The 71,229-nt window shown below is 53.4% G+C and overlaps 1 protein-coding gene across 1 annotated transcript; it reads right to left on the reverse strand.

The window, feature by feature from the left end:
• Positions 1–11,527: 11,527 nt before the first annotated feature.
• SMAD6 (SMAD family member 6) lies at positions 11,528–56,524 on the reverse strand (the record flags this gene model as incomplete). The annotated part of the gene is made up of 4 exons (XM_082005023.1): positions 54,544–56,524; positions 52,142–52,198; positions 50,238–50,315; positions 11,528–12,069 (listed from the first exon to the last, which is right to left on the reverse strand). Exons 1-4 carry the CDS (start codon positions 55,352–55,354, stop codon positions 11,528–11,530), a joined length of 1,488 nt encoding a protein of 495 aa, XP_081861149.1. The 5' UTR covers positions 55,355–56,524.
• Positions 56,525–71,229: the final 14,705 nt, after the last annotated feature.

Raw genomic sequence — 71,229 nt, forward strand, 5'->3', positions numbered from 1 at the left:
TCTTCTACATTTAATAAACCAAAGTTTATGAATGTTAAGCTGATATAAAAAAAGCCTTCTGGAAATTCCATCTCAGCTTGCCTAGTTTCAGAATTAAAAGGTACACCCATCTTGTCCAGCTCCAAAGTCATTGCACAGCTCCTTTTCCTTTAGCTTGATACTAGCTCATACGCATACTTTTGTGAGACATTTACTAATGCAAGGGTATAGCTATCAAGTGGGTTTTTTTTAAAGGAAAATAAATATTGAGGTCAGCTCCTATCAGGGTACCACGCATTTGAAGTCACCTCAGGTGCCGAGAGGCTTCCTGCCCAAGTTACTGCACACGCAGTGCAATTTAATAGGTTACTCATACCAACAGCAGCACAAATTTAAGGACTGCCTACTGAACCCAGCACAGGTTTGACCCAAGTGGGCAATCTGTCAGATCTCAGGGGTTAATAGAACTGGGAAGCAGAGAAGAGGAAAGAGATTTCCCATCACTTTCCCATGGATGGAGGGCTGCACTCTTGCAGGAAAATTCTCCCTACGGAAACTGCTGGAGGTTTATGTGCAGGACACCAGTGGGACCTCTCAACTTGGTGCCCATAAAAGTACTGTGGGCACATGCAGGGAGAGGGCACACATGTAAGGATGCAACACCTCAATCCCCAAACCCCAGGTGCAGAGGAGGACATCCTCAGGTCCCAAAGGAGCCGAGCACAGCTCCAGCAGTGGCTTGCACCAAGTGACAGACCTGGGCAGAAGCAGCAGGCCACAGCATAAAGTTAAAAAAGTTATTGCCAAAGCAAGGTTAGCAGGCACTGGCTACCATAATAGAAACAGGTATTACTCGTTTCATTAGACACAGACTCCACTGGAAGTGGAACCTCCACCTTGCTGTCTGTTATCCTGCTTCTTGGGATTTGCAATAACTTCACATACAAGACAGGAGGAACTAGAAGTAGCAACTAACCAGGTACAGATCCCACAGGTCCTTCCCCAGGGACACAGGGGGAGGAAACAGCGAAAGCAGAGAATATTAAAACGATCAGCTGGACTAAAAGAAAAGCCCAGGGCTTAAAAAAAAAAAGAATATTTTTTGATCAGAAAATTCTGATCCGATGGAATGGGAACAATTTGCAAGACTTTGGACTAAGCTGTAGGTAAAAACCATGAAGCTGAGCATCTTTCAAACTGTTCAAGTTCTGACTTAGTTTCTTCATGATTTTTAAAGCAGGAAGAACAGACGAGAACTCCAGTGCTACAAGACAAAGGAGCTCTTGGGTTATAAGAACATTCTGGGCATCCTTTCTCTAAAGAAGAAATTTGGATGCTTTGAGAGTTCATCCTCCAGTTCACACACGAAACCCGCCAGATCCGGGTTTGGTGGTGCTAACAGCTTGCTGATCCAACTCGTTAGCTCATCCCCACGTATGTGTCAGGGCCTAGTGGCAGGTCACACAGCGAGCTGCACCCCAGCCAGACATCCCGCTCCCAACATCACTAATCCCAGAAGACACAGGTGGATTCATCTCCTCCTCTAACCCATGCCTTCATCTTACATCAGTTCATAGAGCTTGTCTCCAACCTAGAGAGAAGGAAGGCCTTGCCAATGAACCAAGGCAACGCCTCAGGCAGCTGAACCCCCTTCTACTCCCCCTTGCCAAGTGTCATAACACATGGAGGCAGAGCCCAGATGTCAAAGCCGTGTTTCTCCAAGGAACCAGTTCCTTGGCTTGTCCAACAGGCTCCAACCAGGCACCCAAGCAGTCTGTCGCTGGGACTACATGGACCCATGAGGAAGCAGTTTTCAGAAGTACTTTAGACCAGCGATGTCAGAGATTCCTTCCAGCCACTTTCTGGAGCAGAGCACAGAGCTATGGGGGATTACTCTGCAAACACACAATCAGCTGGAGGAAGAGGGGGAGGATTAGCCCTTATGAAATACCAGAAGCAATGACCAGAGAGGAATTTTGTGCAGTTCACTGCATGCAGAAAGACAACTCAGTGGGGACTTCCTAGTGGAAGACATCTTGAGCAGAGCAGAACAGTCTTATTGACCATCTATGTGCAGCCGCTGTTTGAAAAGCTGCGAAGGAAGCAGCTAAAAAACAGATAAGCACAGGGAGAGAAGCATGAGGGACATTTTAGAAAGAAAGGTATCAAACCCCCAAGGTTAGAGCACTGAAGACATTCCCACACGCTTGTTTCACTAGAACTGAGGAAAAACATCTGTAGGAGGAAAAAAGCTTTTTAAAGTTTCCCATGCCAAGGGTTCAACTCCCAAAGAGCATCCCTTTGCAGGGAACCTCCTCCGCTTCAAAGCACAGTCAGGACCAGGGGACCCTGTGAGTGGCTGAGGGGCCCTGGGCTCTGTGGGGCAGCCTGAAGAGCAGCACCAGGACATGGGCCACTGAAGTATTTCTAAACCATCATATGCTTCGGTTTCCAGCTTTATCTATTTACGAACCAGGAGAAAGCAAACTGCGCTTGAGACAGAAAGATAGCAGCAGTCCAAAACAGGGACTGTTCAAATCAAATGGTTCAAAATAAACCATCTTTAGAGACCAGTGCTGCGGACTACTTCCCATTGACATGGCTGTTCATCCCCACCACGAGATTTAGGACTGAAATCCCGCTTGAAAGAGGCTGAACCCCAACCACGCCTGCATGGACCATGATATCTGGAGGGATAAGTAAAAGCTCTTAAGGCACCATGACTTCTGTTTTCCAGGCAGGCACAGACAGGTGAAGATCCAAGAGACTGGACATGGACCACACATGGTCTAAAGATGAGAGAAAGGAGGATTCTGTAGAACAAAAGACATTCAGCAAAAAACCTAAGAAGTCTCTGCCAAAACCTCTAATGTGTTCTAACTTTTTTCTGGGTCTTCCAAGGCCAAAGAACAGCTCTGCCATAGGAAAACAGACCCCTTCCCTATGAACACGGTCCATACGTGAGCCCAAAGAGTATGCAAGGGCTTCTGCAGAGGTGAGCAGACAGAAGGGGCACTGCAAGGTCCCAGCTGCAGCAGTGCCAAACACATCACATAGAGAGTGCTTCTACAGATCCAGCACCAAACCATCGTATCCAGAAATTCACACGCTTGGGAGTTTTAAGAAATAACAATGGGTTAATTATTGACTCACCAAAGCTATTTTTACACAGCTGCTGTGACAGCAAAGAGCTGCAGAAGCTGTTATAGCATCAGCTCCCCCAGACTGATGGGCCTGCTTGATCCCCACCAAGCAATCTGGACCATCGGTTGGCTTACAAAGTCCTCGGAAGAAAGAGAAAAACATGCTGAATTCCCCAGCATTTGAATCACTTAAGCGTTTGCCAAGAATGGGCCTCCCTCGTTACAGTTTCATAATTCTTCAGTCCTTTCAGACTAACTCGGACACCGTTTGGGTAATAATTAACCATTCCCAGCGCTCAGCGGCTGCTCGGTTCTGCATGTTCAAGCTTGGCGTACAAGACCTTCAAAATTAACAGCATTGCAAAGTTTCTTTCTGTTAATTATGCTATTTTGGAAGGAGAAGAGGAAGGAAAACAATTTCCAGAGACCAGTGGGGGTTTTCTTCTCACCCTTCCCCCCAGAGTCCTTCAGGAGAAAGCACATCACACTCATCGTGTATCTTCCCCAGAAACGGGTTGTGGTTTCAATTCTGCATCCCAAAAGCACATGCAGTGGTGTGTCAGATATCCCTGCTGCCACGGGAGGAGGGACAGCACTTGATCCACACAAAGTCCTTCAGATGGTGGTTGTTAGCTCCCCGGGGCAGTCGGTACCGCCTGCCGGTAAAGTCTCGTGTCCCAAACACAATCCTACTGCACAGCACCACGACCAGTGCTGAGATAGAGAGTATCATCCAGCCTAAAACATACAACCCCAGCTGGAAGATGATAGAAGGCACGGTGTTGTATGGATGAGACGACCAGGGACAAGGTGCAGAATCTTCTCCCTCAAACTCAAGCCAGGCTGCAAGGGATGCTTTGGGGCTCTTCTCTTTCTCTCATCCATGTTTTCTCCCATTGCACATGCTCTTCCCTGTGACACCAAGGGCATGCTCTGGGGATGGAGCTGGGCTGTGACCTCCTGCCTGTGTGACATGGCCACACGGCCCCAACCATCCTCCAGCACTGCAGTCACACAGGCAGGACACTGAAAGCGTTTTGTGGCCATTTCATTTGGTTCTTTCCCCACCGCAGGTCCCTGGTACAGAGGCACTGGGGCATGAGCAAGCGCCAATGTCTCCTGCACCACAATCACATGCTACATAGCAGCAGCGATGGACAACCCCATCCCAGCCACACTGGGAAGCACACAACGGGTCAGCGACAATCTCAATTTACCATTTGAAAAAATAAATCCATAAAGACATTTCTGGGTCCTTTATATGGACAGAGTAATCCAGGTTCCTCTTTCCCCTGTGTCACCGGTTGATGTCCACTCTACAGGAACTGTGGAGGACCCAGACAGTCCCATCACATATGCCACAGGGCCACCAGCTTGTCACCCAAGCCAGCAGCTGGAGGGTGCTGAGGCTGCCCGGACCCACAGGGCTGTCACAGACTAGGGAGCTGGGGAGCACCAACACACCGGGAACCTCTGAGCAAACGCTTGGTGGCTGATCTAAAGCCATGGGGAAGCCAAAGGCTCCGAGGAGCCTTTATCAGGACTGCAGGCTGAGTGTGGCATGGGGAGATGCCACCAGCCCGTAGGCCCTGGCAGCAGACAGTCTGGCATCCCCGAGACCAGTTCCCACTGCCAGTGCTAACCCCCTCCCACAGATGTGATCATGCAGAACACAATCCCATAAACAGCATCCAGATGTGATTCGGGAGGCAAAATAATAGTTCTTGATCTTCTGACAATGGTGCCCAGAAGGATTTGGAAAACTGACAACAAGCTTTGAAGTTTTATGTAATGTGCTAAGACTTCTACAGTGACAGCTCCATCGTCCCTGCCCCACCCAGCCAAGGGGCTGAGCATCCTTCCCACACCCGGAGGTGCTGCGGTGTAAAGGGATACGAGCCTAAAAATCTGCAGTGGTCTTCGGGAGTCGGGAAGCTCGGATGCTGCTCTGCTGTTTGTCTCCATCTTGCTGGTCTGGAAGTCACACCGATGTTACTCGAGGAAGAATGCACTTAGGACATTTCCTCTGTTTCCTGGTCCAGGCTGAAAATACTGTGGGAAAAGTTATTCCCAGAAAAAAAAATCGGTAGCTCTAAGCCTGGCCCAACAGCAAACGGGAAGCAAGAGGCAGGAAAAAGAGCGGAGCAGCACTTCTCAAAACTAGAGAGCAGCTGATGGGGTTTCTTTTTTAACTGAGTTTCCTAAGGAAACATGGGAGTGAGCCGCCCTGTTCGTCCCTCCCCACAATTTTTGAACCATTTATTTGATTTTAACAAAACCTGTGCGAGGACCAGCAATTGCAGAAGACGTTTCATGGGGTCTGGCATGCCATTCCCCACACCCCTCGCTGTCCCTGTGCGGGCAGAGGCTGCAGCAGAAACAAAATGCTTGTTTAATAAGGAGCTAAAAAGAGATGTCCCAGCCGTAAAGCCTGTAACCAGAGCCTGCATCTTCTCAGACAAGCCGGAAAATCCAACCCCCAGACACAACCCCACGGCAGCTGGAGCCCCCCAAGCCCCCTCTACCTCAAGAAACAGCTTTGCTTTATTTCCCCCAAAGCTTTGCCTTCCCCACTACCCTCCAAGAGCTCCGTCACGCACATGCCGGGTTTCATCCCGCTTCTCAGAGGCTCATTTTTGGTTTTGTCCCCCAAGCCCCATGTCCCCCCTGAGCCAGGGCTGGAGGGCGGCTGCAAGAGTCACATTTCCCCAAGAAATTCCGGGAAAGGCGCTCCCACTTTTAACAAGGAGAAGAATTTTTTTTTTCCTGCCGACTTCCATAGCCAAGCTAATAAAAATGGAAAGCAACAAGAAATTCCAGCAGAAGGGAGGTTTGGGGTGGAGGAAAGGGAAGATACCACTCACTTGAGCCTATCCTAAATAGGAGAAGATAATTAGCCACATATATCCCAGAAAGAATAGCAACAGTATATGCAATTATTGGGAATGCACACTTTAAGAGCATTTGCCAAAAATGCCTGCTTTTATTAAAAAGGAATGGTTTCACAAAGGCCCAACTGTAAGAAAGGTTGTAATTTGCCCAAATAAAACTTAATTTGATCCATGAAATAGCTGTGGTTTATTGTGTAATATATGTGCTATGTGTTTTAATTTAATAGAATCCAATATAATTGTAAGCCAGTCGAGTTTCAGAGCAATTTTGGGTTGTTCCCACAGTGTATATAGTACAGATGCTACTTTGTGCATCGCACCAGCGCGTACATAAATCAGGAATAGAGAAAGGATTACCCGCAAAGCGGCAAGCAATGCTTCATCACGCACCAAATGGAAAATAAGACCTTTGAGGAAAGCAAGGGAAGTTATTTACAGGAAATAGCTCTGGATGCTCTGCAGTAAACCGCTGCGTCTCAGACTCCTGGACCCAATCTTGGGCCGCTAGCGCTGGGACAGCGGCTGTGCGACCAGCGCCGGGATGCCACCCGGCACCAGGCGACGCGACGCTCCGTCACCCCCAGCACACCCCCCCTCCTGGGGGCTCACCAGATTCAGCAACCCGGCCCACCTCAAGCGAGGAGAAATGGAGATGAATCTTTATTTTTGCTTTCTAGGAAGGTTGTGGTCCACGCTGGCCATGCGCGAGACCACGCCGTGTCCTGGGCAGCTGTTAAAGCTCTTCCTCCACTTCAGTCCCACCCACTAGCTCGAAATCAGACACAGCTACACCACCGGAGCAGGCAGAAAGTCCAAGCCCGCAGGACCCACCGAAGCTTTGGGAAGCACAGGTATGCGCATGAGCGCTTCAGTAGCTCTATCACCCTGCTAAAAACACCAATTCGCACCCCAGACGCAAAGCTGCAGATGATCCGTCACCTACAAAGACCATGAAGTCAAGCACAGCAAACTGAGGGAGACCTCCAGCTCCGTCCTCTGCACCAACAGCAACTTTTTGCTTTTCCCTTGCCAGCATGGGGCGGGGCGGGCAATATTCAGCTTTTAATCATGCATTGATCAAGTCCCTTGCACTTTTTCTGTGGAGGTAAAATCCTGAGAAGGATTATGGGCTAGAGGCCGACAGACTCTGCAGAACTGCGACAAAACCTGTGCCACAAAGGGATCCCAGTCTCTCTCATTAAGAGCAGCTGAGTGTGGTTCCTTTTGGCATTCACTGCTTTCCCGTTCTGGCTAGTAAAGAGTATTTCTCAGTCATGGCAGCAACGAACATCAAGGACAGGGATGATGAACGTCTTCTCACAGGAAGAGAGGCCACGGGCTGCTTCTTACCAGCCTATAACACAGTTTTAAAATGCAATATTACTCAAATTAAGAGGATCTTGTCAAATAAACACACTCCACAAATGAATGCCCGCCCATAAGGACTTTGGTCCAACACCAGCATTACTAATTCAGAACTTCCCCTTGAGCAGACCTTAGGTGTATTCGGCACAGGGCAGCCAGAAACGGGACCACAGCCTTCAGCCTCCTGGTTGCACCCGTAACACAAGGGACCAGCTGATGCCTCCATCAGTGCTTGGGCGCTCACAGATGAGGATGTCCACCAGCTTTCGCCGACTGAGTAACACCTTAAAACATCTCCGTGTCTCACCGCCTCTGCCGACGACCCAGAGAGCAGCCAGGGCGAGTCAGATCAGTCATTTTGGGCTCTTTCCACAGGATCAAGATCTTACTGCTCATCGACAAGGAAACTTGAAGGCTGTGATCCGGGGAAGCTCCACCCGAGACAGTCACTGCCTCAGAGGGGCGAGACTCACCGGTTCAAACTGAGGCACCAAGCCTGTGCAACACCTCCATCCTACAACAAAACCACGACCTCTCCACCCACACAAGTAACTCAGGAGCTGGAGCAAACCCCAAAGGTCATTCATCGCTGAAGCCCTTCAGCGCCGGGGGAGAGGTGTTTGCTCCCCACCCCGGGTATCTTCTGACTGTGCAGGGCTGCGGGTGCTATGGGGATCCCACCATGCTACAGAGTGGTGGCAAGTCCATCTCCTCCCACTCAGAGACTTAACTCACTGTAACAGCAGAGCAGAGATCCCAGCACTAGTACAGAGAAAAATAAAAAAGCATTTTGCTTCTGCTCTGCCAAGCAAATCCCTCCAAAAAGTGCACTTGGTGGTAAAGTACAACATCACATGGATGACCCAGCAACCATCCCAAAAAGCAAAACAAGCTCCAGCTCAAAGGCCATCACACAAAACCACACAGCACCCCACCACCAGGGCACCCCAGGCAGCAGCAGGAGCTTGGTCCAAGCGCAGCCCAGGCAGAAACACCTCAACCCATCCCTTGCGCCCTCCTGCCAGGGGACTGCTCTCATTTCTGCCCTTAAAAAAGGGGGTGCGACCCCACATAGTCCTTATGGGAACAAGGAGAGAGAACATGCCACTCACCTCAGGTGTCAGAAGACCATGACTGTTCCAGTAGGGAGAAGGAGGTACATTTGCAGGATCCCAGGAGGCTGCCCAGAGGGTTGTGGCCACCCTGGTTTTATAGGGGCTGGGGCAATGAGCAAACGCCGGCAGCTGTGGGCACACGAGAGACCCGTTGGGTCATTAGCAAAACCCAACGATGCCCAGCTGCTCCTGCAAGCCCTGGCAGGGAAGTAATTCCTCATTCCCTCATGCAAGGGCCCTCCATCCACAGCCACCCCGAGGTCTGCTCCACGTGCCAACTTACGGTCACCAACAGCCCCCGGGTCCAACCCTAGTGCAGGGGATCGCGTGGGGAAGGCGTCAGCTGAGCTTTGCAAGGGTCTGGCGGGGAGTTCAGTAGTTTGGAAGCACCTTTAAAGGGTCCCAAGTTTGAACGATTACAGTAAGGTATTAAAGGGGAGAAACGGGCAGAAAAGAATACTTCATTGCCTCACCATAAAATCCTTTTTATTCCCTTTAAAGCCTCGCTGTCAGCTGAAATAAAAGTCCAGACTTATTCCTGGGGAAGAGTAATTAAAAAAAAAAAAAATTAAGCACAATCAGCAGATTGCACAAGGGAAACCCCAAAGTTAACAATTTCAACACATGAGAATCCTTTCACTGATGCAAACCAGAGCAGAGCTGAAAGGTGCCCGAGCAGCCCGGCCACACTGCAAATGCAAAGAGTTAAGTTAGGGAAAACCAGCGGCACGAGAACGACAGCTTCCGTGGGCGCTGGGACGAGGTCTTTCACGGGCGGTATGAAAGCAAACAAGAACGTCTACCCTTGATGTTATTTTGTCCAAATTATGGAAGAAGCTGTTAGAAAGCGCTTAGAAACAGCACTGCTGCGTCCAGCGTGCGTGCGTGCGTGCGAGGAGGAGGGCAGGGAGGAAGGCAGCAGCCAGCTCGGGATGCGAATGCGAAACCTCCTGGGTGGTGGTGGGAAATGCCAGAAAAGAGGAGTGGAGAAAAGGAAATGGGGAGAAGCAACGCGGCTTTTGGCTGGTTTTTCCCAGTTAAAATGAGGACGGTATTAACAAAAATCTCTTAAAAAAATCCCCAAACATAAAAATGGCCTCTTAACCGACTGTGTGAAAGTGATACAGCGAGTGAGGACACAGCAAATCTAAGCCAAAGGGGATAAAAAAAACCTGCAAAGCTCTCGAAAGCTGGCTTTAAACAATAGTGACATGTTTTGACACCGTTCCCTGACAACAATGGCTGTAACACAAACAAAAATTAATGATGTCAAGTATTAATACTGATGCTGCATGAACTCAACCAATGTGGTCCCAATTAAATATCAAGCATGGTTATAATTTGAAAAATGACTGTGGAAATGTCATTGCGACATCCCTGCTCGCGTCTCTCCCCGACATCCAGCCCAGGTCTGTGTGTTTCCCGGTGGGACGCAGTCCCCTTCCCTAGTGGGATGTGGTCCCCACCTGCCCCATCCTCGCTCGTGGCTGGTGTAGAAACGCCAAGTCCAGTTGCCAAAATGCATGACCCCGACATGCATCAGGAGGGCTTCTTAATACTAAGTTTATGCCCTATTTTACTGTCTGGGTTTGGAGCCGTTAAGGAGGTCCCATTGCATGTTTTTCTCTGCAAACGCTGAGGGCTACAAAAACATCCCCTGTAACATTGGAAGTTGAGGTGCTTTTGCAGTCACCAGACTCCAGAGGCCAGGACTTTATGAAAATCAATTGTACAGGGATTTGTAATACAGCTCCAAGACTTGGCAACACTAGTTGCTGGCAATAAATAACTTTACTAACCAAGCGAAGCCAGACAACGTCCAACCTGCCCACGCAAGCGCATGGGTGCTACAGCGCTGACAGCAACGAAGCTCACGCAGAAGTCAGCGAAGTGCCTGATTTTATCCAGGATTTCCAGAGAGAGTAAATCAGACGAGACAAGCTCATTTGACCAGGACTTCTTCTGGCTGCAGCTGCTCCTCAGAGCACATTATTCTTCCCAAACAATTCTATATCAGTTTATCGCCTGGACGACAGACTGGGAGATCTACAGGACAAATCTGGCGCACAACTTGTCCAACTCACCTCCGCCTTATTTCAAGTTACTGGAGAAGTTCCCAAAACTCGGGCCACGCTACAGTGTCTCCAACCAAGGATCCACCCAACCATGAGTTGTCCAAAACCACCGTTTTGTTTCTCAACCATCAGACCGGGAGGTACCGGACTCAGAGAGACAAGCCCCATGCGAGGCTGATAATGCAAACTGGTCCTACCGGGCAGCTTTAGGACCATGGTCTGTTCTGCTCTTCCCACCAGCACCGACAGCCCTCAATTTGCAGAACATAAAAATGCACACTCATCTTCACGATGTCCCCATCATGTTTTGTGTTATCAGAGAGATCATGGAAACCTGAGCAAGAACAGCTATGGGAGATCTTCCTCTCACCTTCCCTGTTTGCTCCCTGGCACTCAAACTGTCCTCATTTACCCTCCTCCTGGAGACAACTGCAGCCTGCCAGTAACTCAGTTCTCATTTTTCTAAGGGTCCTGGCTGAGATGGGAGACAGCGATCACCCCTCTGGAATCCCCCCTGACTGCAGAGTGCCTGAGCAGACACTGCTGCGGACTTCAGTCAGAGCGGGAGGGGGGAAAAAAAGACAATTTAAACCCCCCCCTATAATGCGAATACTTTATTATCAATGAGTGACTGGTATTAGCTTTTTGTCTGGGTATTAATAATATTTCAAAAAACCATACATCAAAATTAGGGCTTTCTCCTATTTTTGCTGTATAATTTTTCTTTTTTAAAAAAATCTGTATTGAAAGAATTATATAAGCCAAAGTGCATTTTCTGTTTTTTGTCCATATACACATTGCACCATACATAAATAATTACATTGTAAAAATGACTCCATAATTACAAGTATAATATATATTTTCATATAATATATAAAACTTTATATTAAATCTAGGTAGATGATATTTGGGATAGTCTGTGCCTTTTCTTTCTTTTTCCTTTCGTCAGAGGCTGACCGTTATCGATTGTTACTGAGTAAAATCTCCAGCCAACAAGGACATGACGTGATAAACTGTCTCGAGTAACACGGCCCCCAGCCTTTGGCAAAGCTAATCCGCACGCTGTTCGGGTCGTAGGGCCCGTCCGCGTAATCCAGATCCGCCGTGTGCTGCAAGAGGCAGGACTTCTCGTAGTCAAACACCTTGATGGAATAGCCCGGCATCACCTTGCGCACTATCAGAGTCCTACAGTTGGGGATGTCCAGTGTCGGGGAGTTGACGAAGATGGGATGCTCGCTGCGGTTGTAAGCCCACACACCGTCCGGTTCTTTGCTTAGTAAAATCCCATAGCCGATTTTACTTCGAGTCCTTCTCACAGTCTCGCTCCTGTTTTCCAGGTTTAGCTGTCCGAGGCAGAAGCCGTTTCCTTGAGGTAGGTCATAAAATATACTGACAGACTGTTCGTACACTGTGTAGAGGCGGCCGACGCGCGTCCGGTGCTCCCAATAGGCCACGTTGCACCAATGGCTCCTTTTCACGGCATCAGGTGACGTACTGGCATCTGCAGGGGAAAGCAGAGGAAGAGTCAGGGTTTGCAGTGACAGCCCAGGAAAAGATAGGTATGGAGGATGGCTCTTCCCACCCACTGGCTTTAATCACACAGGAACTGAACTTGTCTTCAACCCAAAACTTGCCTTCAACCCAAAGCCTCAACCAATTATGTCAAATGCCACCGAGAAAGAAGGCTCAAGCAAAGGCTGCTGACCCAAGGGGCCACCCAACAGCTTCCGTGGAGCTCAGTGCCTCCTTCTCTAATGTTCAACCCTGCATCCAGAAGCTGGGACCCTGTGCATTCGCCACCACAACTCGGCCACCCCTGAGCTTGGCAGGTCCCCAGGCTCCTCCAGCTGTGGCGGTGTACCCTCACTTTTAAAGGCCAACTTGTCTGGAGCTGAAACACGAGGGATGCCCACGAAGTGCTCAGATGACTGACCCAACCGTTATCTCTGCTATGTAATACTCTTCAACGGCGATGCTGATGTTCCCATGTGGAACACGAAATCTGAGGAGGCACTTCATGCCACGGGGGAGTAGTTGCTATGAACCTACCACGTCCTCCTACAAAGTCAGTGCAACTCTTCCAAGAACAATGAGAAACGTCTTTTCTTTCTAGGAATTATGTTCAAGGAAGATGAGAAGGATGCAGACTGCCAGAAATCGGTTTAATTTATGATGCCTCCAGAATTTATGATACTTCCAAAAGGAAGACAAGAACTCTCAGCCCTAAAAGACCCCTGAAGAGGACGAATTAACCTCTTGCTGAACATCATTCCCGCTCCTACCACACCGGTTAACAGAAAACCACCCTGGGATTTCAAGCAAGGAGCTCTACTTTGAGCCAGCCCTGCTCCATGCCCAGCATTAAGCTCCCTGACAATATATCACGCGCCCGCGGCCTGCTGACCCCTCTGCCTTCGTGCCATCAAGTCCGATTAACTCGCACGCGGGGTGATGCCATTATTTTGCTTCAGAGAACCTATTGACGCACCGGATTTCAAGCGCAGCCCTACAGCCCTGTTTCTTTTCGGGCTCAAATTACCCTGGAGGGGAATGGGCTCTCCTCCCCGTTAACGAACTTTGAATGAAGCGGCTTTGTTAGAGTTTAATTTGAGTTGTAACTATACAAATTTAAGTGGAGGGAGACAGGGGGAAGGGGACATGAGGGGTAACTGGGCAAGTGGGATGCTGGCGGGATGCCCTTTACCATGGGCAATGCCCATCATCTCACACCGACCCCTTCACCCACCGCAGGTCTAAATCATCCCCAAAATGCCAGATTGGCCCCTTCCTCCCTCATCATCCGTTTCAATAATTTTCAGCACGGCCACCAACAGCTCCTTTTCAGTTTGATGGCATCTTTTATCCAGAACTGGGAAGGAAACCCTGTGGTGATCAGACACTTCAACCCCACTAGGACAAGAGACACGATTTCCCCACATTTATGGCAATCCTCCCTTGGAGAAGCAAGCCAACAGCTTTGTGTCCCCTAATAATGGAGGTGATGTCCTGGGCCTCCTAAAGGCACGGGAAAAGCCCTGCTCAACACAGCTGGGTAAGATGCCCCCCTTCAATTCAGAGTTAGTGGCTCTGCATAGCAGGGAAACGGGTAAAGACCCTCGTTCAGAGCAATGGCAGCATCCTGGAGCCAGGTGAGCCAAACTTGGGTTTTTTAACCCAAGGACCAGGTCCCGTCCCCCAGCCGCAGCCGTTGCGGCAGGCTGGGATGCTTTACCACATCCCACTGGCACTGATGGGTCTTCGTGTCTCTGTGCTTCTGAGCCATCCTCAGTGGAAACCACTGTAACAAGCTCATCCTAATACTGCACTCGGCTAATGACAAAAACCAGCGAAACCAAAGGGTTTTCGCCATTCATCATCTTTGGCCAGTAACTGTACTTCCTTTGCCATCTGAAATGACCCTCCTGTGTCCAGATTACCAGGAGTTAAATGAACAACCCAACTTGCTCCGGAAGGGCAACGACTTCATTGGCAAGTACATGATGAATATGCTCTACCCAAGCACATCATTGAATACTGACGACTGTACTTGACTCTTCCTGAAGTACGTCATGATGCCTTGCAAAGCATGGGAACATGAAGTTTTAGGGAAGGAAGAGAAGATTCAAATGCAATTCTGGGTTAGAACCCCCCTCAGCTGCCTGGTGCCAATATGATGCACTAAGATCTCTACCAAGACCAGAAACTTTGATGAAATTGGTGATAAAAAGTTTCAGAACCTCTTCGCAGTATTTCTGCAACAGTTGCAAAAATGACATCAACCAAGTTTATGGCGTTAACATAAATCTGACCCAAACACTCTTCTCTAACTGAACGTTACAGAAGCAAGACCATCCTTAGTTGCATCTGTACAAAGCCCTGAAATCAACAACTCGGCATAGACGAAAATCGTTTGACCTTCTCTGGTAACACCCCTTGGTCTACCCACCATGCAGACTGCCAGCACATTTTGCTGTTTAAATCACACTATGGCAAATAATTCCATTCATCTGCACACACATCTTCCACAGCCTCCAGCTTCCAGTCATCTTTCCTCTGGGACATCATACAGCCGAGATGCCCACAGCACCTTTCCAAAACTCTTCTCAAATGCTACATTTTGCTGTTGTCCCACTCGAGGGATGCTGGAGGGGGCTACAGACAAGCTCAGAGCTTTTCATCTGCCGGGGCCCAGAGGCTGGTAGCAGTTACCGAGCTCTGCATCTGTTTAACCTCCCAACCTCCACAAAGCCCCGCATGCCCATTAGCTAAGTTGCTTACTGCATTTTTTAGAGACTACCACTCAGCCCCCAAACTTCCCTTACAGACTAAGAATGGGACAACTTCAAAACTCAAGCTTCCCCGTCAGTTGAATTAATTAGGGGAATAGTCAGCAATAAACATTTAAATAGGTGTTTCCCTCAGTTTACTGCAAATTAACATACCTATGGGGGGAAAGCAAAGGAGGAGGAAAACCACTGTCTGTTCCATAAGAACATCTCGCTGTAGGTGCCACCATCCCCGGTGCCATCTCTGCTCCCCAGGAACCAGCAAGCATTTTGGTCAAGTCACCAATCTACACACATGCTGACAACAGGGGAAGGTTTGTTCACACCTCGGGCTTCGATGCATCTAAACCAGCCTGATTAAAATCACTTCCATGCAATTCACGGCGTGAGCTTCAGTCCATCCACCCACCCACCCACCCACCCATCCAACCAACCATCCATCCATCCAACCATCCATCCACCCACCCCTGCGCACGTCTCGGGGCGAACCCCCCGCGCCGATGTGCTTCCCACCTCTGCCGCCCCGTCGCAGCTCCCGCCCGGCAGCGAGGGCTCTGCCAGCTCAAGGCACGCCGGGAAGCTCCCGCGCCCCTTCCAACGGGCGAGGGCGCGGGTTTCAGGCAGCCGCACGTCCAGCGGCTGCGCGTTTCCTTTCCCCCGTCCTTCTCCCGGCCAGGGCTGAAGAAAGGCTTTAAAAGCCATGCACCAGCTGCAAAAGCAACCTGCCCGCGGCCCGCAGGCGAGTAAAACACCCCGAAAGGAGACAGTTAAAAGGCTCATCTGCAAAGCCTCTGCCTCCGGAAAGCTTTCGGCAGGGTCCCCCTTCTCCCCCAGCCCCACCCCGCTCCCCGGGCTGCGGCGGGTTCCTTTGCCGTCTCGGATCTCCCAGCGCACTCAACCGAGCGTGCGAAGCTGGACCCGTCTCGCCGCCCCGCGAGCGCTCCAGCAGCCCCCAGGACAGGGGGGCCCGCGCTGCCTCTTACCCCCCGCCCGGTATTAGCGTCGCCTCCAGCCATCAGCCACCGCCACGCAGCAGACAGCAGGGGCGGCCGCCAGAAAAGCATGTCCTCTGCCTTTTAAATAAATATTCCATTTTCTCCTTCTCTTTTTGCACGCTGCCCTTTATGCACAGACCAGAAAACCCACTTTTTTTTTTTCCTTTTTTTTTTCCCCCCTCTTTTTTCCCCTCCCCTTTCCTGGAACAGAGGCAGGCTTGTTAGCTTTCTTTTTGAAGAAAGAAAAATATTTTAGTCCTGCAGTGCCTCCCTCGATGGTATACGCCGCATTTTTAACAACTATCACTGTAGGCAGCTACAGCTTCTAACAGTTACATTTAGGCTGGCGTCAGGGCTATCTCTTCCATCAAAGCCGCCTTTATCGATCAGACGGACAGGCTGAAACTCTGGCTCTTGTTTACTCGCTCCTCCGAGCCGCCGTTTCCTCCGCTGCAGCGATGCCTTGCAGCGGACACATCCAAAAGGAAATTCAAACAATTTAAGATAAAAAAACAAGATAGGAAGCAAGATGGAGAATCAAAACTAGAACTTAATGGGAAAAGAGACTTGCACGGCTCAGGCAAAAGGAATCCGGGTACGGGAATAAAATGCTCACGGTGCTAGCAGCACTGCTGCTTTCCCTCCCTGCGGAGTGTGGAGGTAAAGAAAATAACTTGAGGTTTTACGTTATTTGTGATTTAACAGTGCTTTATGCCAGTAAAGTTCAAAGCAGTGCATTACAAGAGAAAAGAAAGATGCTTTTTTCCAAAACAAAATGCTGTGCAGTCCCACTGCTAGACAGTGCCCTTAAAAGCAGGATGGAAAACATGGGCAGATCACAAAACACATGAAATATCTCTGATTCACGCTCTTATCTGATATATCTGATATCATGGATCATTATCTGATTCATGGCTCTTCCAAAGCCACCAAACCTCTTCTCAGCAGGTCAAATGGCCCCCGCCAGAGATGGCTGCAAGTACGATCTTGCTGCGTAAGGGAACGGGGGCGAGAAGGGAAGTTTGCTGCAGTGCTTTGAGGAATAGTCCCGTTTTTGCAAGGGCTCCTGAGGAAAACAGTCACGAGTGGCACCATGTTGTTTTTCCAAGCAGAGTCTCCCCGTGAGGAATGGGTGATGCCGGCCCCCCCTTCCCCACCTAACCCCAAACCACGCTCACGGGGTCTCAAAACGCATCTAAGAGGCACCCGCAGGGAAGACCATGCATGTAAAAAAAGAAAAAAAAAAAAATTAAATCACTGCACTCTCCAAATGCAACGGGGACCCAAATGCGCAACTAGGTACCTGAAGAGATGAAGTGGGATATTCAAGGGTGTCCCCACGACTCAGCCCACACCCCATTTTCATGTCCCACCCACCCTGCGTCACGGGGCAGCCTAATGCTCCTCTGGCCATGGAGCTCAGTTACATCCTTTCTCAACGGCCAACATCCTTCCATTCCGTTTTATTCCACTTTGGACTCTCGCTAGATACATGCTCAGCCTTTTTTCTCCCCTCTGCCGCAGCACAGATGCATGCTTATACTACCCAACACGCCGGAGCATGGAAGCAGGATGGTTATAGCCATACACGGCTCATTGTGAACAAGGTCCAGACAAAAAGCCCGGCACAAAGAACCCACACGTTTCCTAAAAACCTTTTAACACTTCAGTGGGAAGCCATTAGTTAAAATAATCCCCCATTAATACCCTTAGAAACAAGCTCCAGGGTAAGGAAGGGGTTAAAACTTTCCACAGCAGAAATGGAATTTTTATGGCCCTAAAAAAAAAAAAAAAAAAAAAAAAATTAATCGTCAATCTGCCCCAGCAAAGCTCACAACCATTTTCGTTAAGCCAATATACTTAAAATGCCTCTGCCGTACAAGTTTCAGCTGGAACGCATCACTGCGGCCCCCCGAGAGCCCCCGCGCCGCGAGAGCCCCCGCGCCGCAACCACCCCCAGCACGAGACCCTGCCCGTTCGCCCGGGGGAGCAGCGGAGTGGGGGCTCCCCCCGTGCACATGCCCTGGGGACACAGGTCCCCAAACTGGCCACCATCTGTCTGTCCACCCTCACCGGGAGCGGCGGGGTGGGACCGGGGAGGCTCCTTCCCACCCTTGGAGGAGCTGCAGCCGCTGGTGAGCCACGTCTTGGCCACCCCCCGGGCGCGCTCCAGCGCTGGCTCGAGCGCATGTATTTAAGGCAGCACCCCGAGCCCACCAGCAACCAAAGGCAGGAGGCTGGGCAGGACCTGAGCTGCCGTCCCACGGTGGCCCTGGGGACAAGAGAGAGGAGCAGAGGCAGCAGGAGGGTCTCCATGCTGTTCCCCAGCAGAAGTCAGGGAAAGGCCTGAGGAGGACAAGGACAGCTCAGTCCGTTTTCCCCATCACTTCTCGGTCTCTCTGATGAAGCGAGAAGCTGTGCGTGACAGCAGGACGAGGGGCTTGTGCGAGGAGACAGCGGCTGGGTGCAAGCAGGAGGTTGGAGAGCCCAAGGCTTCTTCCTGGACCTTTTCCTTAAGGCCCAGAACCAACTGAGGATCCTTTTAACGTCCCAGCTTGACCAAGACAAACTTGCTCACTGATTCACAGAGGCCCCCAAAAGCCGTCACCAGCTCCCCAGCTCGTGACCGTGGTCAGCCACGGGAACACCAGGCTAGACCTTCCCCACGCTGCAGAGCATCAAACCACTCCAGGCTGCTGGTGTGCTCCGCTGAGAGAGACGTGAAGGTTCGGCCCAGCTCACGCCTCAGTTGGAAAATAAGAGTGTGATTTCATCTTACAATTAATCTGGTGTCACCGTTGCTGTGGTGCAAAAGGGTCCCAGCTCCTCCGTCCCCAGCCCAGTTCCTGGTGTGTTCCTCAAGTTGGACATGGCTGCTGTGCAGCCACAGAGCCCAGTTCATCGCACTCACCCAGCAGAATCCAACACCAAAGCAAGCACCGCAGACAGCCACAAAGAGCCCTCGCTGCCACCGTGCCCACCATGGAGGAGGCACCTTCCTCCTTCACCTCCTCCTCCTCTTCCTTCACCTCCAACCTTTACGTTGGAGCAGAGCTCTGGTGCTCCCCAGCCTCCTTCCAGGAACCGATTTAATTCATTAACCCAGCAGATGATTAACTCAGGAGAACACTTGCACTGGGTTAATTAATTAAATTAGTTCAAAAAAGGGTCTGATGGGCAAGAGAGCTGGGGAAGAGGCGCGTGGAGAGGCCTGGGGGGAAAGGGGGACATTTCCATGGCAGCCCAAGAAACAAAAACAACACAGGACAGGAGCCAATGCCAAGAATTAGGATGAAAACAATTTTCTCTGCATAAAAGAAATCACTCTACAAAATCATCAGCTCACGCTAATTTTTTTTATATCCTTCAGAGAAGAAGGCACGCCGTGTTTAGTTCTGCCCAGAAATTTGGAAGTCGTCATCAGCTTATTTTCAAGCGAAATTCAAGGAGTTTGTTTCTAACGTACCTACTCTGGCCATTAAATACACAGTCCGCAACAGGATTTTAAGGTATTTTAGCAGTTTTTTCCCAGCTCCCCTGCGTGGTTTACAAAGGTCTTTTCAGCCAAGGGTGAAAAGTCCTAGAAAGTAAAAAAACCCCTGGAAAAGCCCAACTCAGGTATTTTTCACTGATATTTTTATGCATTACTTCTAAAGGCCAATGTTTTCAGAGATTAGGCGATTTTTTTTTGATTTTTTTTTTTTTTGAGTCCGACAGTCTCCATATAATCTCAGCTTCCCTCGCTCACAGCTTTTGCAGGCACCTTCGTCGCTTTTAAGTTCCAGGGCTGTGCATGTAACCGCTTCATGCCTGGCATGTAAAAGTTAACACAACAACGTAAATGCATCTTCAAAAGGAGCCCAGGACGTAATCACCTACGCTGGCTGCCGGTTATGAAAGCACCAGACCTGTCATCAACCAGAATTTGGCTGAGACTTCTCCACTGCTGGAAACCAGCCCCGTGTAAGACCAAGCCCGGCAAAATCCCGGGGTCGTGCTCGGCACCTCCGGCAGCACCCGCAGCATCCCCGGGTGCCCCCACCCAGCCCCAAAAACGAGGAGAGAAACGAGCTGGCGAAAGACGTGCGGGGTAGGATGGGGGGGAAAGGTCTCCACTAATTGATTTTCCCTCAAATCGGGAGGTTTGCAGAAAATCTTAGGGGCACCATCTAGCTGGGGGTGGCTTTTTTCCCTGCCTCCTGCTGCCAGCCGGGCAAGGCAGCGACGACTCTGGGAAGGGAAAAGGCTCATCGCCCGAGCGCGCTCCGCAGGGCAGGGCTGCGAGAAAAAAAAGGGGGGGGAAAAAAAAAAAATCCCTTTTTTTCATTTGTAGATTAAGAACTCGCACGTTTTCAGCTCCTCCAAACCACCGTGTGTGCGGTTCCCCACTCCCCACGTCTTTTTTTTTTTCCCCAGAGCCTGAAACATGCTGGGAATCCGGGAGAAATCACCCCATAAATCACTCGATGGCAGATTTCCCTTTTAGCCGCCGCCGCAACGTCCAACGCTGCCTTCCCCGCGCCGCTCCCGCCTGGCTCCGGGCCAGCCCTCGCTATTAATTAATCCGGGGGCCGCCTGTTGCAATCCCGGCTATGCCAACCGCATCCGACTTGGGCCGGGCTGGTGGGCAGAAGTTGGGCCGGCCAAATCCCGCGGGACCTCCTGAGCTCCCTGCTGCCTCTGGAACCTGTTTCGCCTTCGCAGAGTGACTTTAGGTGCTCTTAAAAATCCCGACTTACTCCCTCAGGGAGAGGAATACTCTGCTCAATGACCAGAGCAGCCGGCTGTGGAGGAAAGCCTCTGGAAAATGGCATAAATGAATAGTAATAGTTCTCCCTCATAGAGGAGTTTCGGCTGAGCGCTTCAAAGCATTTTAAAGGCAGAAACTAATTAGTAGGTCCCTCTGAAGAGAAACGGGAGTAACACCACTTGCTGCCTCCATCACACCTCTCGGGCAGAGCACGTCGGGTGCCGGACTCGGCTCCTGGGAATCACCTTACCGGAGGGCGACGGTCCCGCGGCGTGAGGCTGTGACCGAGCCAAAGCCCCGCCTGCTTCATGCCAGCGCTAAACGAAGGGGGTTCCGCTGGGCACTGAAGTGACGGAGCTGTTTTGGGAAGCCAGATGCCGAGCTGGTGAGAACGTCGCTGAGGCAGCCGCAGAGACGCCCCTGAAGAGGTTCAGGCTTCCAACTCCCCGCTGCCGAGCTGGCCGAGAGCGTCGGAGCATCCCGGCGGCAGCTGGACCGCTGGCCCAGCACGGGACGGCTGATGCAGACACCTCCTCCGGAGAGAAGCAGCAGATTTGGGGTGGGGGGAAAGGCCTTTTTTTCCCCTCCGGTGGTTAGATGACCCAGGGGCACCAAGCTCCCCCGATCAAAGCGGGCTGTCCTGCGAAGGTCAGGCAGCACCCTCACCTCCTCGCACCGCTCTCGGCACAGCCCCAGCCCCAAATTACAGCTCAGCCCCCTCCGCTAACGACCAAAATCGGCCATTTCCAGCAGGCGAACGCTCAGCAGTTCCCCGGCACGAGGCCTCCTTCAGATGTCCCAGGCTGGTCCCGCAAAACCCGCTCCCCAAAACACCAGCAAAGCTGGAGGCTTTGGGCTTACGAGCTTGCACAGGACGTGGGAAACGAAGCAGCCTGCGACTGCAGCAGCTTTGCGGCGGTTTTCTATTTTTACTAACCAGAAAATGAGCGGAGACGCTTCCCTGGGAGGAAAATCAAAGCAATACCAAATAAAACGTCACCGTTGAATATATTTTGAGAGCCTAGAATTGCGCTCCAGCCCGAGCCGCTCCCCACGGAGCGAGACCGAAGCCAGCCTCGCCCCGCTATCACACCTCGATCGCATCTACGCCCGAGAACAAGCCGCGGGGTTTCAGAGCCCAGGCAGACGACGTGAGAAGCAGCGAGCGGGCTGAAAAAACCCAAGGCCACCCTGATTTCTCCGAAGCGAGGATGCCACGCAGCCACAGGCAGCATCCTCGAGAGAAGACCGAGGCGCTGGAGGCAGATGTCTGTCGGCCCGATGCCAATACCACCGTAAAGATCAAGGACTGTGAAAGCTTTAGGAAACTATCACCGACCTGGAAAATAAGCTGTGACGGAGGAGCACTGGGCTGGGGAGGCTCCCTGGGGGCCACGAGCAGGAGCCCATCGGACGTTTTTCTCCGTTCGGGCCGGGGTTGAGCCGCTTTGCACCTCCCTGGCCGGCTGGGTGCGGAGTCGGGCGCCGAGCGGCTGCAAGACCCTGGCCTGGGACCTCTGGGAGAACAAAAATCTTGAGCTTTCAACCCAAACCACTGCCGGGACCCAGACTGAGCTGTGGGTCCCCCATCCCAACACATCCTCCGCCCCTCAAAGTGGCTCCAGCTGATGCCTCCCCTCACCCTATAATTCTCCCTCAACATCCTTAAAAAGGGATTTTTTTTTCCCAGCAGGGTATCGGTGCCCTCACATACACGGGAAGCAGGCAGGGGTTGAGAGTGAAATGGAAATTCAGGCTTTGTTCTCGCTGGCCAAAGCCCAAGATCCTTCTCCCGATAAAGCTCTCCCCGAGACTCGCTGTCTGAGCGGGCACCACAAGACGCGAGCCACGGCTCCGTGGTCACCGCCACACGTCACGCCGCCTGCGGTCGCTTCCAGCCCTCCCTCATGGCGGATTTGCCAGAGTTTTAGAGGGAATTAAAGGATTTTGGGTGCCAGCGTGGCCTCTGCAAGGAAACGATCCCGCTGGTGCGCAAGCCAACTTGGTCACGCCGAAAGGATAAACCTGTGTTGGGAGGTCGTGGGGCTCTCATCTGTTGGAGTGGAATTAAAAGCAACGGGGATGGAGTCCGTACGCGGCGCGAGCAGCAGCGGGAAGAGCCCGGCGGAAGGCGGCCAGCGAGGCAGAGGCAGCTCTTGGGTCCCGCGGCGCTGGAAGGGAGCACGGGGACGGCTCCAGCGCTCCTGCTCGCGCACGCGTGCACGTCGGCACGGCCGCAGCCGGGCAGATGGAACGTGCAGAGGGATGCGTGCATGCGTGTGTACCCACACACGCCAGATTTTCCGATAGCTAGTTCATGTATTTATGTGTAAACATTTTCTGGGTCTATTCCAGCCCTTACTCCAAGCAAGCAGCTCGCTCCACTGACAACCGCTCGTGGTCAGCATCCACGGGCTCTTACTCCCACTTAAAGCAAAGACTAAACAATGACTTAAGCATCTCAGGATTTAAGCCCCGTATCTGGTCCCTCACATTCACAGCCGAAGCAGCAAGGATGCCGTGCCGGCGGTCTCTGCTTTGCAGCAGGACCTGTACCACCGCGGACAACCGCCCTGGTGCCGTCTGTGCCGCGGTGGATGCACCGGGAGGGGTCTCCTGGCGCTTTTTCTGGAAAATCCACAAATCGGCAACGAGGAGGAGCAGATGTGGCACGGGGCACGCATTTCTGCTAGCCTGGGATAAGATCACCCCTCAAAACCAAACATACCTCGCCTTGTATTTCTACGTCCTGGAACGGTGCTGTAAATCTATTAAAGTTCAGATCATCAGCAAGAAAATTTGTGCCAGGGATAAGTAGGGGATGGGGGATGAAAACCAATGTATTTGCATGAAATCCACAAAACTAGCAAGCATCGCTGCAGCCCGGCGAGGCAGCGACGTGTGGCCTCCGAAAGTCCCGGAAAGCATCTTCACAGTAATCTCCCAGATGACAAAAATTCCTAACCCTGTATTTGCACATGGAGAGTGGAGGTGACTCATGCTAATTACCCTCCCTGGCCAAGACAGGACTTGTTTTCATTTCTAAAAACCACAGTTTCTTTTAAAAAAAGGGGTTTAAAGAAAAAAAAATAGGAAAAAAACAAAATACACACGCAGCTCCATGGGATACATCCTGACCTGCTGCACTAATATGAATCCCAGACACCCTGATACTCCAACTTCACTCGGGATGTTCAAAGAGAAAGAGATGAATGAATTATAGCAGGGACACAGCCAGAGACGCGCGGCAGAGACGCTGCCAGCATTAGCTCTGGGTCTCCTGATTTCCAGTAACACTTATTCAATATAACCCAGCTAAAATAATTTGCGGGTGTATGAGCGGAGCGCAAGAAGGGTCCTCGTTCAGATTAAAAACCCTCCCACCTTTCTCGGACAAGCTCTCATCTTTCTTGGAGGGCAGCTGAAATTTAAAGCTAAAAATCACCTTTTCAGGACCAGCTTACGGTTCGTGGTTGCAACTCCTCCACGAGACATTTCGGGGGGGGAATGCACAGGCTGCAGTTATAAACTCTGCAAATTAAGTACCAAAGGAAAGGACTTTCCCATCGAGGGGAAAATGGGAAGGAGAACAGGTTGCGCTCTTTGTAAATCAAGGACAGGGAGATTAACGGAGCATGTGAACGCTTCGTTATGGCTAACGAGTTCAAGACTGCACACCCTCCACGCAGCCGAGTGCTGAAAGAGAAACGCCAAATTCTTCCCCTCCCTTCCAGGGAAATTCATTTTAAAAAATAAAGCAAGGCATATTGGGAGGAAATACGCCTGGTATTATGCATTAAAAAGGCAGCCTGTCAGTAGCCTAAGAAAGACTCATTTCTCTTCTCCCTTCTCCTATAGGTCATATATATGTACCTAAAACATCCACATGGACGCAAGGAACCTCCCTGCACAAAACCTGAGGAATAAGCGAGTATAAAATCAGAGTCAGATACTTTGCAGAAATGCGTTCACAAAGCTCCACCAAGCAACACAGTTCCCACTTCGGACAACTTTTTGCTCATTATTGCAACATTTCTGGCTATTTCTGCTGGGGCTGTGGACAATGGGAAGTTTCACCGTTCAACTCCGGTATTTGCATGCTGCAAACAAACCAATGCTATCCATGATAGCAATGCTGTCAAGTTCCTGCACTAGAATCCTTAAATTGTTAAAAATAGGAAAGAAACTGCACAGTTCACATATTTTATAAAGCTGGGTTAAATCAACATCTGCAAAAAATATCCCTGTTAAACGAAATAGCAGGATTTCATTAAGTAAATTGCAAGTTGGCAAAAATTCTGAAAGAAAGGGAAAAAGCCACAGCCAGCCCTGTAATTTAAACCTTATTTTAACTGTGACAGCATGACTGTGAGAGGCTGCATTTCCAAACCAAAAAATAAAATAAAGTCTAAAAAAAAAGTACCTGTTTCCCCCTGCTCCCCACCTCAGCACACCACAGTGTCTGCAGTCATTACGCTAACAAACTCTTCCCCAGGGAGATGAAGGAGCGGGACCTACTCCCGGCCCCGCATCCTCCGTATTGAACCCACCAAACCTGCAAAATCCAGGATTTTCCACCATGGGAGATGGTGGATGCCTGCACGGCGGCGGGGGTTGATGGGTGACAATGGACAATGTCTGTGGAGCCCTTGGAGCCAAGCGGGCTCGGGTACACCCCTGTGGGTCTGCAGCCCGCGGTTCCCAGCCAGCATTGAGCGAGCCCTTTGCCTGGAGGCCGAGCAGCCAAAAGCTGGGATTAGACAGCTACGGTCTGGGAAACAGCTCAGTCTGGGCGACACTTCATCACTTTCTACATTCTAAACACATTCTGCTCCCCTGCGCAAGACGGGGAGCCAGCCAGGGGCCAGAGCCTGGGGAGGGGCTGGTGGCACCTACCCCACCCCACACAGGCAGCGTGGTACCGCACGGGTGCCCGTCGTGTCCAGGTGCCCCGGGGAGGGGTGGGGGCGGCAGCTGGGCTCCTGGTGTGGCTATCCCAAAGAAGTCCCTGAAGGGACAGGACGCGTCCTGCTGCCGAGCAGGATGGCAGCGCTCACCTGCAGGGAGATGCTTTTGGGGTTTCCTTTGGGACCGGTGTTTTAGGGCGGTCGTGGCATCACAAGCACAAACTCAGGGTGCAAAACTACCCCTGGCCCCACAGCTTCAGGCTGAACTCAGCCCAGAGGTGCGGCTGCCCCCAGCGCTGCCTGGGGCGGGCAGGGAGCGGGCAGGGACATCGCCTGCCCTTCCCGCCAGCCTTCCAAAGCCGCCGAGTGCCCTCCGTGCCCGGGGTGACTCAGGCAGGTCGGGCTCTTCCCACAGCGCCGGCCAAAAGCCTCTGCAGGAGCCGTCCCCGCGGGGGACGGGGACAGGCGCTGCCCCGCGGGGTGGGCTCCCGCTGCGGGGACACCCCGGAGGGCACCGTCCTGGGGCCACCTCCTCCAGGGCAACACCCGCCACTGGGCACTGGGGGTCCAAACATTAGCTCCAGAATTACAGTAATCTCCGTTTCCCATCCAAAAGCTCCGCCGTCCCAGGGAAATCACGTGGAAGCAGCACTCTGGGATCAGTAAAACCTCTTGTCCGGCACATACGGAATCTGTTTGCTTTGAAAATAATTGCAAAACCTCAAAATAAAACCTAAAAACAACCGGTCCAATATGCAAACTTGGAGATGAAGAGGAGACCTTTAACAGAAAGACCGATTATTTGCTTACAACGTTTTGGCTTTGCTGTTTTTCCTGGCACTTACGACACCCAAGTTATTTTGAAGGGCTGTTTGCTGCATGTGGAGCCGAGAAAACAGCGATCCTGTTTCCTTTCTGATCTAAACATCCGTTTGCCGTGCGAGCGGGAGGGGAAAAAAAAAACCACACGAAAAAACCCCAACCCCCTGTGCGTCTCGGGAAGCACAAAGGGGCGGCGGGCGCCCGCAGGGAGAGCAGGGACGCCCGCCCCGCTGCCCCCGCTCAGCGAGGATTTCACCTGCTGCCATGCGGCGGGGCACCCAGCACCCACCCCGCGCCAGCCCGGAGCGAAAGGGAGCGGCTGCCCCGGGGGGTCTGGGCCGCTCTCCCCGACGCAGATGAAGCAAGAACTAAACGCTGCACGGGCACCTCCCAGGCGTGCCGGGGGTACGGCACCGCCGCAGCCTCGCCAAATCGAAGCTGGGAGCGCGAGGCAGGCGGTCGTCCTGGGGCAAGCGCAAGCCAAGGCGGGCAAAGCGCTGCCCGCCGCCAAAGCTCACTCCAGGGCGCGAGCCGCCGCAGCACCCAGCAGCGAGCGGGGGGCTGGAGGGGCGCAGGGCTGGACAGTCAAGGGCAGGGTGAAAGCGCTGGAGATGCTCGTGCCTCCCCGAAAACCTCCGTGCAACAACTGCCGGTGCCTCGGACGCGCCGCACGTCGCAGAGAGTTGCCCAACAACCACCTACAAACCGCGATGCCGGCACCGCTTGAACCCCCCAACCTGGCGACGGGAGCCCCCGAGGCTGCAAGTCGTTAACTTGAACCCTGCACGGAGACGGGACCTCGCACGCGCCACTGCCGCACCCCCAGCACCCCCGGCCTCGGGGGCCGGGGCCGTCGCGCCTCCCCGTTTGGGGACCCACGTGTCACCCCCAGGACCTGCGCTGTCCTCGCCGCCGTCTCCTCCCAGCTACGCGTTCCACCCTTTGGTGAGCAAAGGGCCAGCTCGCCGTCATGTTCCTAAATTTCCTGGCTTTTGAGGATACAAGCCAGGTCATTAACATTATTTATAGGTTCCTGTGTATGAGTTTCCATTTGTTTGTCTGCTTAAAAACAGTTAGGTGAAAAAAAGAAATTCCTGGAGGTCAGACAGTTAAAAAAAACCCAAAACACGTCCATGGTCTTATAGACCTAAAGGATCAGCAGCTCCTTTAGAGACATAACTGTTTCCTTAAATGCTTATTGTGTAAATATTTAAGCTACTTTATGAAATTTTTACAATGTACTTAGGAAGCATAAATCTCCCCATCAGAGCACGGCAGGCCAGCGCAGCGGCGCACGCTTAGACGGTTTTTAAGAACACAAACGGGGACATTTCCAAGGCTAATGCTGGACCCAAGGGGCCCTAAGGTCACAATCTGACGGAAATAATTGCTAAGCTGATCCCCTTCGTTCACCCCAAAACAGAGCGTGGTTATGTGCAGCAACAAGTTATGGCAATAAGTGCAACTCCAGTGTCACCGGTTTTAAAAAAAATCAATTCACAGTTACTGCATAGGGGTTGGCATTATGAAGTCCCGAGATTTTTCTCTTTGAAACGCGTGACATGATTTAGTGTCATGTGGGCAAAAGTTACGTAAGCCCAAAATCATCCGCTAATACGCATCCATTTTGAGAATTCAACGATTTTCTTTCGAATGCCATGTGGCAGGTTTGAAACAAAGCCCAGTTCGTTACAGCCAACTTCCACATCCCTCACCGGTACAGACGGCTGCAACCAAACCAGCGCCAACCATGCGCCACAGCCGCTCTCGTGGGTGCTGTGCGGAGAGATGCGCTTCCCACAGGTGAATATTCCCTTGCCTTACCAAAAAAAGGACGTGCTGACTGACACATCTGTACTCAGGGTGGCTTCCGTAGGGAAAGCCATGCAGCTTTATGGGATTTGCTTGGACACAGTGTTTCCCAGCTTGAATTCTTCAAATAAATGCAGATCTTCCCACCTAACGCAGGAAATAACTTGTTTAGCAGTTTTTCCCCAGAACGGCTTCTTTACTATGATTTAGGTGTGTTTGAGGCAACCCCAACAGCAAATGGAGAGGAGGAACTGGAAGTTGATTCACTTTGCGAAGCACAGCTTTCTGTTGTATATGATGAAGTGCAAAGAAAGCCTGGAAAAAACTTGGATGGGAGTTCAAACACCGATGCTTTAAAGATGAAAGTGCACTCTTCGATTAAATGTTTAAATAAAGTTTTCTCGTACTAAATCATTTAAACATTTTCACATTCCTCGCATTTCTACAAGCGCTGTTCGCTTTTATTTATTGTCGTAACCCAGTGCCCTCAGCAAGCGACCACGGCTATTTGAGGCAACCTGTTTTCTAAAGGGAAAGTTCTTGCAGGACAGTAAGAATTCGTGATCAACAGGGTAGCCCAACTCTTATTCTCCAACCCCCACTTACCCTCCAACCACCATCATAATTTCCTCTTTTTCTTACAGATAAATTCTTCCACACTGCACATGGGGACAGCCACGTTCTGCTCCAAATATTGACCAAAAATTCAAAGTAACTCAACTGACTTCACCGTCGTTGTATTTAGACAGCTGTAACTCAGAGCAGAAATTGGCCTGGGCGTTCAAATTGTCTTTTTTAGAAACGCTCGGGCCATTCACGTCTGCCATCAGTGATGAAGTCAGCCTTACTCATCCGAACATGGAGTATGGCTCTGCCACCCGCGCCATGAAACAGCTCCAATAAGCTGAAAATTGGTGTGTGATTCTCTCTTCTAATGATGCAACCTCATGCAATGGAAAGGTCTAACCACAGATATTTTGGCCATCCCCTGCTACCCAGCGATAGCATCTTACCGAGGTCATTTTAATGCTCGCAGATGACAGCGATGACAAAGAAACCAGTGCCCTGCTGCCACCGTGACGTGCAATGCTGGGAAAGCTCTACAACACCTATGTGACTATGGGGTCATGCTCAGACCGTACAGATTTGGGATGTCTCATTCATCGAGGTGCCCATCTGAAGCCCTTAAGTTTGTTGAGAAGGTACAACTCATGCAACCACGAAGCAAAACGCTCAAGCCCTGCGATGCAATGAAGCTCTAACCTGTCCTCTCCCAGCCTATGCTACAAAGCTTAAAGGAATGACTAACTATAGAGAGTCTAGAATAAACGGGGATAAACTTGCCATCAGTAAATTCAGACTAGAAACACTGGAAGGGTTTTTCTCACACGACAACACAGTAGTTGCAGAGGAATGAAAATCGGAATTTCTTTTAAGACGGAGCTTGATAAACATAATGCAGTTTCCAAAGACAGAAGGCAAGCGGGCTAAGTCACCCAGCGTGCTGTTACCAGCCCTTATGTTCTTACCTCCTTGTAAATCCATCATTAGAGAAAAAAAACAACCACCCAAACCCAAGGGGATATTAGTCTTCATGAATCCCGAGTCCCGCTCAACGCTCAGGGTACCCTGATGGTTTCATTGCGCCTGTACTCCACTGAACTTCTCCCCACGAGCTCGCAGGGCTGTTTAGTTAGCGCGTCCCAGTATAAAACTCCGTATTTGCTTTGGCACTATTCATTTAGAAGGCCCTAAAACCCAAATAAAGTCCATTCCCCTTTCTGTGTATCTCCAGCTATTGACACTGCTCATGACCAATTTGCAAAACCAAACAAACGCGCGTTGTGTAATGGAGCTGGAAAAACAATCAGGAAGGGGCTGGAGATCTGCTCTCAAGTTCCCGCGGGGAAGGCTGGAAGGGGCGGCAGCCCAGGAAAAGATTACAAGAAATTAAACTTTTACTCTGATAACAACAGGCGCTATTTTCTGCCCGTGACATCATGCTCCCAACCGCTATTAAACAATGGAGAGAGTCCAGCACAGGTTGAAGTCGCGGAGAACTTTGCCGTTCGTTTCAGCGGCCAGCCTGGTACACTGCCCTCTTAAAAACAGGCATTCTTTTTTTTTTTCCCCCACATGCCTCACAACCACCCAAATCCTCCCCGCTAGCTTGGCTGACCTGAGGATAAATCACGGCATGCCAGGTCCATGCAAGCAAGCCCAGAGCTTCACGGCTGCACTCCCCAGCAGTGAATGATGCAAACTTTTGGGGCACAACTCATCTGACCTATTTTAGACCTCTTCCTTCGACAGAAGATGAACTGTGCCTTGCAAGTGGCTCTCTCTCCCTGTTGACCGCAGTTAAGCATCTAGAAGAACAGTTCAGACACGGACATGTGTATTAATCTAAGATTAAGTGTGAGGACTGCTTCCCAGACACCATCAAAATGGCCCAAAGAATTATCAGCTCTTTAATTACGTACAAAAGTAACATCTCGCTAGGAGAATTCGCATCTTACGGGTAATGTGTCACCCTCCTAGATTACTCTGGATGGGAAATCTAGCTGGGAATGGACTGTGTGAATACGAATACATTAGTGGGTCCTACCTGCAGACACAAAATTGGTGCGTAATTGGTGGCATTCAGCTACACCTGCGTAACTGAAGGAGGTCTTCAGTACTTCGCAGTGTTGCTAAAAACAAAGCACGTTCCCATGCCTCGGAGAAGGTAAATGAGATCTCCCGATCGGTCTTTTACAGCTACGATCTGCATGCTCTAGCTTTGCAAAAAATCCAGGAGACTGATCTAAGATTAAACGGACTGTCTGGAGGAACCAGGGGCTGAAAAAGCACGATGCTGCGGTGTGCAGGAGATGGTAAAGTTACGACTCATATTCACGCATCCCCTATCTCAGAATCAAAGTTTAAAAGTAAGAGCTGCCCCGAACGTGCAGCTTGAAGGACCAGACCCAGGCTGCTGCAGAACAGAGACCCACCCCAGCCACGGAAGGGTCTCTGCATCAGCAGAAAAAGGGTCTCCTCTCCTGTGCAATGTAAAAGGCAGAGCATCGATTCTTTTTTGTCCGTTGCTGAGACGGACATCTACAAAAATAAGCCCTGCCTGCACCCTCTCTTAGGCACATCCCTGTTCCACCCCACAGCACGGGGACGCGGTAGAGGACGGGGTGAGCAGCGCGCAGCCCCACGCGCCTTCCCTCGGCCAAACTCACCTGGTTTCAGGTTTCCTTACAAACCCCGAAACATAAATACGTTCCTAATTCTGCTGCTGAAGCTAAGCCAAGTTTCTGGCAGGGCTGCGTTTGGGACTGAAACAAGGGGGGGAAAAAAAACACAGCGGTTTTGACCCCAAACCAAGATCTCCCCTCCACAAACTTGGCAGTTGCAACTGCCTTTTATTTTGCCTCGGAACTCAGGGCTCAAGCACCCTCCTTTGGGAAGGGGTGGGATTTTCAGAGCCCCGTGAGGCACCCAGCTCGCCGTCTGATGTTGGACATCGCGACGGACGCGTGCTCCAACAGCCAGCGCTTTTCAAGTCCAAAGACAAGGCAATCACAACTTCTAATGCAGCAGAAAGCCCGAAAGGACAGGAGCCCGTTTCTGAGCCCCGGCTGCAAATCCCATCCGTGCCCGGAGACGAGCGCTCGCGACGGTGGCAGTCGGAGGCTGCACACAAATATAGCTGCAGGCATCTTTCCGACTGCTGCAAAGTCAAGTTTAAAAGCAGGATGTTTGGCTGAGCCGCTCTTCCCTCAAATAAACACCCACAACCTTACTCAAAACAGAGAGTCACTGCTCTGGGAGTACTCAAGTTGCTGTATTTCCAAAAACCCAGCCTTGATTTTCCGCCCTTGCTGCAGGAAGGCCGCCGGGCTGGACGGTACCTTGGGACAAGGACAAGCTCAAGGAATGGGCCCAGGTGAACCTCATGAGATTCAACAAGGCCAAGGGCAGGGTCCGGTACCTGGGCTGGGGCAACCCCTGGTATCAGCACAGGCTGGGGGTGAAGGGATGGAGAGCAGCCCCATGGAGAAGGACTCGGGGGTCCTGGTGGGTGAAAAGCTGGACCGGAGCCGGCAACGTGCACTCGCAGCCCAGAAGGCAACCTGGGCTGCCCCCAAAGCCGCGTGGCCAGCGGGGCGAGGGAGGGGGTTCTGCCCCTCTGCCCCGCTCTGGGGAGACCCCCCTGCAGTGCTGCGTCCAGCTCTGGAGCCCTCGGCACAGGAGAGACATGGACCTGCTGGAGCGGGGCCAGAGGAGGCCCCAGCAATGCTCCGAGGGCTGGAACAGCTCTGCTGGGAGGACAGGCTGGGAGAGCTGGGGGGGCTCAGCCTGGAGCAGAGAAGGCTCCGGGGAGACCTTCCTGCAGCTGCCAGGGCTGAGAGGGGCTGAGGAGAAAGATGGGGGCCCAGCAGGGCCTGTAGCAATAGGACAAGGGGTGACGGTTTTAAACTAAAAGAGGGAAGATTTAGACTAGATCTAAGGAAGAAATTCTTTATGATGTGGGAGATGAGACACTAGCCCAGGTTGCCCAGAGAGGTGGTGGATGCCCCATCCCTGGACACATCCCAGGCCAGGCTGGACGGGGCTCTGAGCACCCTGCTCTGGTTGGGGATGTCCCTGCTCATGGCAGGGGGGTTGGACTAGATGGCCTTGAAAGGTCCCTTCCAACCCAAAGCCTTCTGTGATTCTATGAAGGGAGCGATGGCCGGAGCACTCCAAGGGGCATGCATGCATCCCGGCACGCACAGGCAGGTGTTTTCTCACCACCCCTTTTGCAGAGAGCTGCTCGGTTAAGCTAGCCAGAAGAATCATGTTTCTGAAGCTCTGAAATGCTGAACTGTTGGGAATTTCTCCCTACATCACAGCCCGCTTCAGCGCGCCAGAGAAGAGTAATTCAAGGTATCAGGGTGACCTGATACTTCATGTCTGGGAGCGTTATCTGCATTTAACACTCACTGTTGCCTTTGTAGCACCCATTCAAGTCCGTGTGGAGACCAGAAGAGCCTCCAGTCGTGTACGACCCCGCACCACTCCCACCAGCGGCACTGGAGCCCCGTGCCGAGGAGACGCAGTCCCGTCCCTGTACTGCCAGTTAAGACGGGATAAAGATACGGCACTTTGGGAAACCGTTTCTGCTGCCTGCATGTTACACGCCTTACACCGGATTTCAGCTTACTCACACGACACGAGCATTAAACGCAGCTTTAAAGGAGAAATAAGTAATAAAAGCTCCACGATAAGCCCGTGCCGTTTCCTTCAGGTGAATGCACTCACCCAGGCGCTGGAGCAAGGCTCTTTGCCAGGGCAATAAACCACCACCATCCGGCTGCGGCTCCCTTTGCCATCCGTGGGGCTCGGCGGAGACCCCTGCCTGGGCGAGGAGCCCAAGCCAAGATGTTAATCCCGACCTAACGTTTCAGTTACAACCCCCAGTTTTCCAGTTTGCGCTGCCTGCACCAACTGGGCGCCGGAGGAGGGACGCGAGCAGGCGTTTTGGTACTCGAAGCAGGTGTGAGTTGTTAATGCTTTAACCGATTTCACCTGCAGGGAAATCCTCAACTTGCTTGCCTGCCTTGGAAGCATCCTGTAAATGCTTCAGGGCTTCCCAGGCATTTCAACAGGGTGGAAAACACGGCTTGAAATCCCAGCGGAGGCTTCCCGTGCGCAACACGCCAGAAGAGCCCAGACCAGGGACGTGCGGCGAGCCAGCCGGGCCCGCAGAAGAGCTCGAGAAACAAGTAAATGCCACGTCTTAACAAACCTCTAACCAAAGCAAGCTCGTGCTGCGATGGCCGGAGCCGGCCGAGCCACGGCAGCGAGCTGGAAAGCCGCGTGGCACTTCCCGGTCCTCCCTCCGCGCCGCCCACACGGGCACCCAGGCGACGCTCCGACACGGGACGGCTCAGAAGCGAGCCCAAAGCCCCAGGTGTAGAAATACCGCGCGTTTCGAAGGGGCAGAGCCAGGAGAAAAAGCACGTTGGAGGCTGAGGGAGAGCCGGGCGGCAGCGAGAAGCTGGGGCTGAGCACGCCGCGGTGCCGGCTTCGCCCTCGCCCGGCCCCGCGCGCAGCGTGCGCCTGCCTCCGCGGGGAGCCCGGCTTTGCGAGCCAGCTGCTTCTCATCGCGCGCCTCTCGCGGCCCGCACGGGGGGCAGAGAGCCTGCAGGGAAGGCGAGAGCGTCAGGATTAAAATAATACTGTGTACAGATCTCAATGAGAGGGAGAAAAGCCGGGGGAGAGGAGAGAAACAAACATCTTCTGCAAGGCAGCGACGGAGCGGCAGCGATTCGAGCCGCGGCTGATCCGGGATTATCTTCCGGCTCTCAGAAACGTTCTGGTGTCGGTTAGTTTGTCCTCGGTTAAACCTCGACTGATCGCGTTGCCTACACGCAGGGCAGCCCCCTCCCGCCAGCGAAACGAGGCGGCTCCGAAGCGTCGCCGGGAACGAAACCTCCGCGTTTAACGCGGACAAACACGCTCTGCGCTCGCAGCAACCTTCCTCGGTGCTGGGTTCTGAAAGCAACTCTCTTCAGCGGCCCGAGACTTTGGGAGGTGACAGGCCTTCCACATTAGCACTTCTTTTTTTACTGCTGCTGCTGCTGACGTATTTTAAAGGGAACAATTAAAATTCGCAGCACACTGGGATGCGCACGCGTACGTCAGGCTGGACGGGAACGGGCTCCCTGCCCCGCCGCCAACACAGCCTGTTGGTGACGGATCTCATACAAACATGCAAAATGCCAGGTTCTTGGATTTTTGCTTTCAAGATTAAATTACTTCTGGAAAAAATAGATTTTGAGCCAAGAATTGGGAAACTTCGCAGTATTATTTTTACTGTTTACCTTTTTTTTAAATAGCTACGGTCCAACTGCATTTCTTGCGGTTGGCTTCTGACTGCAAAGATCTCAGCTGAATTTTCTGGGACCAACGAGCCCTAAATCTCCGAATGCCGCACAGGTCACCCGCGGGCTCCTTTCGTCCGCAGCCAAAGCAAGCAGGAAAGGGCTGGGGAGGGAACCGTGTTTAGGACTGTATCCATCACAGAGACCAAACCCAAGGTGACTGCAGCCACCCAAAGCCCCGGGCGGAGGCGAGCCTGGCGGCTTCGGCAAACACCGCGGCGAAGCAAGCTACCGCGAGCCCTCCAAACCAGCCGGCGCCGAAACGCCCGTCTCCCCCGCCCCGAACACCTCGCCGGCCGGGTGGGCACCCTGTCCCTGTTCCGCACGCCCCGTATCGCGTGCAAGCCTCATTTAGGGTAATTCAAAAGCCAGCTACACCCCCCGCTGCAGCTACGGACACAGCCAGCCATCGGCTTGCCTCCGCGCAGCCAGCGCACGAGGAGGTGTAGCTGCATCCTCAGGGCTGCGGCGCGGCACGGGGGAGGACCGTGCACCAGCGCACCCACCTCCCGACGGAGCTCCGGCACTAGTTTGCGATCGGGAGCGAGCCCTGGGCATCCAGTTTCCTTGACGGCTTCGAGAAGCCTCGTTCAGCTCTTCCTTCCGCGGGTTTTAACGGAGCCGTTAGCCCGCGCTGCCCCGCGACGCGGCGGAGCTCCACAGACAGCGGAGCTCAGCATTTCGGATACCAGGTGCCAGCAGCCTTTGAAGCGAAGCCCTTCAAAGTCAGACACGTACCAAGTCCACTGAGGGTTTCTTACACAAACAAATTCAGCATGGCAAGAGCAAAACTAATTTGCAAAGATCTTTAACGTTACAAGTCTCAAATGACCGACCCTTTCAAGCACAGCTGAATTCAATCCGTCTCCAAAGGTCCATATTGATGATTCAACATGGAAAAGACCATTGATACTTCAAAATAAGTGGCTGTAATTACCTGGGAATAAAAAAAAATAATCTAATTCTCTTGCTTCAGCAGCGAAGCAGCTGCCCAGAGCGCTCCTGTTCTAGAATTAGTGATGTGCGAGTGACTTTTTTTTTTTTTTTAAAACGTACTTTTGCTGACATTTCCCTTTCATTAAAATAGCTCAACAATGGGGGGAAGAGCAAGTCACCACGCACATAGGATCTTTACCTTACTTTGTACTGGCAAAGGAATTTCCTTGCTCTCCTCCGGGGTGGAAGTTTCCACAGTGACACGCCAGTGGCTTTAGCAGAGCATCCCGCGGCACCCCAGAAACTGGTTCTCTCCCTTTTTCCAGGAGACAGCCGTAAATCTCTCGAGGCCGGTTATAAATCCGCTTGGCTACAAGGAGACAGACGCGGCGCGCGGCCAACGGGGTGCCAACGGCCGCCCCCCTGCACGCTCACCCCGCGGGGACGGGGCGGCCGCCGCACGGCACGGCTGCCTGCAGACCGCGTGCCGTGCCCAGCGCTTGGCGCGGCTTCGGGCGGGCGCCCGCCCGCGATGGACGGGGGCTTCGCCAACGGGCGGCACGGGCACCGGCCGCCAGCGCCGACCAGCCCCCCGCGTACGCCCAGGGCGAGCGGAGATGGGTGGATTCGCGCGCTGGGAACCTCCTGTGGTATTTAAAGATGGGCCAAATCAGAAAAGGGCTCGTTGCGGGGTCCGGTCCTCCAGACAAGCCATCACCTGGCTCACCGGGAAATAACTTTGGGGTTTGGTGGGGCCGGGATGTCCCCACCGGAGACGGGGGCTCGGGAAGCAAAGCACATGGCGTATCACCAGCTCGCTGCGGGACGTGAAATAGCCCGAGAGCCTCCTCTTGCCCACCCCTCGTCCCGAGATCACCCCCTCCCGTGAGGACAGGGGCTCGCGCCGCAGGGACACTGGCGGCTTTGGCTGAACCAGGAGGATGGGGACCCAGAATCGGAGCAGCCCTGTGGCTCGGTCCCCTCGGGGGCTGCCCGAACCGCTTCGCGTCGGCCTGTGGGAAACGCCGCGTCCCCCGAGGCCACAGCTCCGCGCTGGCAGACACCGATGCACGACGGTCGTCCCGCCGCAGGGATCCGAGGGGCTCGTTCACACCACGGAAATCAATTGCCACCGACGGTTACAGACTGCAGCAGGTCAACAGCCCAGTTATAGCTGTAATTCGGATTGACCAACCTCTCCCTTGACGCCCCGCAGGAAAACCGAACGGAAAGGGCAGAACTCACGACACGAGCAGACATGCCTGCGGCACCAACGTCAACGCCCCGGCTAAGGCTTTTGCCAAGTCCCGTTGAGCTACTCAAGACGTGGCACCTAACAGCACCCAACGCTCCCTGCAGCACCCCTGCGTCGGCACGGCCACCCCGACCCAGCTCTCCTCCCCTTGCACTGGATCCGGCGAGCAGACCGGCTGTGCCGTGGACGCAACGCTCATCCACCAGTGTCCTCACTTTGCACCACGGAAACCCAGCAGAAGCCCACACGAGATGGAGGAGAAAGCCCCCAACCAGGTTTTACAAACTCTGGAGCTAGCTAGAGCTGTCACCCTTGCCCAACTCAGGCCCCAACCATAAAACAAGCTCCACAATAGCGTTATTTATTTTTTTTAAGTCACAAATTATTTCCAGCAGCAGGAGGGTGGAAGGATGCAGCGTGCTGGACCCTGCTCGCCGGCACCCAGCCAGTCTCATAAATGGCTGGCAGCCGGCGGAGCAGCAAACCCATTTCTATTGAAATGAGCTTGTTACTACTAATTTTTACTGGCTTACCAGTTGATTCATAAAGTTTTGTTGGGTTTTTTTTGTTCAGTTGGGTTTTTTGGGAGATCTCAGAAAGCAATTCCTGAGACACTTGCGGAAAGACAAGCCCTGGCCTCCCCACGAAGGGCTGCTCCTGCACCCTGGCACAGGCATCTACGTCCCCCTCAAAATTACGGCGTCTTGTTTTCAGGGCTTCATAAAATCTTACTAGAAAGAGTTCTCTAGTTTTGAATAGGCCAAAATCAAAACCTCATGGATTCCGTTTTGCCATTAGCAGCCCCGTGGCAGTAACAGATCGAGACTTCAGTGGCAGCTGCAGACACCTATTTTATAGGGACAGTTTGGGTCAGAGACATTAAACTCCCCATTTCACATCCGCTCCGTCTCTCCACAGCTGGATGCACCAAGCTGTTGCTCTAGACAAAACCAACCAGATCTGATCTTGGAGCCTGAGCTTTTTTGAAGTAGCAGCGACTATGAGCTGTGAGACTCGGCAGAGCTTCGCTGGCTGATCTCAACGCCCGCATGGACGAGAGCTCCTCTTTTTGGATGAGCAAGGACAGCCAAAGCGATACACCCTGCAAACACCAGAAGGGCCACAACAGTTTTACTCCATCAAAAACCCCAACACAGAAGCTGTGCAACGCAACGCACGCACACACTTGGCACCAAGATGGGCCCCTGGACGCGAGCCGAGAGCACCATCAGCCAAGCCAAGCCCAGGAGGAGGATGCTACGGGGACAAGCCCCCCAGTGTCACCCTCCCCCAGCATCACTTATGTCTGTGTGATATCTCAAAGTGCCTTTAACACTTTAGTGTGGCACTTCCCATACGCTTTGCTTATTGCTTAGACTTAAGTAAAGACCTTTCCCCACACAGTAGTTTCCCTTGTCTGAGAGTTGGAACCTCAATAAACCTGCAGCACTGAGTACAAGGCAAGGAAGGGGCTACTCAGCGTTAATTCCAACGTTACCTTTTTGCAAAAAGTTGGGTTATGCCATGGCTTCTCTGGATCTTAAGAAAAAGAACGATAAAAAAAAAATACATATAGCTCATTTTCACATACAGCTCCCTTTAGGGCTCAAAGAGCAACAAATACAAAAGCAACAGGAAGAGTTCAGGGCACAATGACTGCGTGGGCTACAGAGCTCGGGGGAAGATGCTCCCAAAGGCACCGCCGGGGACCAGCGACACCAGCGTCGTTTATTCAGAAGCGAGGGAAAGCACCGCCGCCCGCGTTTGCCTTCCCCGCCGCCTGCGCCGGACGGGGCAGGCAGGGATGCTCCGAGATGCCACAGCCCTTCCGCGGGGGGAGACGAATCAACTGCCTCATTCTTCCAAGTGGACAAACTTGCGTTTTGCTGGCGCGGGATCTCACAAACGGACCGTTGTCTGAGCGCGGCACCAGGCGCTCACCCCCAGAATAGGCCACGCTTTGTAACAGCCAGAAGGGAAACAAAATGGAAATAAAGGAAAGAAAAGCAAAGAGCTCCGAACAGCACATCCATCCCCCCAGGACCCTCCGGAGTCAAGCGGAATAAATCTAAAGATAATGCAGCGTTATCATCGCCCACCAACCAGACACCCAAGCGCTACGCCTCCAGGGAGGTATCTACAGGGCTTTTTTGCAAACCCTTCAGTCAATACTTTTTTTCTATTAAAGAGACAACAGTGGTTTGCATCACTATGTGTGAAAGCATAAAGCAGCTGGCATTTCTTTTTTTAAGTCTTTAATATTATTTGGCTCCTTGAATGGGAAAATCTTAGCAAATGAGACCTTAATAAATGCAAAGAGCTGAAAAATAGCCTTTCTGCTGGCACATTTTGCTCCTGCCAATGGAGTATGTAGATAAAACCGACACAGTTATGTCTCAAAGCCTTCTGCAGTGCTGCTGCAAGAAATCCTGCCCAGGCATCCCCGAGGAGGTCCTCCTTGCACCGAGAGACGGCCCCGCAGCAGGATGAAGCCTCCAACTCCTCCTCCGGCCTCCGAACCACAGCCAACGCGAGGAACGGGCAGCCTGCTCCTCCTCAGCCGCGCAGGAGCGCGGCGCGGGAGGAACATCTCCCCGCTCGTAAAACCTGAAGGCAGGCGGAGGAAGGGGACGGCAGCAACCAGCACAGCTCTTCAGAGCCCAGGCGGGGAGATGGCCAAGCTGCAACGGGTCCAGCTGAGCGTCAGCGTCCAGCTGGGAGAGCAAATGTGACACGAGGGTACTTGCGTGATCTGCCGTTCCGCGAGGGAAGGGGGGTTTTGGTCCGGGGTTTGCTCTGGGAACCGCGCTCGGAGCAGGACGGGGAGGGCGGGGGGATGCTGCGAGGGGCCCTTGTACCACCAGGAAAGGCCTCCTGCTCCCCCAGGAACAGAAAACTGCTGCGAAGAAAAACACCAATTCTCTACTGATCCCTCTCTCTTGCACTGCCGGGAATTTGGCTTTTTGGCAGGTTTCGTACGGGGGCTTTTATAACCTGAAATGCAAAACGCCGAGCGCACAGAGAAGCATCGCAGCCGGTCTGCTCCCAGCCGAAGTCTGCATCCCCGTGGAGCGTTAGGAACAGGTTGTGCTGTATGAGGGAATTCAGGTTGGGTCATCAGAGTTAATTCTTACACGTTACAAAAAAAAAAAAAAAAAGAATTAAAAAAAAAGGTGGTATGTTTGTTTACCACCAGCTAAACGAGGAGTCCAGACTGCAGCCGGACCTCCGCGCTGCCCGATTTTGGGGTGGCTGGCTGGGCTGGTCCGGCTGTGACGGGGTGCAGCGGAGAGCAGCCGGCTGCGTCCCGACACGGGGGCACAGCGGAGCACCGCGCCGGGACCTGGGCGTGCTGCCGGACCGGTGCGGCTCAGCGCCCGGCCACGGCTCAGCCCCCCTGTGCTGCCCCCCGACACGAGACACAGCCCTGGACCCCAGCGCGGCTCAGCCCCGGTGCCCGGCCCACCGGCAACGGGGATGCGGAAACAACCACGCCGCGCCGCTGGGCGAGCAAACCGCCGCCCCCGGCACGAGGCCGGAAGACGGCTGACTGCGGAGATGCTCAGGCAGGAACAGGCCTTTGGTTTTAGCTGCATTTATACCCTCCGACGTTGCCGGTATTTTCCCGTAACGGAAGCCGGGGATGACGAACCGAAGCGACGCGCGGCTTCTCCCCCAAGGAAATGCCCCTCCGGGAAGGGGCAGCGACACGCGCCAGCGCTTCAACGCCGGAGACCGCTTAGCCCCTGCTCCAGCCCCAGGAGCGGCCAGGGCCGTTACAAGCCGGCCTTCAGCAGCTCTGGAAGGGGTCAGCCAAGGCAGGCCTTTCCATGCGAAGTGTTTTTGTTCTCACAGACAGAAAGAAAAAAACTAAAACCCAAAGAGGAACTGAGCGGTTCTCAGCATCTAAAGCCCCCAGCGCCGGCGGTGCGCTGCGCAACTTCTCACCAGCCTCCCCTCTCCCGTAGCAAAGCTTTTTTCCAGGCTAAACACCCACTTTCTGGGGGAATCAACCACGGGAAAGGCGTAAATCAGGAGGGAGAGCGAGCGCAGCCCGCTGCCGGGACAAGTGCCATCCAAACCTGGCGCCCCGTCAGCAAGGTGGGACCCCAGCAAGCCGACACCCCTCCTCACCCTCGATCCCCGCTGTCCCGGCGGCGCAAACCCGATTCCGGCGCAGGACGGGGAGGCAGCACGCTCCCCTCCTCGCTCCCGGAGCCCACGGCGCGGCGGGACGCGCGGCCGCGCTGGGAGCCCCAGCGGCCGCGTGCCTAATCCCCTCCGATCCCGCGCACTTCGGAAGGACAAAGAGCCGAGTCTCCTTTGCCAGTAAATTGAACCTGTGGTTCCAGGGGCTCGAGGCACTTCAAAGCCTGCAGCAGCCCGGCCAGCAGCGGTAAAGGGATGTACTTTTCGGCTGTCGAGCAGCAAAGTAAAATCCACACAAATAAGCAGTGTTCCAGAAAGCCAGGTTTAACCATCAGCAGCTCCGAACGACGGGGGATGTTTTTCCTTCCCCCCCCCCTTCCTTTCCAGTTTGTCTTAGGGTATTTTTTTTTTTTCTTTCTTACTTAAAACACGTCTCGAGCTCCCACACTGCACACCCCTGTCGGGTCTGAGCATCCTCCAGAGGTAAAATGCTGAGTTAGGTATTAGAGTCCAGGAAAGGAGGTGCCTTTGATGAATAGCAAATCTACAGACTTCAATCGTTTCAGCGAGCGCCACAGATTTAATAAGTTATTTCCGTGGAAAACCTTAGTAACTCAGTTATGAATCAAGCCTATAAACACCTCTCACTCATCAAAGTGCCACCAAAAAAAAAAAAAAATCTATTACTGTAACTGTGAATACAAGCCTCTCTCTCTACAGGTCCTGTAAGAAGCCAAAATTCCTCTTTCAAAACATTCACCATTTTCAAAGGTCATAAATACACTACGTCCAGTATTCAGCAAATCCATTTAAAAAGCAAAACACAGGCACAGAGAAAAAGTGAAGTTCAAACAAAGATGTACCATCAGATACGCACCGTTTAAAAGACACAACCGGAGTTACATCAAAAGAACTTTTACTACCTAGAAAGCCATACCCAACTCCTAATAGGGTGCAAGAATGTAATGTTTTGGCTACAAAGATTAAACTAATTTACTTTTAAGTAACTTGCTTACTTCCTGATGTTTCTTTTTTTAAGTGTGATGCTTAGGTGCTTGGAGAAGCGAGGGATGCGATTATTCTGTGATTCAAGGCCAAACATCATAACTACTCAATGAACCACAGACAAAAACATATTTTATCTGGGGGTTGTACTTACTCCAAGAACTTTTAGGCCGAAAACATCCCGTCTAGCTGCGAAAAGCCATCCCAGTTCCAGGTAAAGGGAAGGAGAGAAACAGCAACTCACTCTCCTTCTCTGCAGGAACATACTGAGAAATTCAGCGTACTGCCTACAACAAAATGGTGCTCCCCAAACACGGCCCACAGTACACTCATTTCAGGGCATCATCCCGCCTGGTTCCACTACAGTAAATTCTCCTTGCGAGCCGGGGAGCCGCGTGTACGCACACGAACGCGGAGGCATCACCTGCGAAGCGGCTTTAAGCCCCGCGTTAGGCACGGGACCAAATACTGGTAAGACCAACCTTCTTCCAGCCCGTGTGCACCAGCAGCGCGTGGTACTCCAGAGAGACGATCCCAAGGCTCTGGCAGCCAGTTTTGCTTTTTTTCCCCCTCCTCCTTCTGGACTAGGGACAGCTCTGGTTGTCCACATTTTTCTAAGAGCTGTCTGCGTTGGAGGGTTAAAGCAGTCGTATCGGCCATCATCATAACCGAAGAGGAAAGATGTTCTTGCACGGGAAGCAACGCAAGCAGCGGATGGCGACAGGGGAGATTTCGGCTGGATTCACAGCTCTGCTGCAGCCGCCCCATCTACCCTGGGAAAAAACCCTGACTCCCTGGCTCCTTGCAGGGGAAAACGCATGGCAAGACGGGAGTCTACCCCTGTTTCATCAGTTCAGACGAAGAACATCATCACAGCTGCCTCAACTATAGATGCTCCTCGGGGCAGGCAGGTCCTTGGGCCACAGCAGCCCTGGTCGAAAGCGGGATGCTGTGGGAGCTCCCTCCCGTCCTCCCCGCTTGGCACCGTCAACGTGCTGGAGAACGGCATTGCTCTCGCAAAGCATTTGTACGGCTAATAACGAAGGGACATTTCTCCACCTCCCAGTCCAGAAGACACCTTCCCTCCCAGAAGACAGTAATTTTGGAGGCTAGCGATGATGCTCTCTTGCCGCGCAAGAGGCAAAGCCTCAGAACCACCTTTACTTTCCTCCTCGGGAAGACCTTCAGCACAAACCATCTCTTCCCACCTCCAGCAAATTCCCCAGTGGTCCCTCACCCTTCACAAAATTGACTTCCCCTCCCCACGTTACTAATGCGGCTCAGCTTCGAATTCATTTTGCCACCAAAAGGCTTGCGTTGCCAGCTCATAACCCGTAGGACGTTTTTTACGAACAGGTGTCGCTTGCTTTAGAAACCCTTCTACAGCTGCACCGTCACTGACGAAATTTCATCCTCCTTCCGGAGGCCCGCGCTCCACACGGCTGGGGTCACCAAAGCGTGGTTATCCACAAGCTCCACAAGAGCGAGCTCCTGACGACCTCAGCGCGGCAGCTGTTGGGTTTGGTGGCCCAACATCAGCTGCCCTGTGGGGTTTTCATGGAGAACCAACCGCGTGCGGGGAGCATCTTCCCCAGCCTTGATCTATCACCTACCCATCCTTTACCTCAGTTGGTAAATAAGGGTGTATCTGCTCAGTCCCAATGCTCTGGGCAACATGTTCAGCCGGGTATTAACAACCCAAGTGGAGTACTCTCCGCTGGGTTACGCTGCTCATGGACGATGCACGGCCATTAACAGGCTTTGGACACAACGAGGAGCCCACCCAGCTGCAGGATCAATGATCGCTTCCCTTCCCTACTGCTCCACTGGAAAAAAGCGTTTGAATTTCGGGAGCTGCCACCTGAGCCACACACCATGGCAAGCACAAACGTAACGCAAAGCCCCCCACAGCCCTCCCGTACAGCTACAGGCGCCGGTGGATTTATCATCGGCCCAGAACAACATTTGCTGTAGAAGAAAACAGCACAGCTGCATCTCTCTGGAAAGGGCAAGCGCTGGAAGGCTGGGGACGCCATCTCCAAGAGCTTCCCTACCTTCCCTTTCAGGGTTTAATTCCATGATCCACCCTGCAGTTTGCCACACTGTCTTTGGTATCAACCCGAGGCAGGGCCAGAAGCGGTCCATGAACAGACCCAAAGCGAAGGCAGGTTATTGTGTTGAAGTTCTCCCATCCACCGGGAAGGACGCTGCTGCGCGGTCACGCGCTCCAATAGGGATTCCAACGTTCACAGCCATCCCGGGTCACGTGGGGAAAACCTTCACACCGAGCAAAGAATTCCTCTCTGAAGCGCGCTGGAAAAGAGATGCACTTTATTTCCCGTTGGCAAACTAAAACTATGGAGGAAAAATGTTTAATATAAAAACATCTGACAAAGCACCTCCAGGATGTATTTTTTTGCATCAAAGAAGTAGCTCTTGGCAACGCGCACGCTCCTCCAACAAGAAAAGTTTTTAGCCAAACCCTGATTGTTATAGGCTGCGCAGGGTGAGACACGCCAGCGAACTTAAAGTTAAATAAGAGAGAAAAAGGAAACCAAAACCATTACTGGCCCAAATAAACATCTGTCTGTGATTAAACTGGATGCACAGATATGCTGTGCGTTTTGTTTGTGGGTTTTTTTTTTGTTTTTTTTTTTTTTAAATGGATTTATGTTTCTGCAATAGGATGGGGGGAAGGAAGGACGAAAAGGCTCCATGGTGCTGCTGGGTCAGACCCATCCTGGGGTGGGAGCCCAGCACCGAGATGCACCAAAGCCAGAGGCAACCATCAGAAAGTTGCAAACCCAACATTTCACCCCCAGAAGAAACTGCCACCCTATTAATAAGAAAAATACCTTTTTTTTTTTTTTCTCTTATTAACAGGTGATTTCATAATCCCCCCCAGTCTGGAAAGGGCAATGTTTGCCCAGTTTCCACACATATCCGCCTTACATATTTATAGGCTTTTTTTTTCCCCTACTCCTAACGCACAGGATCTTCATAAATTTCCTTGTTAGCATAAATCCTTGCAGTCTTGTTATTTCTGGGGAGAGAGGAAGAGATTCACTTTCTCCATTCAGTGGGTTTTAAAATATGCTTCCTTAAGTTCATCCTAAATATTGCTGGAAGCAGAAAAAACCCTCCGGCTCTCGCCTGAGCAGGGCTGAGTCATCCGTGGGGATGGACACGCACGCTCCCGCCCTCTCCTCCCTTCGGGGTACGGGGACCCTGCTCCCCAAACCCGACACCGCCAGTCCCACCCCCGCCCCGCAAGCAACTTCTCCACCTTCCCCAGCCTTGAAAAAATCCAAAATAATTTAAACAAGCTCCAGCCCATTCAGTCTCTCTCTGTTAATTCACAATTATCCTCCACCTACTCCGGAGGGGACAACGCCGAGTAAGGCACCGAGCAGAGCCCATCTCTACACCGAGCCTGTGGTCTCCTGGCTTCGGCAGAGCTGCTCGGAGCAGACTCGCGCGCGCTTCCACTTTCGGGTACGGCTCCCCACCGCGCTGGAGTGCGGAGGGGAATTCATCACTCCTCCAGCAAACCACCAACTCACAATTTCTTCTTTTGGATGCGCGTTCCCAGCTACAAATGGGTTCACCAGAGCTGAAACTCTTGAAGAGTCTGAGCACACGGGAAGTGAACTGATTTCTAAAAGAAAAACGAGCATCTTCGGAAAAAATCTGAAGCAGCACCTTGCCTGGCCTCCTGCTGCTGGTGCAAACCCCACTGCCCTTCTCCCGTGCCCAGCTCCCACTTCTCCCCTGGTAGCACTTTTTTCTCCTCTTCTCTCTGCTCGGGTGCGCCGCGCAGCGCCGAGCCGCCCTCATTTCTCCCATCCGAGCCGTCCCGATGCTAAGCACCCCCGAACTCCGGGCACCGCCGCGGCCGATCCGCGGCAGCAGGACCGCGTGCAGGACGCCGTCCGCCAGCGTGCCGCGGAACAAAAGGCAAGGCAGGTCGGACACGGACCTCCCCGCGCTCGGCGAGGAGCCCTTTCCTTCCAGAAAACCCGGCCACGCACAGGGCTCGAGCCCCGCGGGGTCACAGAGGCATTTCCATACGAACAGCGAAACTTTCCGCGCACGCGCTGGTGTGACTCCCGACCAAGCGAGGAGCACCGCGCGGCACGTAGGGACACGAGAGACAGGCTCTAGTGACGAGTGGCTCATTTTGAGGGAAAATAGCTGTGCTAAGAGCTTGGCACCGGCTGCCGCAGGGAACCGCACAGGGCATAGTCTTTGCCAAGTGTCTTCGATGGGGACGCGCAGCCGGTGCGGGACCTCTGCACGGCAGCCCGGCACTCTGCCGCAAGGCAGCGGTGAGCTGCGCCCACCGCTACCTGTCCGCTCCTACGGCTCACTACCCATCCTCATCTATTATTGCTCCCAAGGAAACCGATGCCCCAACATTTCTGTAGCCTCCAAGAGGATGGACAAGCTGCTCCAGACCTGCTGCAGCCACGAGCGATGGTCGTCAGCACGGAGACCTGCAGGAGGTTCCCAAGCAGCACCACCACCGTGTGCCCTCCTACCTGCGCTCAACCCTTCCCCTCCTGCACGGTCCTTAGGACCTCCAGAATTTAATGCCACCACTAACGAGATCTCTGGTCGCTACTCGTAGGAATTCATGGAGCGTTTTTTGGCCAGAAAGACAGACCGACGCAGCGTGCAGTGCAAGGGGAGTGCCGAGGAGCGGGGCTGTTTAAGAAAGGGTCCTTCCCAGGGAAGGTGAGGGATAGCCCTGTGGGATTTAGGGGAAGGCAGGGAATCCCAAAGCCCGTAGCCCACAGCATCTGCTCCAGCACGTCCCCACCAAACTGAACCAGTTCCCGCAGCGGCAGCGCAGCCCTCTACAAGCCTGGCAAGTCTAACGGGTACAGCAGCTTCTTGGCATGTGGTAGAGGAGCCAAGTCTGAGGGGAAGGGAAAAAAAAAAAAATTACTACAAATGTTCCACCGATTATGAGTCATGGGGCTGAGCTTTTGTTTCTGCCTTACTGGATTTTGCCCTTTCCTTGGTATTTCCCCAGCTCCGGCCGGGGGAGCTGCGTGGACGCCAACAGTGGCCAAGGCTCTGCCGGCACCCAGGGGAAAGGCAGGATCCGGCCAGGGAAACAAGCTCAGCTCAAAATACAAATCCCAAACCAGCAGGTTTTCATCACCTCCGCTCCCCAGTCGTACACGGCTGCAGAAACAAATCTGATGAGGAAAAGACGGAGCCCCTCTTCATACTACCACAAGCCTGGATGTGACACTGCTTGAGCTCAGAAGATTCAAACTTTGGGATCAAACACCTCCGAGTGCCTTCTCCCACCAACTCAGATCTTCCCAAGCCTTCTGCACCTCACTGAGGAATCAGGAGCATCCCCAACCCGAGGGAAATGCCATGGCTGGACTCTGATCCTTGGATCAGCTTCATTTCACGACGCAAATGCTTAGAACCCCAGATGAAGAGGATGCTGGGGTATCACCCATCGACCCGGCTCGTGACGCAGAAGGTCGCACCCACACACCTATTCACAACTTGTGATTCCCCTTAGCACTGAATGTTACTCTGAATTTTATAGCGAGCCTGCTAGTTTATTGAAGACTTTTTCCTATTTTTAAGAGCAGCATTATAGCCATGAAAAGGTCTACTTCAAAAAGAGGGGTTGGGTTTTTTCTTCATTTGTACATATGACAGAGATGATCTTTTGACTTCATGCTAAAACTTCCTGTTTAGTAAGTTCATCAAGTAAACGAATAACAGTAGAAGAATGGTTCTCTTTGTTATCCAAAATTGAATTTTGTGGTTTTAGTAGGAAAAGCCTTTTTGATGATCAAAGCTGAAGCAATAAATAGTAGTGGCTTGATGCTAGATCCAAAATGTACTTATTTTTGGAACGGGAGTTAAATGCACATTGAGCTCCTTCGGTACACACAAGAAAAGGCAGGGAAGACCACGTGCTTCGTGTATCATTTACACAGGCCTGCATTTCAAGCAGACCTAGTCAATAAGTTGAAATGGAGAATAAACAAACTGAAATATGGCAGATAGACTAGAGTCTAAGTGGATTTTTTTTCCTTTTACTTCCCCGTGATGACAAGCACGGGTTAACTTGAGTGAAGCTCTTATCCTCTTTCAGCAATCATGAGCACTGGGGAAAAATAAATCACAGAGCCCCAGACTCTTATTAAAAGTTACACCATTGGAAACTACACAGGGGGAGAGCGGGTATCCGATTTCAGTACACTCTCGGTCACATGTTATCATTATATTGTTCAAGTAAAAGTTAAAAACTTTCTTCTAGTCCAGAAAATCCACCAGATGTCCCATAAAGGACTCGGCTGTGAGAGAAGCTAAACCATTACATCCTTAGGAACCCCAGTTTTCAAACTCCGCTGCTGTAATTAACGGCAATTATCAAGTTACAATAAAAGCCACGGGCACGGGGAGCTTTACGGACGCGTATCCAGCCCGAGGAACGTTTGTCAGGCATTGCAAACACATATTTATTATAGCACAGCCCTGAACGATCCAACTCCTGGCTATCAATTGTTCCCCTGCTATGGACACTTGGCAGCACAACAAAAGCAACGCCGGGCCGGCACGCTGGATTCGGCACGCGGCGGCACCGCGGCAAAACCGACCGCGGCAGGAGAACCTTAAAGGAGAGGGAGAAGGGAAAACTGCCCGCCATGCCATGGTGCCACGCTCTTTAAACGCTCCTGAAAGTGCGGCGGAGTCGGACTCGGCTTAAACACCCCAAGGAAGCCGCAGGTCTCACCAAACCGGCCACAAACCCTTGCAGGCGGAGGACAGAAGAGAAAAGCTGCGGCTAACGCACCAGCACCCCGAGGGTCCCCTCCACCACCGCTGACCTACAGCATCCCCCAGAGCGAGCAGCAAGCCCCATCCACGTGCTCAGCGATCCGGCAACCCGGCACCGAGGCGCCCAAGCCCTACCCCACCGCAAAGCCCACCCCAACCGCCGAAGGAGGCGCACGGGGCTTCACCGGGACGAAGGTTCGTCCATCTTCATCTCAGCTCTCATCATCAACCAGGTCATTTCTCACACAGAAATTAAACCTGGTCCTACAGACAGGTCCCTCCTGCCATCCACGGAGTCAGCCCCCAGCCTGGGACGGGACACCGAAGGGAAGGACGCGAAACGATCACCGCAGCCCGAGCCCAACGCCAAGCATGCGAAAGCCCAAGCTCTCTGCCCGCTTGCAGGCAGAACCACCCCGGCCCTTACCGAGCACCATTAAATGAACGAAAGGTTGCAGGGGTGGGGCAGAGCAAAAACCAGGACTTAATTAAGCAAAGCTTTGTTCGGGAGCTTCAATGGCATCGCAGCCGGGAGCCCTGCTCATGAAAGCAGGGCTCGCACCGTAGGGCCAGGACCCAACAGGTAACACAAGCTGGACGGACGCAGAAGAACCGCCACGAAGCAGCGTTGTTGGAAGTGGCCTCATCGCTCCCGCCACGAGAACAGCGACGGCGTACAGCCCTGCCCCACGCCAGCCCACGACCCCGGGGCTTGGGCGAGGTCTAGGTGGCTTCCACAGGGGACACGCGTGGCCCCGCGGCCACCTCCCAAATGTCCCCGCTTGTCCCAGCACGCTCATCCCGCAAACAGCATCTCATCACAGACAACAAGTGGAGCGCAGATGTCTTTGAACAACCAACTCAAACAGCTCCTCTTTTTTGTTTCCTTTTTTTCGCACCAAGAATATAAACCACCAGCAGCAGCACAACCCCGTCTCCTCCTGCTGTCCTGCCCCAGCCACGAGCTCCACGGCGCAGACCGCGCGTGCGGGAAGGCGCAAACATCTGCCAACCTGAGAAGTCTCCGGGCGTGATGTTGGGTGAGTTTGTAGCCTCTGTTTCAGTGTAAGACAACGTGGAATCTGATAGATCTGGGGGGGAAGAAAAAAAGAAAAGGTAAAAAAGAAGCCTCTTCAGTCCTCCTGCGTTTGCAAGCGCTACGTGAGCACCCGTGGCTCTCTTATTTCCCGTCACCAGCCCACCTCTCCCCAAGAGAAACTCTCCACCGGGCCAGAAAGCAGCGATTAACTTTGTACGTCTACCATGCAAATGCAAAGTCTGAATTGCTTCGACCACAAAAATAACTGCAGTTAAGTTGATCAAACAAGTAGGAACTTGGTGCTTACTGGATAAAGTTACATTAAGCCTCTAAACAATTCATAGTTACTATACTTAATTATCACCATTAAAATTCTTGAAGCTGTTTATTCTTGCTTCCTTCCTTCCTTCCTCTTTGCTGAAGCGAAGGAAACTTTGTTTTAACAAGTTAAGAGTCTTTGTTATTCTCTCTTGCTTACACCCCTCTAATTAAGTGCTCAACTGTTTGCTCACAGATTAACTATTACTTTTCCAATCAAACAAGCCAGTGAAGCAAATTTCAATCCCTGGCTGTTGTTTTAAGAAAGTCACGTGTCGCTCACTATCATCTCTCCCTGCAGCACAAGCAGTTTCTAAAGGGAATTAACTTGGAAGGGGGAGCGCAGGGAGGGACAACTCCTTTTTCCTTTCATACCTAACAAAAAAAAATTAAAAAAAAAAAAAACAAAAACGTTAAAACACCTGTGACCAGCGAGTTTTGCTTTGCAGGATGCTCGGGTCACTGCCCCATGTCACAGACCGGCCACAGGGATGAAGGAGCGGTCCCTCCGACAGGCGCGCGCGCCCCGGGTGCGCGAGCGGCTGCGTCGCAGGCAGGCTGCAGGCAGCTGCCAGGCCTGGCAGGGCAGGGACTCACCTTTGGCATGGGGCAGCTCCCGCCTTCCCCCGGCGCTGGGTGGGACAGGCAGGCAGGCCGTCCCGCTCCTACCGCCCTGGCAAACCACGCCTGTCTCCCTGCCACCTCCCCGTCCCTGCCCGACCGGAGCCAAAGCAGCTCGCCTCCATCATCACCCGCTGGGCACGTCAGAGCCACCGACCACGGGACCAAGGCAGAAATCCCACACTCCCAACGCGGCCACCGTTGCGCCGATCCCGGCCAGAAACCCAAGAGGGACGTGGGATTCCTCCCTTCCCTCCCGTGTCTTCGCTTCCCATTTACTTGGGCGAGATGCAGGCGCTGAGACAGGATGGGCAGGATGCAGCAACGCCAGTTCAAAGCATCTCCAAGCCAACGCGCACCACGCAGGAGCGGGCTCCGCGGCCGCGATGTGCCGGGCTCTCCAGCAGCCTACCCACCCAAGCTGCTTTCACTCGCCTCTTCTAAAAAGCTTTTATAATTCATCACGAAAAGTGAAAAACCATTCAGAAATTATACAGTGCCGCGTTTCAAAGAGTTTACATCTCATTTCAATAAGGAGAGGAAGGGTAATAGCCGGTTCCTCCACGGCGCTGCGCAGCCGGGGCCGTAGGGAAATGGCACCCAGGAGCTCCGGCCCCCCCTCCGCTCCGTCATCCCGCAGATTACACACGCAGACAATACATGGCGTCTGGTACCCTTTCATTACGCCTTCATTAAAAATAGCGCTTCATATTATTTTGGAAAATATGCATGTGCCTACACGGCAATTTGGTATGATAAACTGACATCCATTTACTTCTTAAAACCCGTCAGCTGATGCTTGCTCAGAAATAATGAGCAGCCATAAAATCCCGACTTGTTGGCTTTTGCCTGACGTGCCACATAGGGATGTCTTAGAACCGACACCAGGACTGCACCATGAAAGAGCTGCCGGGAGATCAAAAGAGAGAAAACACGTACCCAGTGGCTTTTGCTCATCATTAGGAGACAGCCGAGAGTAGGGAGGTGGTGGAGACTCTGGAAAAACAAAACTTTGTGTTAGTGCTGCATTCAATTAGCGAAACCCTCGTGCTTTCTCTTTCAGGGTAGGAGCTCTTCCAAGGTTATAAACACCCAACGGAAGACTCGGGGAAAACCCAACTTGGAAGCAACTCAAGACCAAGAGTTTTCCAAATCTTTGAAGAATGGGGGTTCCACCTTGGCCTTCCAAAGCAGGCTTTACTACTGAAAATACTGCGGGTCCTCCCCTACCCCCTGCCAGCCCTGTACCCCTGCCTGGGCACCCACAACCTGAAGCACACAAAATGGCACGCTGCTCCCAAAGAATGATGCTTTCATCATCTGCGTTGGGAGATGACCCTCCAACCATGGCTCAAACACACACCCACTTAACAAGAGCTCCCCGAAAGCACTGCAAGGACTGAAAAAGGGCGTCGGGTGATGAAAAGACACTCCTCTTGGCACATGAAGCCTGACACCAGGGGCCAGGCTGGCTTCAGCCAACAAGCCACCGAAGTAACTTGGGTCCATCCCAACAAACCCCTCAGCACACAAGTGGCTCAACAGCAGAGGCCTCCCGTGATCCCGCTCGGCCCCTCCTGCCCCGCTCACCCCAACGCCCCTTCAGCAAAGCTCCCAAGCACACGCTCGGCTTTAAGCAGCGGCACATCCGCTGTCACGCGCTGAAAGTTAAGCAAGCCCTTAGAAGCACTTTGCTGAATCAGGTCACCTAACTGGCTCTTGCCGTCCTTGTAAGAGTTAAGACCACGCGAAAGGCTGACGAAGGTCAACTTTGTGTGCTGGCTAAGAGGCTTTTTTCTTTTCCCTGCTGAATTATGGCAGTGATGCGTTTCTTGAATTAGAACTTGCTAAAATTGAGGAGCGTGCAGCCGACTGGGCTATGCCACGGCACCGGCGCAGAGCAGACACCGACTTCAGTGAGAAATTGTACTGGAAAGTCAATGGCATCCCATTGACCCCGCACTACTGAAACAAGGGCGCGCTCCCGAGTTCCCACACGGATCCAAAAACAAGGTACTCAGCCCAACCACTGCAGCTCAGCTTGGGGTAGTTCACGAAGAACCACCTCAGCATCCCCCGTGCGATGGCTCCGGGATGGCTGGCGGTCATTTATTGCCTCTAAGAAAAGGTTCCTCACCCCCCCTAACCGAGCTGCACAGCAGCAAGATGCTCTTCTCACAGGGCACTTAAGAGTCTCCAAATAAAAAATAACGGCTCCAACGTCCCAAACTGGATGGGACAGCCCGACCCGCGCCACACGCATCAGGCTGGCCCCACGCCAGAGCCAGACCTGCTGCCACAGGGGACTTCTTCGAAGCACGAAGGCGTTTTCATGCCGCTCAGCTACGTCACCGGGCGGCAAACACCAGCGTGGATGGTCTCTGCAGGGGACCACGCAAACTCTTGTGAAAAAGGGCACGGAGGCACTTCCCGGGCGCCTGCCACCGTCCCCAGCAGGTGGGACCCTGGCACAGTCACCCACTAGCAAAGTGACAAGGAGGCACTCGATGAAAGCCCTGCTCGCTGCGACTCCCCGCACAGGGCTTGCGGCCACACGCCAACTACCGCTGCTCGGTTCTAAAATAAAGGCACGGTTCTTACAAGTGCACATCTGAAGAAAAAAAAAGTTGCTTCTCCAGCCTCTAGCAATGTTTGGGGGAAGCACGCCCAGCGCAGAAGTTCCTTTCAAAGAAGTGATGCAAAGGGAGGCAGGATCCCGGATTGCAAAATAAATATTAAATAAAATAAATTAAAGCTCTTGCCAAGAAAGGGACTGTCAGCAGGAGGCTGGTGTCCTCCAAGATCCCTCTGCCCACGGGGGAAAAAAAAAATTTAAAAAAAAAAAAAAAAGGAAAAGCGCGAGAAACGCGTGAGCTCCAGCTCCCCCGACTCCCACGCGGGTTCGGCGTTCCCTCGTGGCCCGGGCATCCCCCGCAGCCCCCTCCCGGCCCTGCGGCTTTAAGCCGGCGGCGGTAATTGCCCGGCTCCCGGCCGCTCCGATAAACAGCGAGCCAGGCTGGCGCCAGCAGCAGGCAAACTGCGTATTATCGCCCCTCGGCACCCACATGGCAGGGGGGCCTCGGCGGGACGGGGGGAAACAAACAAAGAAACCGTGTTTTTTTTCAAAAAAAGGACTTTTTAAGCACAACGGAGAACCGTTCCCGGCTGGGGAGGGGGAATGACGGCCCGGGCAGGGAGACCCCGGCCAGGCGCATCCCGGCCGGGCATCCCCGCTGCCCACGAGGGCTGAAAGAAACCGAGGAAGGGGCCAGGAGCCCAAACTCCCAAATCGGGGGCTAAGAAAGACCCCGACCGCCCCCCCACCCCACCCCGCTCCTCACCTGGCCCACAGAGGCGGCTGAAGTGGTAGGGGTTGCAGCAGACGGTGGGTCCGTCGGCGACACCGAAGCTCTGGCACTCGCAGAGGGGCTTCAGCTCGGCGGGGTGCTGCAGGTCGGGCCAGCGGAAGAGCTTGCCCAGCAGCAGGTGGGGGGGCGCCGCCTGGCCCCCCAGGCGCAGCTCGGTGCGGGCCACCAGCACGCAGCCGCCGGGCATGCCCCCGCGGGACTCCACCGCCTCCAGCAGACTGTCCAGCGAGCGCTCCTTCAACCGCTTCAGCAGCGAGTAGGTGACGGCCTTCAGCTCCTGCTCCAGCAGCAGCAGCCGCGACCGCGCCTCCCGGCCCCGCCGCTCCGGGGAGCCGCCGTCGGCCGCGCCGTCGGGGCTGAGGGTGGCGGCGGCGGCGAGGGCGCTGGCGGCGGCGGGGGGCGGCGGCGGCGGGGGGCCGCCCGGCTCCCGCTCCTTGAAGAGGCAGCAGGTCACCGTCCGGCCGTCGCTCTCCGGCGCCCGCCGTGGGCTCGTCCCCTCCCGCCGCGGCGGGACGCGGAGCCGGGCCCCGCGCCGCTCCGCCATGGGGTCCCCGCCGGGCGCCGCCTCGCCCGCCGCCCCGCCGCGCCGCTCCTCCGCCTCCCGCAGCAGGCTGCGCGCTACCGCGCGGATCTCAGCCGAAGGGTTTTTCTCCGGGATCTTGCAGCTACCGGTGGCTCCGAGGTCGTGGCCGCTCCTGGCGCTCCCATCTCCGCCGTCCCTGTCCGGAATGACGCGGCTCCTCCAAAGTCGCCGCACCAGCCCTGAGCGTTTGGACCTGAACATACGACACGCGGGCGGCCGGGGGTCGCGTCGCTCTCCGCCGCCACCCCCCTCCTCCTCCGCCGCCTCCTCCTCCTCCGCGGGGCTCCTCGCTCCGCCGCCGGCTTTATCTCATCTCAGACCCGCCGCCCTCGCAGCCTTGCCCGCAGCCCCCGGCGCGGCCGTCCGCTTCCCCGCGGCCCTGCCCAGCGAATCGCCGACGGCCCCGCGGCGGGGCCGCACCATGGGGGGGGCGGCGGGGAGGGAGCGCCGCGCGGGCATAGACGGCGCCGCGGGGGCTGCGCCGACGCCCGCGGAGGTGCGGGGCCGCTCCCGTGGCGGCGCTGGGGCTCGGGCGCGCCGCGCCGTGCCCTACATCGGCTGCCAGCGGGCGGGCGGGCGGGGAGCGGCGGGACGGGGCCGGGGAGAGCCCGGGGCAGCGCTCGGGCAGGCTCCACCGTACAACGGGGGAGGAGGCGGGGAGTGCCCCGGCGCGGGGGTGCCGCCCGGCGGGGAACTGGCGCCGGGTCCGCGCTCGGAGGTATCGCTTCCCTTCGGCCAAAAATAGTAAAAAAAAAAAAAAAAAAAAAAAAAATTAATGAAAAAAAAAATCAGGAAAGCTAAAAAGCAACAGCAGAGCCCAGAGCCGAGGCCGGTGTCAGCACGTGAGTTGTTGTACGTATCCCAGAGGCGCGGCCGCAGCTCCCGCGGTCGGGGGCGCGGCGCGGTGCGGTCCCGCTCCCGCGCCCGGCGGGTCCCCGCGCTCCCTGCGCGCGGCTGCCGGCGCCGCCTCCGCGCTCGCTCGCTCGCGCCCGCCCGCCCTCGCTGGCTTTTGTGTGGCTGGGGCGCGCGCGCAGGGCCCCTCGCGAGCGGCGGCGCGATTGGCTGCCGCCCATCATGTGCCAGTCTAGACGCTTTGGCGGCTCCGCGCGGCACCGGGCGTTGCGCAAACACCGGCTCAAGTTTCCGAACTCTTAAAGGGACACGCGCCCCCATGCCCCCCTCACCAACCGGGCGTTTGGAGGGGGAGCCCCCCCCAGCAGCTCCGAGGAGGCGCCCTCTGCCCCTCTACACCCCCCCGCCCCCCGCGCTTCCCCTTCCCCGGCGGGGACCGGGGAAGGGCGGAAGGGGGGTGGGGAGGGCCGCCCCGCCGCGGCCGCCTGGGGGAAAGTAGGTCAGGGCGGCGCGGCGGCGGCGCGGGGGTTAAGGCCGCTCCCCCCCGCCGGAGCCGCCGCGGCGGGACACACCCCCGCGATGTATCAACTTGTCCGCCGTGGCAAAAGTTCAGGCTCGACGTGCGCCCATTGGCCCGCCGCCGCGTGACGCGTGGTGCCGCCACCGCCCATTGGTCCGGACGCCACGCCGGCAACGCCCCCCCCTCCCCGCCTCCCTCCCCGCGGCGCAGCGCGGCGTGCCCGTGAATGAAAGACATTCCGCGCGCCGCGCCGCGCGGGGTCCCTGTGCCCGCCGCCGCGGGGGCCCGGGCGGCGTGTCCCGGACGCGGCCCCGCGGGGGGGCAGCCCCGTGGGGGCGGTGCGGCGCCGCGTCCCGCCCCACGCGGCCGGGTGGGAACGGCGGCGGCGGAGGGAGCGTGCCGCTGGGGAGCTGCCTGTGGGGCTGGGACACCCCCCCCCCGTATAAATAAAGCCCCCCTAAACCAGCGGTTTTTCTTGCTGACGCCTCAGCGGGAGTTCAGGCGGCCCCACTCTCCCGCGCGGAGATTCCACGGGCACATCAGCCATTGCCACGGGGGAGAAGCGGCTTCAGCAGCCGGGCCGTTTCCGCGGGGGGGGGGCTCTGCGCACCCCCACCCACATCAGCGCCGTGGGGCGGGGGGGGGGGGGGCTTCCCCTCGCGCGTGGGCAGCGGCTTCGTGTAAATCAGCGGGAACCTGCTGCTAAGAACAGGGAGTGAAGGAGCTTTGTGCAGAGGCTCAGCCCCAGAACCGACTGGGCGGCTTCGCTGATGAGTACAAATAAATCTGGGCAATTTCTTTCCCAGCAAGGGGGGGAAAAAAAAAAAAACCCACTCCAAACTAAAACAATAAAAGTATTTCAACCAAAAAATTGTAGACAACCTGAAAGGTCATCGCTTTTTCTCTTGGCGTCTTTGGGTAGCTCTTGGCATAACTGGAGCCTGAGGTCCGCATTTCCCCAAACCTGCAGTGAGACGCCTAAGAACAAAATTTAAGTACACTCGGGTTAAGTCAGTACAATTTTTTGATGGCAAACGTAATTTGCGTCCATCAGCTTTACGTAAGGGATTCCAAAATCCTCCGTTTAACATCAACACGTGTGCCACCGAGGCTTGCACCAACCTAATTATAATACGTAAATAGGTCTTTCGACTTTGGGCTTACTTTTACCCCTACTGACCTGTAGGACCAGGGGCAAAGCTCCTTTTCCCCTGCCCTTTTTGGGTGGATTTCAGGAAATGTGTGGTTTGCCTTGTTAAAAATGCAATGTAAAAAAAAAAATTAAAAAAAATCATATAAATCCTGTACAGGACCTGCTGCTTCTGCCATTGGGTTTCCTCACTGCTGCGGACGGGGGGATTGACGGTCCCGTGCAGCGCTCTCCTGCTCCGATCGGCTCCCTCCCCGTGCAGAAACCGAACTGGGAGTAAAAACAAATGATGTTATTTGGGTACTGAGTCACTCTGCGTGGAAATGATGTCCCGCCGCGGCCATGCCAAAACCCAGCGCTCTCACCGACCCGCAGAGCAGCGACGTTTCACACCTATCTCACGGTTCAGAGCTACTTCCAAAAGTCAGCCAACAGCCCACTGCGGTAGGAAAATGCTATTAGCCTTTTTTCACGTTAGGGAATAAAGACAAGTTAAAAGGCATGGAAGGGCTGCAAAAAAGACTCAGCTTCAGCTGCGGAAGCAGAAATCGGGATTTCTTGGATCTCGGACCCAGGCAGGATCCCTGCCCAGCCCCAGGCTGCTCCAGAGAGGTTCCAACGCTTGTTTAAAATCCGCGTGGATGGACCCGTACTGCACGACCCCCACATTTACCTCCCTAAATGCAGCTGACGCTTTTCTTTCCAATATCCTATTTGCAAACTGTCATCCAAATTATAACACGTCACAAATGTGCAACTACCAACAGTTAACTATAGATCAATCTTAAATATAGCACTGTTTAAACTAAGGAGAGGTTATTATTTCAGCAGGCAACGTCTTACTGCTTATCCAACACTATGTAATCATGGTGGGTGCAATATGGCACAAAGAACAATGGAGCTTTCACGGGACCTGGGGCGGCCGACCACCGCTGCGGGCACAGGTATGCGATGGAGAAGTCCTGATTTCACCCGGAGTGCCATCCATTTCAGCTCTCGCAACAAGGGTACATTGTTCCGTGCTCGAACGTGGGCAAGAAAAACAGAGCGCTCAATTGTGCCTGTCATAATGCACATATAATTTATAGTAATGTTGGTTATTAAAGGATTTTTAGTAATTAATGTGCTCTTTCACTGCCTTTTTCCCCCCCTCTTTCTTTTTTTTTTTCTTTTTTTTTTTTTTTTTGCCTGTCATAATAACAAACATTCCAGGGAGATGCTCTGGAACGCAACCTATAGGTCTTGGCAGGGAAACTTTTGAAAGCCTGCCAGCCTTATCTGACATAGATCTCCCAGGTACTATATAAAGCCAAATCCTCTTGGGCCCAGGAGGACGGTGGGTGGTCGGGAGGGCACCGGCACCAACCTCTTCCCACAGCCAAACTGCAGGCGGGCTGGGGGGCGAGGGGCCAGCCCCGCCGGGGTGCCCATGCCGGCACGGTCGAAGGCATCAGCAGAGCCCAAACCTGCAGGCACGGGCCGCTGCACCCCACGTTTTCAGTACGGAAACATAACCTCATAATTTTCTGCTTTTTTTTAATCTCTAGCATTTTACACATTTCCGGTCAGAGAGAAGGATGCAGAGGTTAAAACACGGAATGAATAATTGCCATTTAAATAATGTTTTAACAGCTCAATTTGTGGATTGCTTTAACGCCTTGAAAAGGGGGTTGAGACGGGGAGCCCGTCGACGCGATGCCGAGGGGCAGCGAAGGCTGGGGGACGCGCTGCACCCCCGTCTCAGCGCCCGGGCACGGGGCACAGAGCGCACGAGCCCGGCCGGAGAAACCACGGCAAAGCTCCTGCGCCAGAGCCGGGGGCTCTGCCAACAACTAAAATGCCTCATAAAACCAGGCTGGTTTTGCTGGAAGCCGACTTTGAAAGGAACCAGAGAAAAAAGTTTTGACAACATCAGAATGTCCCGTTTCCTTTGTTTTAATGACATTGCCGTGATTTTCCAGTTCAAACCGACTTTTCATTTTACTCTTGCAAATGTTATATTCTGTGCGGTAACGCACTGTGATAGGACTTTGGACCGTCTACAGAATGGAAAAAGCTAAAATCAGAACACGGCATTTTTGATAAATTCAAAGTTTAAAAAAAAAAAAAAAAGTTTGAAGAATTTTCCTTTATGGAGCATTTCACAAGCGCTGGACTCCGTGGTCCCAGACCTCGGCGTCTTGAAGCCCGTCGTGCGGAGGATGCGACCTCACCCCGCCACCTCGGCGCGTGCCCCCGTCCCGGCGGCTGCAGCCACCGCAAAGCCCGTCCCGGCTCCTCCGGGCTCAAGCTGTAGCCGCCCTTTGCCACCGCTGCCGGGACACACGCGAGGGGAACGTCACGGGTTGTTTCACCTCTCCGTACGCTGGGTTCGGACCCGGGATTCGCTACCTTCACGTGTTTTCCAGTCGTCAACAAACCCGGTTTGCAGATGGCTCCGAGAGAGCCCGTGGCCAGTGGTTTGCACGGGCTGCTCGGGATCGTGTGCGCGCGAAAACGGGGCTTCGCTTGAGCGCGGTGGACCGGCCCGCGGGAAGCACAGCTCGCGTGGCGCCGACCTCGCGCCCGGGAGCGGGCGCCGGCGCGGGCGGGCAGGTCGGCCGCCGCTGGCAGGGGCGGCCGGCACCCACGCGGCGTTCGCCCGCGTCCCCCCGGGGGGCAGAGCGGCCGCACGTGGTGGAGCTGGGACGTCGCCGCACGACCCTCGGGAGACGCCCGAGGCGTTTGTGCCCCGGCGCGGCGACGCGGCCGGGAGGGTTTTGCGCTGGCTCCTTTCCTCCAAGTGGGATGAAAGGTTCGCCGTCCGGCGAGCCCTTCCAAATCCCCGCCGGATCCGGTGGCACCGCGGCGGGTGCTGCATTTGCTGCCCAGGTCCAGCCCGTCCCACGGGGGCGAACCGGGGCCACGGCAGCCGAATCGCTTAGGGACGGCTTGAAATTAAATATCCTCCAAAGTTTGTCACAATCAGGAAGGGGACGGGGGGAAAAAAGAGACAAAATCTGATAGAAATTCGCCAAATACTCCGTTTCACCGGACCCAAAATTAATGTTAATGGGTTAATGGAAACTCCACAAGGCAGGAGCCGCTGGTTTCCAGGCTTTTCAAGGCCCTTCCCACGAGTATCTGCTGTGGGTGGGGACAAGCTGACTCACAGTTTCCAGGACTGTAGTAACATTTCAACACCCCAGCGCTCCAGCCTTGGGGACTGATGGCAAAGAGCACATTCCCAGCAGAGTGGTTGGGAAGTTTTTTGACAACATGTTTTCTTGTGTCAGAAAATGTCAGGTTGGCAAAACCAAAAATTTTTTTTTTTTTCTTTTTTTTTTCTTTTTTTTGTTGGTAGCACATTACCAGTTTCCACGAAGTGCTGCTTGGAAAGGTTGCTTGGGCTCAAGCCCAGATTTCTAGTCAAACCCACAGAGGTAAAATCATCTCCCAGCGGGTCCTCACCGGGGGGTGATGGCACCCATCCGTGGTGGTCCCCACCCCAGGAGAGGCCCCTTGCCTGGAGCAGCGACATGGCCTCTTGCATCCCCATTGCAGCCCCATTTCTTTAAATCTCCTCTGGGTGGAGTTGGGCCAATTTGTATAAATAATTGAGCAGTTATTCAGGGAGAAAGCAGCCAACTTTAACGCTGGAGGTGACAGCACCCATCTGAGATACAGGGTATTAGGTTCAGTTCCCTGGTTTGGGTCAGGACAAACAGGGACTGAACCACAAGTCAGGCCAGTGCCATGAATACAGGAATAATCCTCTGTGCTGCTGCTTTCATTTTTTAGGAAAACAAACTCAAGCCATCCCAGTGAAGTCCTGCTGCAATCCAAGGAAAGCACGGGTGTCTCAGGTTTTCTAGGACAGAAAGGCTGCCTTCATCCAAACCTAATGCCAGCCTCCACAGCAGAGAAAGGTGGTTTTTTCCCCTTAATAAAAGCTGTATTTCCATCTCTCTCGAGCTGCCCCTCTCCCCGAAGACGGCCAGAGGGACCTCGTTTAGTCCCACTGCCTTGTGGTGTCATTTCAGAGTCAGCCAGAGACGAACAGTCACGCACTTTCTCCGTTTGAAAAATACAGAACAACTAGAAACGTATCCTCGCTGTGACGTTTCGTTATTAGACATTCCAGGCAGCGCCAAGTGAAAAGAAATTTTGGGGAGTATCGCAGAAGGCGCGTCTCGCCCCCAGGGAGAAGCTGCCCGGGCTGGACCGGCGCAGCCTGACGAGAGTCGCTGCCAGCCTCGGCGGGGGCGAAGGATGCTGAAGCAGAAAGAGCTGCAGGGCGCAGCTTCCCGTGGGACCCGAAGCACAGAAACAGCAGCAAATCTGACAGCAACGAACACAGACCCCTTAGCATCCAAACCACCTGCACCTGCATTTTCTAGGCTAGATGGCAATTCTTCCAATGGAAGAAAAGCCAAAGGGACAGCTTGGCTCTCGTGTCAGCCGTAGGGCACATGGTGAAACGTGGAGCACCTTCTCCTGTCTTTCCCAACGAAAATCCTGTCCGAGAAGACCACTTCTCCGGAGCATCCTCAGACACCTCCAAAAAACCCAGCGTAACCTCAGCAAAGCAGAGCTATCCGTACGCTGAAAGGGGTGAAGAGCTCCAGGAAGCGTGCCGAGGCTTCCCTTCGCCAGCGTTATGGGGAAGGCGACCGGCGAGCGCGTGCTGCCGGCAGCCCATCCGCCTTCCTGCCGGCCGCCCGCGCGTGGCCGCGTCTCAGGCGCGCAGCGGGTCCGACCGGGCAGGCGCAAACCAGCCAGCGAAAAAGGAGAAGCCGTTGGACTTGAACTGAACCCAAGCCAAACTTCTTCCGAGGTTCAGCAAATTTCATGTCAATAAATTTTATTCCTCCTCCAGCAGCCAATACATTTCCTGAGCGCGGGCAGCACCAGCAATGCGTGCCGCCGTCCCCCACGTGAGCCCGTCCTCTGGCCAGCTGGGCAGCTCTCAGGATGGACGGGATCTGATTTACCAGCCAGTTCCTGCTGCTAATCAAACCCAACTCTCAAACCTCCAGTTTCCCTGTGCCGCCTCGTTACGTTCTCCCCCTTGATCCCATGCAAGCACCGTTAATTACCTGCACCGTATTGTTTCTTACAACGCTCTGGAGAGGCAAGGAATTGCTGTGAATATCCCCTTGTATTCATCTCGAGGGCTTGCAGTGGGAAGGACCCTCAGAGGCACGTCGGTGCCCAGCTCCCATGGAGTCCGGTGGGACCCAGAGATCTAATTAGCTTTTCTGGCCCAGGGGAAAGTGATTTGCCCAAGGTAACGGTGAGTGTCGGTGCTGGAGAAGGGAACAGATCTCATGTGAAAGTCCAGGACTGGAAACTTTCTCCACTTGAAGAGGACTGTGCTGGGACACAGGAGCTGCCCTGGGTCTCCACTGCTTGCAGAGGACGTGTGAGCACCCACATGCACACACCAGCCGGGGAGCCCCTGCCCAAAACCATTCCTTTCTGTTCTATTTTTCCCCAGCTGTGTGCACTGGATTCAGATCAACAACAGCTGAGAACTGCTGCTCGCTCAGGAGGTTGGTACCAGCCAAGGGAACACCACTCCCCGCTTGCCAGTCCCGTGCCCAGTACCTACGGGTTGGTTTTGTTGGTTGGATGCTCAGTGAAACAGAGCCAATAGTTCCAGTTTGGGCCCTGGTGTCAGCATCTAGGAGAGGGCAAATGGCCCATGGGGACAGGACTGTCCTCTGAGGAGGTTCCCCGGCTGTCATGCCCCAAAACTGCTCTGACCCTGCGCTTCTGTCCAGGATGACCGAGGGCAGAAGTTCCTAAACTGCTGTACGCACCCAACGAGTGCTGTAGAGAAGGTGGAGGGGGTTAGGCCACTGCTCCCTCTGAACATGGGTTTCTAAAGACTTCTTGGGGTTGAAAAGCAAAGCTACAATTCCTCCAAAGCAACAGGATCTTGTGGCCCTGCCTTCGCTTTACAGATTCACTAGGCACTGCAGGACGTGGATCTCCTGACCGCCACTGCGGCACAGGAGCGAACGACAGGCATCGTTACTTCTCTGTGCTCTGGAATGAAGCTGCTGATCCAGGGGAAGATCTACCTGCTGTCAAACTTTTCAGTGTCTTTCCTGATGCCATTGACAGTGATTTTCTCTGCCTTTTGAACTGATGGTCTAACAAAATGAGGCATGCGAGTGAGGATGATGTAGACATTGACTCCTGAGCCTTAATCTAGTGCTTTTTCCAGGAGGACATCCTACCTTGTGGTCAGCTATGAGCGACCACCTTCCAATGGGTCCTGCAGCAGTGTGAGCGATCGGCTCCCAGGACTCACACGAGGAGGTACCGGTGCGAGATGGAGAAGTGGATGGGGAGGAGAAGTCACATTCAGCCAGTCCAAGGATGGTGCAGCCTCTGAGACCCCTGCGGGAGGGAGGCGGATGTGCTGAGTCCAGCCATCCGTCTGCATGAGAGCAGTTTGGGGATTTCCAGGCCCACAGAAACCTGTAGCATCTACCTCAGGCTCTTTCTTTACTTCCCCAGTTGCAGGCAGAAGAGCCGGGCTAGCCATTGGACTCCTCCCGTCCTGCTCTGGCTATAGGAGTCAAGTAATATCACATAAAACAGATGCTCTGTTCAAATAGGAAGGGAATTACAACCGCCCGCGTCCACCAGAGGATACATCTAAAAACCACACCACCCATAACAAACACAGAGGAGTTTGTCCTTTTTATCAGCATTTATTCAGCAGCCTATGGAGACAGTCTGCCCTTCTAGAGCCTTTTCCAGGCAGATAACACTCAGTCCTGAAACTGCCCTTTACTTTTTTTTTTGGCTTGGCTTCGGTGAATTGTCATTTTTGAGCTGGAAAGGGCCTATCCGAGTAAGAAAAACAGTCCAGCGCTGCATGGTGCCACCACACTGATCTAGCAACAAACTGTGTAATATGCCAAGCCCAGCGTCTTAAAAAAAAAAGATTTTAAAAAATCTACCCCATCCATATTTACCCATACAATTTGCAAACTCAAAACTGGAAGTTCCCTGGGAGGGCAGGATTAAAAAAAGGATTATTCTATTTGGAGCTGGTCCAGAGAGCAGAGGGAGTATACATATATGTCAAAAAAGGATTTTAATTGAGGTTTTGTTGCGTCCAGTGGTGCTCTCCCAGAAGCAGGAGCTAAAAACACGGTGGGGCTGGACGAGAAGCAAGCATGGGTTGACGAAGACATCAAAGCAGATCTGAGAAAGGTCAGATATAAATGGCAACCTGTCCATTTATGCAATAGTTTGCTCTTCTATTTACGATGGTATTTTCTGGGAAGAGCTGGTCAGAGCCAACTAGGGCAGGCTTGTAAAAAGATAATTTTTCTCCCTTAGAAAACACAAAGACAGGCAGACTGGGCTGCTGGCTTTTCTCCCTTCCCAAGATCTGCTGCCCTGGGCAATTTGTTCTGTTGCAGCAGCTCTTTGCTGAAGTGACTGGCGTCTGGTCCGCTTCAGAGCAGACGCCAGTCACTCCAGTAAAGAGTTGCTTACCACATCTTTGGTAAATATTTTCTGCAGTGGTGCAGTAGTGTCTTAAAGAGCAGCACTGTTATTTCGTAGGCATCTCCAATAATAACTCAGAGAGAAGCAGCCACAAGAAATTAGCAAAAGCTGCTGCCACTGACCAAAACTTTAGAGAAGCAGGAGCAGAAGTGGAAAGAGAATAGAAATAGTGACTGAGTCATTGGCTGGAGAGGCTGAATGCAGCAAGGGGAAAAAAAAAAAAAGAAAAAAAGAAAAAAGGCAGGCTTCAAAAGCTGAGACATGTCTGTGGGACCAGCACACCCTGGTCTGATGCTTCCCCAAATTTCTTGCAGCCTCAAAATGGGCATCTGAAATCCTTATTGGAAAAAGAGAATATTGTCTTCTCTGTTTTGAGCCTGGACCAAAGGTAGCCAGAGGTAATCATTGCTGCAGTACCAAAACAACACCTCTTTTTGTGTTGAAACTGTATTTTGAGCATCTCTGCTGGCAGCTGGCTGCAGGATCTCCAGGGCTCGCCCACGCCTAAGTATGTGAGAATAGAAAGCAGGATTAGGTAGGAAAGGAGCTGACCCTAAGGTCACTGGCACTGCTGGGCGTTACTGAGAGCAAATCATCCTTACATATACCCCAGGGCACAGAACTGTACAGTTTGACCCAGCAGTAGCACAGTTTCTTCTTAGCCACCCAGCACACGGAGCAGGCTCTGCTGAGAAAGGAGATGGTGGCTGGAAGCCAGTCAGGTCTCCGGGGCATCTTCCCCGTCCCACTGCCACACCATGGAATGAGAAACCCTTCTCTGAGCAGGCACCCTGCGGGGCTGGTCCTGCTGTACCTTAAACTGTGCTGAGAAGCCGCCTCTGTCCAGGAAACTGCTGGCTCCAACATCTCAGGCTGTTGCGAGATGATCAGAAGCAGCAGCTTCTTCCCTAAGGCGCCTTGGGTACCAGCAGCACGTCTCCCCACTGGGCAGCCGTCCCGGCCACCAGCATGGTCGCACGTGGGCACAGACCCGTCGGTGTGCGCCTGGAGGCAACACCTACCGAGCCAGGCAGCTCTGGAGGCGCAGGTCTCCTCTGCAGAGCCCTTATCACCTTTCTGGAGCCACGACACGGGTTTTCCTTGGTTCGGCACGCATTTATGACACGAAAGCCTTTCAGTGGTATTTTGATGCCAGCCGTCTCTCACAGCCAAGCCCTCGGAGGGTGTAAACTGGCGTAGCTCCTATCACCTTCAGTGGACAGGTCCCAGCCAAAATCTGACCGTTTATTTACCTTCTGACACGGGCGATTACTTGGGACCGTGCCTGACCGCACAGCCTGACCCCGCGTGCTGGCTCTGACCCACCCTACCCAAAGTCCAGCCCGCGCTGGAGCTGATCTGGCACAGGGATGCAGAACTGTCCTGCTGCCCGGAAGCGGCACAGGGCGATCCCAGCATAACTGGGGACGAGAACGAGAGGATGGAGCACTGACTGGAGCAGATACCTGGTGACAATATCTGACAGAAAACAAATTTTATATAACACGAGTGGGTTTTAGCTCTCAGCCTCTTTTTCTTTGGCTAGTGAGTGAATAATGATTAATACACGGTGATAGATGTGGTGAACCGAGACCCAAAAAGCAACGACAAAGGGAGGAGGAGTGCGTGCAAGCGCAGAAGAGCTCGGCTGAGGGCTCGGGTGCCGGATCTGGGGGAACCGAGTCCAAGCAATTCTTGTCCCACTTTTCATGGGACCAGCTCTCTCTTCCTTGAGCTTCATCCAGCCCTCTGGTAGGGGACAGCAGCTGGTCAACAACAGCTAAAGTCAAGAGTCATTGGGGAGGAAAGACAAAAAATTGTGTTGCATTAAAAAAACGATCCCCAAAGCCAGGTTAGGACATCATTTTCATCTCAGCCGCAAGACCTGCCACCACCTCCCGAGGCCACCTCCAACTGAGGGCTGCTGCCCAGCCCTGCTCCCGCGTCCCCTCGCTGTGACACCGGTCAGTGCTGGTGACAATGCCCCACCGGATCGCCAGCGCCTCGCACCGAGGACCAGCACGCTGCCAAGCGCGGGCCCGCGGGCCGCGTGCTCTCGATGCAAACATCGAATGCGCAGGACAAAAGGATGACATCAGCCATCCCAACACAAGTTATTAACGTCGTCGTTAGCCAAACAACAAACGTTTCTCTCAGAGTCGTGGAGCAAGGGTGGCAGTTTTATTAGCTGAGGTTTCCTCCTTTTTTTTTCCCCCCCTCCTTTTTTACAGCCTTATCCACAAATGCTGAGAGCCAGAGGGAATTATTTGCTACTCACATTAAAGCAAGAAGCCATCAGACCATAGCACTACAACCCCTCCCCATATCATTATTTTCTTCTTTTGGATTTATATGAACCTCATTATTAAACCTTAGCTAACGCAGACATCCTAACAATGCACCGAGTGCTAATAACTGCTAAGCAGCATTATTAATTATTGTAATTACAGCATGTAAAATATATTTTGATTATATTAAAGAGAATATTTTCCTACTTTTCCAACCAAAAAAATCCACGAATGTAGTTTATTAACACTAATTCTATTCTTATTGGTAAAACTATTGTTAGATTTCAAAGGCAGCTAGTCTGGGCCCTAAAGAAATATATCACGCTGGGGCGGCGTGGCACGTTCTCCAACTCCGGTGTCGCTTAGCTGGGGTGGGGGCTGGAGGGAGCTTGGCAAAGTGTGTTAGCGGGGACTCAGATGAGGAATTCGGTCCCTGCAGTCTGCCAGCACCCAGCCGGTGGCCTTTAGGAGAGGCATAAATGCATATACCCACCTTGCAGCTTACACCCCCCCTTATATCCCCCATAAAGCTGATTTTAGTGCGTGCTGGCCGGCTCCGTACGGGCTGGGGGGAACCAGGCTCACCAGGGTGTTTATGTGCAGTAGGTGGGACCCCGAGCGCTGGGAAGCACCTATAGGCTCACCTATGGCAGGCTATAGAGCTACTGTTATGGGTACAACATGGGGCTGCGATGCGACAGGCGCTCTCGTCGTTAACCCTTGCTTGTAACGTCCGGTGGAATTACTCATGCTGAACCCAGACACAAAAACGGCCACGTAAACACACAGCCACACTTTTAATTAAAGATGTGCTGAGATAAAAAGCTTCAGAAAACTATTTAAAACAATTAAAAATAATATTAGAGGTGTTTGTCTACCCGATCTGCATGTGTCCTGAGCAGCTCGGGGAGGCTCGCTGTGTTTTCGCCATCGACAGGACTGTTTGCAGCCATCCCCTTCCGCTCCGCCGGCAGGCTGAACGCGCGTCCAGACGTCTCTTTGCGCCAAAGAGTTAAGATTTCACTTGTCAGGCTGTTTTTGTTTCTATTCACATGTCAGTGCCTGTCATTTATTTAGTCAATGGGACATGTCCAAGGGATGGAGACAGACTGGGTTAGTCATTCTGACCGTGGGTCGCCAGTCACTGCAAACCGCCTGAGGTCATTTCCAAAAGCACCACTAACAATGAGAGGGAAGCTGGGCCCGGGAGACCTGCAGGAAACGCGCGGAGATTAAAGACGGAGATAGTCCTTTGCAAAAGTACACTGGAGGAATGTTCCCTATGTTCTGTCAACAGAGTTTCTTCCTTGTTCAAGACCGTCTATTTTAAGTCTGAGCTCGCACCAAAAATGGAAATCCTTGCTCAATGGCTATCAGTGCATCTTGGGTTTGTGGGGCCGCAGCAACGCTACGGCCGAGCAAACGAACCCTCCAGCTCGGCCCTTGCTGCTGGAGACGCTTTAAACAATTCGTCCTTGCGGCAGCTCTCCGCTGGGTTTGCTCCTTTGCGTGGTCAAAGCACGGGGTGTAAACCCGGCGGGAGCCCACGGTATCGCCCGGCGCTGGGGACGGCATCTCTGCCGGCGCGGGGCAGCGGAAAGCAGAGCCGGGCTGCAGGGGCCATGGTTTAGGCTCGACCCGGGTGCTGCCCTGCTTTGAGGAAGGGAATGGAAAAGGAGCGTTGAAACGCAACCATAAATATTTGCTGCAGCGTCTTGGGCTGAAATCGAGCCCCGTGACTACAGATCTGGGGGAACGGGAAACTCCTCCGGCAGCCAGCTGGGCGTCAAGGCGGGGCTGAAGTGCAGGAGCACTTTTAGGCGCAGAGATGCACATTTTGCTTTTTAAGTAAAATAGTACAGGCTGCTCTTACTTAACACATAAGGTACCTCTGGGTGTTTTGGAAAACGTGAACAACAACCACATGATTGTTATGACAATCAGTAAAACACTGATTTTCCATCCAGACACATCGTTGTTTTCAGATAAATACATTCCATCAAGTTTTTTGTATCTGAACTTTCTACGTGTCGCTTCTGCGTCTCAGGCAGGTGGCAAAGGGGGTTTGACAGCAACAGTGGTGGCCCAGGAGGAGCCACCGGAGCCCGCGGGCTCGGGAATCAGTGTCACGGGCTAAATCCTGCCCTCTGGTGCAGCCGCGATCGACCGTGACGTGGGACGGGGGTTGAAAGTAAGGAAGGGACGGGAAAAAATGCTGCACAGTGGATTTAAGCTGCTTCGGAGAGATAGGGAAAGGCCGAAAATGCATTTCTTAGAATACAAACATCCATCACAGACACACACGAGAGTATCCAAATTCCTCAGTGTTATATTTATGAAGCCATTTGGAGACATGATACAGGCCAGTTCCTGTAGATTTTTCCAAGTGTTGTTAAAGATTCAAATTACAGAGTAATTTTCAGTCTTTGAAGACATTGGTCTTGGTATTGCAGAGCCCGGAGGCTGCTCCAGGCAGGGTCTGTCTGCGCTGCAGACCGGAGATAACGCAGAGCCACCACCAGCGCTGAGCAAGCTCGGGAGTCAGGAGCCGGCCAGGAATGACGGCGCGGAGGCACTGGGGGGAATTTACTCTGCTTGCAGATAAGGAAAGCATCCTGCTTTAGGCATGGGGTAAACAACTTTTAATACACAAGCGAGTTATCTGGAGAGTCCCACGGGAGGAAGCGTATCTGGCGCGAGGCTCTGCAGGCACATCTGTCCTGTGCGGCACAGCACGGTGCGGGGACGCTGACCCAGCCCCGGCGCCCAGGCGGTTTCGGGGAGGCCAGCGGCTCACGGGTGCTCACCGGGGCTGGGGCCAAGGCTCCACCAGCTTGCAAAAGGGTATTGAGATCGCTGGGTTTGTCTTCGGGAGGAGGACCGGGGCTCCCGGTCCGTTGGGGACCTTATGGTTGCATACGTAGGACTTGCACCACCCAACAGTTGAGCAAAATCAGAGAGATTCTAAAAAGAGACTTAAAAGCTTTTTCAGCACAAAACTGCCAACACCAATCATTTTTTTCCCACTAATTACACAAATACCCTACCAAACTAAATTCAGGTGTGTTTTCATTGATAAGGCCATGAAAACACTCACGAGCTGGAGAGGGCAAGTCGCTTCATCTCCGCATGATAACATTTGGGAGAAGTGACGAGGCCACGGCCACTCCCCGGTGCTCCCTGTGTAGCTGCAGGGTTCATCTCGCTGCAGAACCGAGGTCTGAAACCTCGATGAGCATCTCTCCCGGCTGGCACTGGGGGGACGCGGGCATAAGCACAGCTCTTCGCCTTACCGCAGACCGGCGACGGAGTCGGGAGAGGTGATGGCGGGAGCTGGAAGAGCTGATCTCAAGTTCAGAGACTGATTTACGGCTGAGGCCTCGGGCAAATCATTTACTGGCTTTGTGGTTTCATTTCCTCATCTCTAGAATCTCTTTCACGGGTGATGTGTGAGGGGGAATTAACATTCAAACGTTGTTTTTAATAAATATTTAAAGATTCGTCTTGTGTTTTATGAATTTTTCTGAATGATCTTTCTGCCCTTGCGTAAGGGTCTTTCCCTGCCAGCTCTTTAATCTGAGCTCCTCTCCCTGGAGTGGGTGCGATGCTTCTGCTGCAGATTTGTGCTTTCATTGAGTAACGATTTCGCTGCCTCAGTTAAATGTCAAGGCATGTGAAGAAAGTTTTCTGCTGCCAGTTCTGCACCGCGCTGCACCGGACGCCAGCAGGACACATCAAACAAAAGACTCTT

Source organism: Phaethon aethereus, assembly GCF_964289735.1.
Source record: "Phaethon aethereus genome assembly, chromosome: 12".
NCBI lineage: Eukaryota > Metazoa > Chordata > Aves > Phaethontiformes > Phaethontidae > Phaethon > Phaethon aethereus.